General features: G+C 50.9%; 1 pseudogene; it reads left to right on the top strand.

The window, feature by feature from the left end:
* The first annotated feature begins 6274 nt into the window (after positions 1 to 6274).
* LOC142069212 (zinc finger protein RFP-like) lies at positions 6275 to 23926 on the top strand (annotated as a pseudogene).
* The last annotated feature ends 47512 nt before the right edge of the window (positions 23927 to 71438 follow it).

Here is a 71438-nt window from a genome sequence, read left to right on the forward strand (position 1 = left end):
AACTGCTCCGAGACAATGAATGGAGAGCAGCATCCACATTGGTCAAACATTTAACTGGTTGTGACTTATTTGCTTGGTCATAAAAGAGAACAACAAAGACCAGAGTTTCCTTCCTGTCAATAGCCCCCTCCTCAGCCAATCAAGGTTGAGACTTTGAGGGGTGGGAGGCTAAGGGTTCTCAACAAATAGCCCAAAGAATGGCCCTGGTTACCACCGAGGGGATCACTCTCGGAGCACTATTCCAGTCTCACCTCTCTGTGTGGGCCTCCCACAACCACCACCACCCCCGTCCGGCCCCCACTCCACACACAGAGCTCCTGGTGGTGGGAGGAGAGCAGAGGAAAAGGAAAAAGGAAGCAAGAAGAGAAAAGTAGGAGGGACAGAGAAAAAGGGAAAACAAAAAGGAGAAACCCCAATGTCCCCAGTGATTCTAAGGGATAAAGTCCTAGGTCGGAAATAAAATACTGCCCCCACTGCCCCTAATGTTTTCCTTTCCCAAAAATCAGCCGGCACCTGATGGATCAGACTGAACAGGTTCCAAACCTCTCTGAGGCTCTTACCTTCTATATAGGGACGTCTGCTTTCGAGGAAAACCACTAAAAGAAAAGGAGAAAACTCCGAAGAGGGTCCTCCTTGCTCTCACGAATGTGAAAGTGAATGCTCTCTCAGTCCTCCAGGAGAGACCTCGAGAAGGAGACGTGCTGAAGCAAAGCCACAGGGATCTCCAAGGTTGCCCCTGTCCTGCACCCCTGTCCTGCCTGGTTGATGTCAAGATCTCTCTGTGAGATCATCGCCTCCCCACCACCTTTGTCCAATAGGCTGAGGTCCTGCCAAAGGCCCTTGTGATGTCACTGCCACACCCACCCCTCTCTTGCAGTGCTGATGTCCTGCCCCTGTCCAGCCACACTGGATGTTTGAGCTGCTTCCCCTGGATCATCCCACTCAATGACTCTTCCTTGTGAGGTGACACCGACTACACAGTCGAACACAGAGGTTCTTCCCCAGGCCGCAATTAGGTTTTCACAAGTTAGTTGACTTTATGGCCAGAAGGAACCGTTAGAGCATTTAATCTGATCCCCTGCGTATCCTAAGGCCTCCTGTATGTCAGAAGAGCTGGGCTTTTCTTTTACTCAGCGTTTTCCAGAAAGGCATCTAGTTTTTATTCAAAGTGATCAAGAGATGGAGAGGCCATCATTTCTCTTGGTTCTTTGTGCCAATGACGAACCACCCTCTTACAAATCTGGGTCTTATTGTCATTATACTTTTTCTGATTTCTGCTTCCATCCATGGGGTCTTGTCATGCCTCTGCTACATAAAAAGAGCCATTTACACTCAACATTTTCTCTCCATGAAGTCAAGCAACTCACCTCTCCTTCTTCTTTTGTATATACTAAACAGATTGAGCTTTTTCAATGTCTCATTAGAAGGCATCATCCCCATCACTCACTTACAAATCTTTTCTGTACCCTCTCCAATTGTTTTTACGTAATATTCAAAATGTGGACAAAAGAACTGGGTTCAACATTCCAACATCAGTCTCACCAATGCTCTTTCACTTCCCTTTCCATCCTCACTACTCTATCCAGCCAAGAATGGCTTTAACCTTTTTTAACACAGTTTCACACTGACAGATCATGTTGAGTAGCTCGTCCACTATGGCCCCGAAATCCTTTTCAGGGTCAATGCTTTCCATCGGATTGTCCCCCATTCTGTAGGGTGCCACCTGACTCCTTTGTTACTGGAGCTATGGGGTTGCATTTGGCTTTATTAAAACCTAATTCTTTAGTAAGTGTTTTAGAAGAACTAGCCCATTAGAGAGAGAATCGTGAATTACTCAAAGACAATGAATGGAGAAAAGCGGAAAGAGCAATCAAATACATGTTTGGTTACAGCCTATTTCCTTGGTCTTAAAAGAGGGTAACAAAGACCTGAGCCTCCTCCCTCACAATAGCCCCAAGCTCCCCCAATCAGCATTGAGACTCTGAGAAGCAGAAAGCTGAGAGTTCTCACCAGATGTCCCGGGTCACCACCGGAGGGAGTCACTCTTAGAGCACCATTCCAGCCACATGTCTTTGGGAGGGCCTCCCGCAATGAGAGTTGGAATGCAAACCCCCGCCGCCCCCCCTCCATCCCCAACTCCACATGCACAGACAGGTCCTGGTGGTGAAAGGAAAGCAGGGGAAAGGGACAAAGATGAAAGAGAAGATGAGAAAAGAGGGAGAGACAGGAAAAGGGAAAACAAAAAGGAGAAACCCCAACGTCCGCAGTAATTCTAAGGGACAAAGTCCTGGGTCGGAAATAAAATACTGCCCCCACAATCGAGTCTTTTCCTTTCCTAAAAATCAGCCGGCACGTGATAGATCAGACTGAACAGGTTCCAAACCTCTCCGAGGCTCTTACCTTTTCTATAGGGACGTCTGTTTTCAAGCAAAACCACTACAAGAAAAGGAGAAAACTCCGAAGAGGGTCCTCCTTGCGCTCACGAACGTGCAAGTGAATGCTCTCTCAGTCCTCCAGGAGAGACCTCGAGAAGGAGACGTGCTGAAGCAAAGCCACAGGGATCTCCGAGGTTGCCCCTGTCCTGCACCCCTGTCCTGCCTGGCTGATGTCAAGATCTCTCTGTGAGATCATCGCCTCCCTACCACCTTTGTCCAATAGGCTGAGGTCCTGCCAAAGGCCCTTGTGATGTCACTGCCACACCCACCCCTCTCTTGCAGTGCTGATGTCCTGCCCCTGTCCAGCCACATTGGATGTTTCAGCTGCTTCCCCTGGATCACCCCACGCAATGAGTGTTCATTGTGGGCTCAAGCCCAACACAGTAAAACATCAGAGGCTTCTCCCCATGCTACGCTCAGTTTTTCATACATGAGCAGACTTTATGGACAGAAGAGACAATTAGAGCATGTCATCTGACCCCCTGCATATCACATGCTTTCTGGAGAGCATAGTAGCTAATTTTTGACTACACACATTCCAGAAAGGCATCTCGTCTTTATTAGAAGACATCAAGAGGTGGGGAATTCCCACCACTTCCCTTTCTAGTTTGTTCCTTTGGTGATTCATCCTCACGGTTGAATATGTGTGCCCTCTTTCGAATATGAATTGGTCTCTTTTGAGTTTCCAGCCACTGTTATGCTTTTCTCGGCTAGATTAATGAGCCCTTTCATACCCGATATTTTCTCTCCGTGAAGTCACTTCAACACTTCAATGACGTCACCTCCCGATCTTTTTTATCATCTAAACAGGCTGAGCTCTTTCAATAGCTCATGAGCAGGCATTTTTCTCCAGCCCACAAAACGTTTCATTGCTTTTTGCTGCCCCATCTCCAATATTTCCAAATCTTTTTTCAAAGGTGGACGCCAAAACTGAATGCAGAACTCCATGATCCGTCTTCCTCATGGTGTGTCACCTCCCTATGCTCCTCACTGCTCTTTTCATACATCTAATGATGGCTTTAGCCCTGTTCACCACAGCATCCCCCTGGGTGCTCATGTTGAATGGCTTGCCTAGCATGGCCCTAAATCCTCTTCACAGTCAGTGCTTTCCTGGATACACTTCCCCACTCTGTAGGTGTGGCCTGCATGCTTTGTCGCTAGCTATAGGACCCTTCATTTGGTTCTTTTCCAACTTGTTTTCTTTGAATGGCTCCAGCTTCTCAAGGGATCCGATTGCTCTGTGTCACTGCCCTCTCCTCATCATTAATTACCACTCTGCTACTATTTTATCACCCACCAATGTTAGCAGCAGTGATTTTTTATTTGGGTTGCAGTTCTATTTGGGGGGAGGGATAGCTCAGTGGTTTGAGCATTGGCCTGCTAAACCCAGGGTTGTGGGTTCAATCCTTGAGGGGGCCATTTGGGTCAAAAATTGGGGATTGGTCCTGCTTTGAGCAGGGGGTTGGACTAGATGACCTCCTGAGGTCCCTTCCAATCCTGATATTCTATGATTCTTTGATATTTATTTTCAAGAATTAGTCCTTGAATTATTTTCAAGAAGTAGTCCTTCGTATCCCTCGTGCTCAGAACCTGCTCCGCACAGCACAGCGAGAAAAGGCCGCCCAGCCCAGCTGTGCCCTAGGGACTAAGCACAGAACAAACGTAGGGAGCTTGTGTCATCCACAGCTTCTGAACAACATGTGGGGGTCATCAGCTTACAAATACACTCTAGACCGGTAGCGTAGACAGGCCCCAAATGTATCTAAGTGTCCCACCTTGCAAAACAGGAGAGAAAAAAACAGAACCTTGAGTAGTTTTATTTTATAGTCGTGGAAACTGAGGCACACAGAAGCAAAGAGATTCGCTCATGGTCAAAAAGCCAGGAATAGAAAACGGCAGATCTGCTGATAGTCAGTCCTGGGCCCTAGCCGTGTTTGTCCTGGCCTCTCTGCTTCAGCTCCAGTAACAACCCGAGTCGAGGTTTTCTTCTTCTCCCTGCCCTTTAACTTCACATCGCTGCAGAAGAAAGATTGTTTCTGACCAGCTGGTTCTAATGCATGGAGATGTCTTTCCAGAAGATGTGCTCTGGCTCAGTCCCATGTCATGGGTTTTCTGGAGGAAGCACTCGGTGCCGTTCTAAGGCCTGTGTTACACAGAAGATGGACAGAATGGTCCTTTCTGACCTTCAATTATTTCTTTCGCTAGGAGGATAACGCTGGACATTTTCTCTCATTCACTTTCCTTTGGAATAATTTCAATCCAGTCCAAAGGATTTCCTCTTCCATTGTGTCTTCAGCACCTTTCCTAGCAAACAGTTACTGTTCGAGCACAGGTTTCCAGTTTCAGGCTGTCCCAGGGTGAGATGGCCATGAAAGGGGTATTAGCTCAACTGAACCTATCCCCAGGTGAAGGGAATAAGTGCAGGGGTCACATGAGAAGGAGCAGCATGTAACTAGGATCCAAGCCTGTTGGACGATATAAGAACAGCCTGTGCTCAGCCAGGAGAGAGACCCACAATGGGAACAGGCCTGGGAGGGGCTTGGATAGTCCTTTCAAGTCAGTTTCGGTACACAGTAGGGCATGGAACAGCCAAGCTGCTAGGGTTGGGAGCTGAGCCTATCATTGTCACTATCATTGACCCCATTTTAGAGGTGTGGAAACTGAGGTCCAGAGAGGGGTCTGGCCTTAAACCTGAATCTGAGCCTGGGTTTACAATGTGTGTAGAATCTGTCGATTGTGTGGTTCTTCCATCTTCCTCAGAGACACCTGGTGCCGACTGCTGCTGGAGACAGGATTCTGGTGTAGTTGGGCCCTGGATTTGATCCAGCCTGGATCAGCGTCACTATGTTGCAGTGACAAAATTGAGGCAGCAGACTGAGTAGCCCCATTATAGACACTAAACCAAAGCAAAATCGGAAGCGGATTTAAGCAACTTTTTACACATCAGTTTCATTTCTCTCCTCAGACAGACAAGGTTTAATTTCTGCCTACGTTCCCCACCCCTCCAAATCACCCAAAACAAGCCAATCTGCTTTGGGTCGGCACCGCTCCATGTCCGTCACGCCAGTGGCCGACCGCTAGTACAGCCGTATTACCACCGGACCCCCAAAAGACCCCCCTCAACAGCGCACCACCCCACCAGAAATGCCCCAAGCATCACTGGCCAACAGCGGTGGTGCTGTGCACGCCACTCCCTCCCCCCACAACCCTCAAACCCAGCCTGGCCACTCCCCAGTCCTCCCCGGCCCCAACTTGGCCCAAGCTATGCTGCAGCCCCCCCCAGCTTTGCAACCCCCTGTCACCCACTGCCTGCGTCCTCCCTCCCCCGTGCAGGTGCAACACCACCACCAGAAATGCACCAACAGAAAGATCACTGACCACAGCCCACTGTTATCAGCTCACCCAACCCCCCGAGCAGTCCAGGCAGGAGGCAGGCGGTGGGGAGAGAGTAGGCACTGCAGGGCACGGACACACACACACGCATGCATGCAACACTCTCACCCCGAGGACCTCACTTAGGGAAGACGAACCCAACCCACAGCTGACTGAGCTGGATTCCAGGTTCCCTCCTTCATCTGTAATGCCCTATCGGGCTGACCTGTCGCACTGGCCTCTCCCCCATTGGCCCTGGGCACTGTCAGTCTCAGAGTCCTGGTTTCTTCCCCTCTCCTTGCTTTGGGTGTTGGGAGAGGGATTGGGCAACAGGGAGCCAATCATGTTCTCCGGCAGGACATTTAAAAAAAAAAAAAAAGCAGCCAAAAAAGCCCCCAAAGAAGCCACGTGAAAAACGCCCAGTTGGGGTTAAGCCACGTCTTAGATCCCTGTGACACTGTCTGCAGGGAGCCATGGCTGCAGTGAATCCTCTGAAAAGCTTCCGAGATGAAGCGACTTGCTCCATCTGTCTGAGTTTTTATAAGGATCCCGTGTTTTTAGATTGCGGGCACAGTTTCTGCCAAGCCTGCATCGCCCAGTGCTGGGAGGGATCGGATACAGCTGTCTCCTGTCCTCAGTGCAGAGAGACCTTTCCCCAGAGGACCCTCAGGCCGAACAGACAACTGGGGAACTTTGTAGAAATAGCCAAGCAGCTGAGTTTCCAAACAGCAGCAGGAGAAGTTGGTGCAAGGTGCACCAGGAGCTTTTCAAACTCTTCTGTAACCAGGACCAAATGCTCATCTGTGTGATCTGCAGAGAGTCCCAGGCTCACCGTACTCACAGGGTGGTCCCCACAGAGGAGGCTGCCCAGGCCTACAAGGTAGGAATCTGCTGTGCAGGGTAATTACTTCGGTTTGGGCATGTTTGCAATTTTTATTACAATAGCTTCTAAAGGCACCGAGATCAGGGCCCTTGTTGTGCGAGGCTCTGTACAAACACACAGACAGTCTAAACCAGTGGTCCCCAAATTTTTCCCCTCAGGCTCTCCCTTACCCTGGCTATGGCTCCCCACCCGCAGCTGCGGTTAGGAGCTGTGAGTGGGGCCACAGTCAGAGGCTGGGGCCACAGCTGTGGGGGTGTCTTGGGGTTGGAAGTGGGGCTGCCGGGGAGTCGGGGGCTCAAACTGGGTTTGGGAGCAGAGCCAGGGTCAAGACTGGGGCTGGGAGTGGAGCTGGGGTAGGAGCCAGGGCCAAGGGGGCCATAGCAGATCTGAGTGGCACTCCCTTCCTGCCCCTTGTGGGGGCTGGTCTTGGCCCTGCCATGCTCCCTCAAATGTTCCTCCATGCTCCAGTTTGGGGACCACTGATGTAAACAGTCAAGATAGACAAAGGCTGGGGATTCTGAAAGGTACTTAAGGTGTCTATACCCCAGATTTAAGTGGCTAAATCTGGAGTTTAGGCACCTAAATGCCAGTTTTCGGCTCCACTGCAATCCCCAGAATTCCTGTAGGAGCCCAAAAAGAAAAGGAGTACTTGTGGCACCTTAGAGACTAACCAATTTATTTGAGCATTAGCTTTCGTGAGCTACAGCTCACTTCATCGGATGCATAAAAGTGGAAAATGCAGTGAGGATGTTTTTATACACACAGAGCATGAAAAAATGGGTGTTTATCACTTCAAAAGGTTTTCTCTCCCCACCCCACTCTCCTGCTGGTAATAGCTTATCTAAAGTGATCACTCTCCTTACAATGTGTATGATAATCCACTTTTATGCATCCGATGAAGTGAGCTGCAGCTCATGAAAGCTTATGCTCAAATAAATTGGTTAGTCTCTAAGGTGCCACAAGTACTCCTTTTCTTTTTGCGAATACAGACTAACACGGCTGCTACTCTGAAACCTGTCATTATGGAGGAGCCCAGACTCACTCAGTGCCTGTGTATTCAGGGTACAACTTCTTTCAGTGCCTGTGTTTCTGTCTCTGAGCATGTGCACAGCTGCCCCCCATGGCATCTGGCTGCCTGTCTCCTGGCCACACCCAGAGCAATCCATGAGCTGGGGAAAACCAGGCATTCTGCTTCTCTCCTCTACGGGGCCTGATCTGGTGGGCATGCTCGGAGACAAATCAAAGGAGTGGGAGGGAAACAGAGGCACAGAAGCGGCAGTGACTTAACCAAGCTCACAAAGCAGCTCAGTAGGAGAGCCAGGAATTAAACCCTGGCCTCCCCATGCCCATCCTAGTACCCTAGCCACTAGACCACACTGCCTCTCATCACTCCTGTCATGCAGTTCTCTACCGTCACATTACCAACATCTCAGCACAGCTGCAGACTGGAGGCGTAGCGCCCCAGCTTGAGCATTTCACAGCTGATGACCGCTGCTTTCAGGCGAGCCTCAGGAAAATAACACATGGTCAGCAGTGTTCTCAAGGAGTTTGTTCTCTGCTACTTTCTGTCGCAGAAGGTGCCCTGAAAGATTTCTGTTTAAGAAACAAAGGTTAATCTGCGTAACTTTTTCCTCAAGGAAAAACCAGGATGATGAATTCCCGTTTTCCCGGGATGGTCACTTCGCTGCTCCTGAAGCAGAAATCATGGGCGACGGGTATGACGGGCCAGGGGAGGCACAGCCCTGCGTGGCCCCCTCCACCCCCAGACTCCCTCTTGCTTCCTGACGGGGATCTGCAGCTCTTCCCCCGTGGCTGGTCTGGGGGGGTCTCTGGCAGAAGGGGCTGGACTGGGGGTTAGCCTCCCTGAACCAGTGGCTCACGTCCTGCCCATACAACCTTTGAAGTTTTGCAACATTCTAGGGCCCATGAAGCCCAAGTGGATTGGAACCTTAAAAAGCCTGTTGGACAGAGCAATCCCCTCGGGGCAGAATCCGCTGTGCTGTACGCCACGCTAGCTGTAAGGACGAAGTGGGCTGTAGTAGTGCCACAATAAGATTAAAGGAAGAAAATGGCTGATTCCCAGGACCATGTTGAACAAGCCCTTTCCCCCATGCCGAACAATCGAGCACAATATTTATGCACCTTGTGAGTGTGTTGGATTTTTAACCAGGAGTCTCTTTCTCCCAAGTGTTCATTAGGCACCGGAGTTTAATGTACTATTTTTTTTAAAAGTGTGTTAAACATTCTTACCAAAACTCCCTTCCCTTTAAGTTGCTCAGCTTTAACTCTCTGATGTCCAGCTTTCTTCATATAGTTTTCTCTGTCATTGCATGGGAGCAGGGCACCCTACCCTACACTGCTGCAAAATGGATACGACTTCAACCCTTTGCCCTGCAGCACTTGGAGGATTCGCTGGATGCAAACGGCTGTTCTAGACAGAGTCCCTAGGTCTCTATAATAGGTCTGGTGCCCCCAAAGGCCTCTCTCTTCCCTGGCAGCATGACATATACAGCATAGAAGGAAAGTAAGCAGGGCTGAGAATGGGGCCTGAGATGCCCAGCTGCCATGAAATGAACGGGAGCTGTGCTTTTAAATCCTCTCTGTGGCTCTGCAACACCTCACCCCCCGGGAATTACAGAAGAAGATCCTTCGAGCACATTTTCAAGAGCACCAACTGACTTTAGAGCCGAAGTCCCATTTGCAAAGGAGATTTAGGCCCGAATCCCCAAATGCACTTGGGTGTTGTGATGCTCAGCACTACAATGCCTAACTTTTAGACACCTAGAAAATCACTAAGGACATAAGAACGGCTGCACTGAGTCAGACCAGTGGTCCATGTAGCCCAGTATCGTGTCTTCCAACAGTGGCCAATGCCAGGTGCCCCAGAGGGAATGAACAGAACCCAGCAGTTACCAAAGGATTAATTCCCTGTTGCCCAGTCCCAGCATCTGACAATCAGACAAGCCCTTACGGTTGCCAGCCTGTAATTGCCAGGATTTCCTCTGGAGCCTTTTTAAAAAAGCTGGCTTTCCATCAGCTATCCTCCAGTCATCTGGTACAGTTTGGAACAACAAATCCTGAATTAGGCATTTGGGGGGAGAGAGGCATCCACAAAAGCCAGCATGCTAGCCCTCCGGAGATACTGATGAGAGGGGTGTGTCCTAAGCCCCAACTCCCCCAGAGTTTGGTGTAGGAATGGGCCTGTCTCTGATCCACACCTGGGAACCCCTCTCCTGGAGTCGAGTGGCTTAGCTACCTAAGCTGTTTCATGCAAGATGGAGTTCTGCACCTGTGTTGCTCCGCACAACGTGGCCGGGGAAGAATCATAGAATCCTAGAATATCAGGGTTGGAAGGGACCTCAGGAGGTCATCTAGTCCAACCCCCTGCTCAAAGCAGGACCAATCCCCAATTAAATCATCCCAGCCAGGGCTTTGTCAAGCCTGACCTTAAAAACTTCTAAGGAAGGAGATTCTACCACCTCCCTAGGTAACGCATTCCAGTGTTTCACCACCCTCCTAGTGAAAAAGTTTTTCCTAATATCCAACCTAAACCTCTCCCACTGCAACTTGAGACCATTACTCCTTGTCCTATCCTCTTCTACCACTGAGAATAGTCTAGAACCTTCCTCTCTGGAACCACCTCTCAGGTAGTTGAAAGCAGCTATCAAATCCCCCCCTCATTCTTCTCTTCTGCAGACTAAACAATCCCAGTTCCCTCAGCCTCTCCTCATAAGTCATGTGTTCCAGACCCCTAATCATTTTTGTTGCCCTTCGCTGGACTCTCTCCAATTTATCCACATCCTTCTTGTAGTGTGGGGCCCAAAACTGGACACACTACTCCAGATGAGGCCTCACCAATGTCGAATAGAGGGGAACGATCACGTCCCTCGATCTGCTCGCTATGCCCCTACTTATACATCCCAAAATGCCATTGGCCTTCTTGGCAACAAGGGCACACTGCTGACTCATATCCAGCTTCTCATCCACTGTCACCCCTAGGTTGAAGACTTTCTTCATAACCATTAGCCTGGGGGTAGGGCACTCACCTTGTATGTGGGAGACTCCAGTTCAAGTTCTCCCTCTGCCTGGTGAGGAGAAGAGATTTGAATCTCCCACCTCTCAAGAGTCAATTGTGACATTGCCATGAGCACCGTCCTAGAGCAACTTGAGAGGGAGATGGAAAATCAATGGTAGTTGAGAACCCAACTTCATGAGACTTCTTTGAAAATCCCAGCTTCAGATAATGAAATCAGCACTGCAATGTATATAAATTGCACAGAGGACAGACTCCTTAGCAGGTTGACCTTCCCCTCCACCCCCAACATTGTTTTTCTTGCCTCAGGAACAAATTCAAACCCAGTTGAACACACTGAAGCAAGAGAGAGGAGAACTTCTGGAGTGGAAACAGGATGCAGAGACGCAAAGCCAGGAATATCTGGTAGGTCCCCATTGTTATGGTCCAAAAGTTACATCAGTCAGGGGTGATATTTCTCTCTGTGGGGAGAGTGTCAGCCCTTGTCTACACGCAGCACTGCTTTGATTTAGCTATGGCTACATCTACACGGCACACCGCTGGGGGCATCCTGTAGGGTATGTGTAGCTACACAGCACAGTGAGAAACAGGCTGTGTCCACACTGTCATGTGTAGCTACATGTGTGAATAAAAGACTCCAGCAGGGGGAGGCAGCGGAGCGGCCGGAGCCTTCCTCCACTCCCTGGAGCCTTTTCCTGTGGTGGGGAAAGGCTCTGGCACTGGGGAAGCAGCGGGACACTCAGTGTAGATGGGGGAGGCCCTGCTTGGGGGTGTATAGAGCCCTGTGTGTAGGGTTTATACCCAGAGGGTTCAGGCATATTGCGACTCTACTTGCTTAAGCCATGCCTCGCCATTTACACTGCTATTTATGCCCATGTTAGCGGGTGCATATAGTGTACGTCCTCTACACACCACCACAACATTTGTGTAGTACAGATGTACTTCAAATCACTTTTTAATGTAATGTCTTTGTTCTGGTGCAAGGCCCTCACAGGCAAACATTTTGAACCTAGTTTAATTTGACCCTAGTGTGGTGTGTAGGGTTCACCTTGTCCAGTTAAACTGAGATAAAATGTGCTAACTGGGAGCAAGGTCAAGCTCAGATCAGGGTTAGCTGTGATGTATTGGGGACCGAGAGACTTTGTCCGTTGGACCATATGAACTGGAACCATAAACTCACTGAACGTTAAATCTCACAAAATGAGGGTCAATCCATCCTCATGATTGTGTCCACCCATTATACACCACACCTGAACATAGCTATTCTATGAACAACGTACCCTCATGTCTCAATGTCTGTACTTTGACCCCTTAACCTCTTACCCCCAATCGGGGATATTGCAGAGTATGTATTCCTTACGCCTCTCGATCTGAAACCGAACTTCGCTCCTCTTGATAATCCGTACATTATTCCCTGGTATCCAGAAACGTCTACTCCAGGGGTTCTCAAACTGGGGGTCGGGACCCCTCAGGGGGTCGCATGGTTATTACATGGGGGGTCGTGAGCTGTCAACCTCCACCCCAAACCCCGCTTTTCCTCCAGCATTTATAATGGTGTTAAAAATATTCAAAAGTGTTTTTAATTTATTAGGGGGGGTCACACTCAGAGGCTTGCTATGTGAAAGGGGTTGCCAGTAAAAAAGTTTGAGAACCACTGTTCTGCTCTGTATCGTTCACGTTTTTTTTTAAACATCATCTTGATAACCTCAAGCACTTTGTCTCTTGTTGAGACACCCTTGCAGGGTGTGATCATGTTTATCTTTGTTTATCATCCCTCTGGGCTGATTCCTCCACTGGCTTCCAGTTTCAACTCAAAGCACTGATCTTATTCCCCACACATCCAGCTACAAACACTGATTTCAGGGGAGATTTTCAAAGGCACGTATGGTGATTAGGTGCTTAATTCACATGGACTGTCAGTAGGACTTAGGCACCCAGTAGCTGTTTTGTATCTCAGAAATCTTCCTCCTGAATCTCCATCAGGCACAACTGGTTTCCTCTGGGACAGTGTAATTAACAGAATGCCAGATGAAACATGCAAAAGCTGGAGAAGAAGCATTTTGCATGGTGTGTTTTGTAACTGGTGTTTTATGTGGATAACCAGCAGAACCCTTTCCTTCTTCAGTCTTCTCCACAACTCTCTGCCAATGTATTTCTGATTCTGAGTCAGACCTCCCCCCTTCCAACCTTTCTGCTATTGGAAGATTCTAGATGATCAACAGAATATACTAAGCCACTCAGACCTGAAAACTCATCATTTTAGAGAGATTGGGTGCCATTTTCAGAAGTGCCTAAGTGATTTCGGAGCCTAGGGTTAACAATTTTGCAAGTGGTTAAGGGCCAGATTCTCAAAGGTATTTAGGGGCTTAAAATGCAGGGAGAGCTGTCCTATTTTCAAAAGTCACTTTCAAAGAAACTTAGGCTCCTTAGCATCCAAAGTGACCTTTTGAAAATGGGAACTGGAGGCGTACGTCCCGAAGGCACTTCGGAACATGTTGTTCATTCAGGCCAGCTGAGAGACTGTCAGGCATATTCTCCTGAAATCTCAACCATGTGTTTGTAGTAGGTTGATATGAAAAGAGGGCTCTAAGAACTGTTCCTATCAGGGACATGGGGAGAGTCTGGGATGTCCAACTTTCTCATTGGTGAAAACCGGATGCTGAGCACTGGAACCTGCCCTGTGCCCTGCCGCCACTTTCCCTCGAGGCCCCGCCCCCCACTCCTCTGTCCCTCTCCCACTGTCGCTTGCTGCTCTCTCCACCTCCCTCCCCCTGCCAGCTGAGCAGAGCTCTAGGGGTGTGGTGGAGGTGACTGGGGCAGGGTGGGAGAGGGAGAGCCACGCTCCAGGGGTGGAGGGGTGATTGGAGCAGGATGGGGGAGATGCCGGTACTTTTCTCCCCCCCATGGAGCCATCCCTGAGTGCTCCTCCAGGCTCCAGCAGCAGCTGCTGCTCTTCTCGCCCTCTGGTGGTGGAAGCCAGTTACTGTGGGTAACCGGACTTCTCATGTCCAGTCAGCAGTGCTGACCGGACACTGCCAGGTTTCCCTTTTGACTGGACTTCCCAGTTGAAAACTGGACATCTGGCAACCCTTGTCCTTGATCTGTCCTTTCCTGTTCGTGTCCCTTCATTATAGGGAAAGATAGAAGCTGAGAGGCAGAAGATCATGTCTGAATTTGAGCAACTGCGGCAGTTCCTGGATGAGCAAGAGCGACTCCTGCTGGCCCAACTGGAAGAGCTGGACAAGGAAATTGTGAAGATACAGGATGAAAATGTCACCAAACTGTCTGAAAAGATTTCCCGTCTCGGTGACTTGATCAGTGAGATAGAAGAGAAGTGTCAGCAGCCAACAAGTGAATTCCTGCAGGTGAGACAGTTAGAGACACCCAGATCCCTGCCCAGGGAAGGGAGAGATTCTGATTGATTAGCTTTGGAGTTTATTAAGTTCTTGGAGAGGTCCTACTCCACAATGGAGACTGTCAGTGTGTCCTTTAGCGAAGTGAGGGAAAACAAAATGTGACATTTCTAATATTTCCAATGTGGAAACAGTTTTGCTGTTTTAAAGGCAGATGGTTCAGGCCTTTTTGAGACATCCTGTGTAAGCCCCTTCATTTTCAGTTTAAATCAATTTTTACCAAAAAATTTCTGGGTTTTACAAAAAAGTATTATTGAGGTTTTTCTGATTTTCATCCTACTTTTTTATCATTCAAATATATACAAAAAACTTGTTTTATTAAGAAAATACAATACATTGCATGAGATCTCTGTATTCCGATAATACATTAGTCTGTGTGTATATGCAAAGCTGCCTGCTGAAGAAAGAGCGTATTGTTCTAGCAGATGCACACAATAAACCAACAGGCACGCACGCAAGCTCTGAAGTGCGTGTGCGTCTGAACCTACTGATAAATCACACGCCCACCAAGTACACATTTCAAACTGTTAGTAGACAACGGGTTAAAGATTTGACGCACTAAAATGGGAAGAAAATGAAAATCTACATCAGAATACATTTCAGAACACAAGGAAGTATTCAAAAGGGTTAAAGAAACAACAACAGGAGAAAAGGATGAAGTTGAGCGTATGCGCTGCAAATGGTGCGGCCCAGTTATCGAAGGTGAATATTTATAGACTAATCGTTCTAAGCAAAGCTTTTGATACGGTCTCCCACAGCATTCTTGCCAGCAAGTTAAAGAAGTATGGGCTGGATGAATGGACTATAAGGTGGATAGAAAGCTGACTAGATTGTCGGGCTCAACAGGTAGTGATCGATGGCTCCATATCTAGTTGGCAGCCAGTGTCAAGCAGAGTGCCCCAAGGGTCAGTCCTGGGGCCGGTTTTGTTCAATATCTTCATTAATGATCTGGAGGATGGTGTGGATTGCACCCTCAGCAATTGCACCTGCAGATGACACTAAACTGGGAGGAGGGGTAGATATGCTGGAGGGTAGGGATAGGATACAGAGGGACCTAGACAAATTAGAGGATTGGGCCAAAAGAAATCTGATGAGGTTCAACAAGGACAAGTGCACTTAGGACAGAAGAATCCCATGCACTGCTACAAACTAGGGACCGAATGGCTAGGCAGCAGCTCTGCAGAAAAGGACCTAGGGGTGACAGTGGACGAGAAGCTGGATATGAGTCAACAATCTGCCCTTGTTGTGAAGAAGTCCAACGGCATTTTGGGCTGTATAAGTAGGGGCATTGCCAGCAGATTGAGGGACGTGATCATTCCCATCTATTCGGCATTGGTGAGACCTCACTTGGAGTACCGTGTCCAGTTTTGGGCCCCCCGCTACAAGAAGGATGTGGAAAAATTGGAAAGAGTCCATCGGAGGGCAACAAAAATGATTAGGGGGCTGGAGCACATGACTTATGAGAAGAGGCTGAGGGAACTGGGATTGCTTAGTCTGCAGAAGAGCAGAATGGGGGAGGATTTTTTGATAGCTGCTTTCAATTACATGAAAGGGGGTTCCAAAGAGGATGGATCTAGACTGTTCTCAGTGGTAACCAGATGCCAGAACAAGGAGTAATGGTCTGAAGTTGCAGTGGGGGAAGTTTAGGTTGGATATTAGGAAAAACTTTTTCAGTAGGAGGGTGGTGAAGCACTGGAATGGGTTACCTAGGGAGGTGGTGGAATCTTCTTCCTTAGAGGCTTTTAGGGTCAGGCTTGACAAAGCCCTGGCTGCGATGATTTAGCTGGGGAGTAGCCCTGATTTGAGCAGGGGCTTGGACTAGATGACCTCCTGAGGTCCCTTCCAACCCTGATATTCTATGATTCTACACCAGTAACCTGTTTGTTCAAATGAAACGTTTTATTTGGGGATTTCAGATATATTGTTTTCTTAAACTCAGGGGGGCCCTTGTGCTTTGAGTTCTGTTTTAGTTCTGCAGCAAACCACAGGGATGAACAGAATTCAAAGCATTCATCTACTGAATACTTTTTCTCCCTGTCTTTCCATCCACCAAAACAAACCCCGATATTTAACCAGAAAACTTAATAGTTTTCTGCACTGATTTGCACCTGTTTTTATTGTGGTAATAAACACTGATAAAATCCCAGGAAAAATTAACTAAAATAAAAACTGAAAATGAAGGGCCCTAACGATATGAAAGCAATAAAAGGCACAACTCCACTTTCTAGGAAGTGAGAGATTAGGAAAGCAAAGTTCTTTGCAGGGCCTATTAAGAAATGAGAATGAATCCAGCTTCCAGAACTGCTGAGCAGAATTGCATACATGGAGAAAGGCAAACGCTCTGGACACAGCAGTTGCATGTGGCAGTCAAGGATTCATGCGTCTGATCAGTCTGTTTGAGCAAATGCCATAGAATTTAGAAGGAGAAAACCCACAGTCATGGTGTGTGCTTAGGGGTCCCATTCCATCGAAATCTGTGAATGGACTTTTGAAGTTGCTAACTGCAGAGAACTGCATCTCGAGCTCAACTAGGGATGGCAAAGCAAGTCCCCTGCAGAGCAGAAGCGATCCGCATCTTGTGGCACTTGGGACTGAACTCTTTCTCTTTTCTAGGACATCAAAAGCACCTGGAGCAGGTACGTGACTCCTTCCCACTCCCCCTCACGCGTCGTGGTGCTAGAAGGGGACTTTCCCCCCAGGGTCAGATTTTGCAGGGCATTTAGTCACCTGAGACGTAGCTAGGCACTTGGTGGGGTTTTCCAAAGCAGCTAAGCGAGTTAGGCACCTCCCATTGTGATCAGTGGCAGTTGGGAGCCTGACTTGGTTAGGTGCTTTTGAAAATCCCAGGAGGCACCTTTAAAAATCAAGCCTTAAGTGACTTGCCCAAGGTCATGCAGGGAGGCTGTGGCAGAGCAGGGAGTGGAACATAGGTTTCCAGAGTCCTACAGCAACCCCTTAACCACTGGAGCATCCTTTCCCATGAGATTAGGCCCTTCTCTCTGAGGGGCAGCCTGTGGACCCCTTACTCTCTTTAACTCCCATTGGAGGAGCTAGGCATTTAAAAACGCCAGTGAGGAGATGAATTGTCTCACCAGTGGGAGTTAGAGGCTCTCATTGAGCCCACAAGAGAGCAGCCTCAGGTAGCTCATTCTCAAGAAAGAAAAGATTTAGGGTGTTTCCCCCTTCCCCTCCCCCCAGGTGTGAGAAGGTGAAGTTCGAGAAACCAATGGCTGTGTCACAGGATGTGAGCGAGAGAGTTGGCGTCTCTTCCCAAAGCAATGTTTGTCTACAGGAGGCTCTGAAGAAATTCAGAGGTAACTTAACAGTTATTTGGGCTCATGATATGGCGATGGCACATCGAGATGTGCCTCTGACTGTGGAAGGAGATGGACTCTGGCCTATTAGTTCTCAGCTCGTCACAGCTAGACGTCTGTGGGTGGGATGGGGAGGGCTCAGGGCTGATGCCAGTTTGCCAGGCCTCCACTTGGATTGTCTCAGACCCAACCATGGGTGTCAAAATTGGCCACTCAGCATTTCAGAGACACACAATCGCCAGATGTTTTAGAAAATGTTGAATTTCACCTCCATGGCTGGGATTTTCCAAGGGACCTAAGGGATTTAGGCCCCATCTCTCTCTGACTGTCAATGGGAGTTGGCCACCACGTGGCCTCAGCCCTTTTGAAAATCCCAGACTCTGTACCTCAAGTTCCTCCATCTTGAAAAAGGAGGAAATAATGGCCAACCTACCTTGTTGTGCTAATTAGTGAATGCCACCGAGTGCTTTGAGATCGTTGGAGTAAGGCAGGAGATGGACGATATATTTTGGACGATGATTTCACTTTAGTTTGGTCTCACTGGAAAGGTCTCCCCATTCCAATCTGCCTCTCGTTCTGTGGTCTTTTCCTTTGGGCTGTCTCTCAGAATTACAGCACGGTTCCATGCCGTGCTACGACAGCCATGTCAGCCCCAGGATATTAGACAGGGTGGGGGAGGTCATAGCTTTTATTGGACCAACTCCTGTTGGTGACAGAGACAAGCTTTTGAGCTACACAGACCTGAAGAAGAGCTCTGAGTAAGCTCCAAAGCTTGTCTCTCTCAATCACGGTTACATTAATTAACGGTAGAAATGTCACCAGAGTCAAGACAACATGAAATCACCTCTCTTCCAATCCTTCCTTTCTCTTGAGACCCGGCCCTATGAACTGAGCTCAAATGCAGAGAGAAAGGGTATGGGCTAGATTCACAAAAGGACTTGGGGTGAGGGGGTCTACTTGCCATTTTAGGCACCTCAGTCCCAGAATCAGACCACACTGGGATTCACAAAGACCCCCACTCAGCTGCAACCAAACCTTGTAGGTGCCTAAAATTACTCATCACCTCTATTTTTGCGGTAAAAGTCCCCTAGGCACCTATGTTTCTGCCTCTGTGCATGTGCACTGCAGTTCCAGTCCAGCTACCAAGACAGCTGAGCCCCAGAGAGCTACACGAACTGGGGAAAGAAAGGGGCTCCTCCTCCTAACTCACCTACAGGGCCACAATCTGAAATGCCTGCTCTGAGCATGCTTACTGACTCGGGCCCTATATGTGAACTTACCCAAAAGAACCAGGCTCTAGGGAAAGAGGAGCTCACTTATAATGTATAGCTCTGTGATTAGGATACTGACCTGGGATGTGGGAGATCCCCAGTTCCAATCCTCAGTTCCAATCAGGTGCCCCAGAGGGAATGAACAGAACAGGGAATCATCCAGCCCATCGCCCATTCCCATTTTGTGATATATGAACGTGCACATACTATTTACAATTGGAAAGTAGGGTACATTTTTTAGGTCCAATAATCAGCCTTTAGGGCACATTCAGGTCACATTTTTCTGCTTCTCTTGGCAATTATAAGGACTAGAAATTTGCTCTATTTTTATTTTTTATAGGAAAGACAAGCTTCACTACTGGAAAACATCATTAACACAGAGTGCAGGTTGACCATCAGTGCCTTGTACTCTCCTAGAACATGAAAGGAACCCATATTTCAACCTCTGAAAACTGGGAAATAAAGAGTTAAGGAAGTGTCTCCCACCAGTTCCTGTGCTATACTTCCCTCTCACCCTAGCGTCAGGAGCATGGACTCGTGCTGGGCTCTAACCATCTCCAGCTGGTGGAAGGTCCCTTGCGGGGAGACCACGCTAAGGCCAGTACTGAACCAGGCAGAGAATCAGGACTGCAGCGGCAGTCAAAAAAGCAAACAGAATGTTGGGAATCGTTAGGAAAGGGATGGATAATAAGACAGAAAATATCATATTGCCTGTATATAAATCCCTGGTACGCCCACATCTTGAATACTGCGTGCAGATGTGGTTGCCCCATCTCAAAAAAGATATATTGGAAAAGGTTCAGAAAAGGGCAACAAAAACTATTAGGGGTATGGAACAGCTGCCATATGAGGAGAGATTAATGAGATTGGGACTTTTCAGCTTGGAAAAGGGACGACTAAGCAGGGATATGATAGAGGTCTATAAAATCATGACGAGTGTGGAGAAAGTAAATAAAGAAGTGTTGTTTACTTCTTCTCATAACATAAAAACTAGGGGTCACCAAATGAAATTTCAGAGTAGCAGCCATGTTAGTCTGTATCCGCAAAAAGAAAAGGAGTACTTGTGGCACCTTAGAGACTAACAAATTTATTTGAGCATAAGCTACAGCTCACTTTGAGCTGTAGATCATGAAAGCTTATGCTCAAATAAATTTGTTAGTCTCTAAGGTGCCACAAGTACTCCTTTTCTTTTTTCATATTTTTCAAATTAATAGGCGATAGGTTTAAAACAAACAAAAGGAAGTATTTCTTCACGCAACGCACAGTCAACCTGTGGAACTCCTTGCCAGAGGATGTTGTGAAGGCCAAGACTAACAGGGTTCAAAAAAGAACAAGATAAATTCATGGAGGATAGGTCCAGGAATGGCTGTTAGCCAGGATAGGCCGGGATGGTGTCCCTAGCCTCTGTTTGCCAGAAGCTGGGAATGGGCAACAGGGGCTGGATCACTAGATGATCGCCTGTTCTGTTCGTTCCCTCTGAAGCACCTGGCATTGGCCACTGTCAGAAGACAGGTCCATCAGTAGCTATTAGTATCCTATCTTCCTTGAATTTATCCGTCAGTTCAAGGAGTATTGTCTCTCCCTGGAGGTTGGTGCTCCCTGTGGTACTGGGAACTGTCCCTTTAAGTGGTTTGGCTTCCCAGACAGGAAGGAGGAGCATAGCAGAAGCTCTGTGATACAGAACCCTGGATAAAGAAGGCTTCATTCAAACATCATGCACCGAGCACGATTACTGAACACCACACTTGCAACCGTGTTGTGTCCCCATCCTTGTCCCATGAGCACCACTGGAAGCTGGGGAAGGGGCTCTCTTCGGATCTCACAGTTACCTATCTGGCCCCCCACAACAGCATCTGAATACCTGGCATCTTTTATGCCCATTTGACAAAAAGGGAAGCTGGACTGCAGAGAGAGGAAGGGACATGCCTGAGGTCACACGGCGTGTCAGTAGCAGAGTGAGGAAGAGAGCCCAGAAGTCCTGGCTTCTAACCTCTACACAATGCTCCCTCCCCAAAATGTGTGTAGTGCATTGGATGACTGTTACACATCCCTCGGGTGTGGACATTCAGTGCCACCGAGAAGTTGAATTCCCAGTGCACCAGAGAGCCCAGTGTCTCTCTAGCAGGGCTGCTCGCTACTTTCTCCTGGTCCAAGTGGGTGGAGGGGTTCTCACCCCATGTGCTGTACTCTGGGGCTGGGGACTTTCCACCAGGAGATGAGGGATGAATAGGGCAGCATGGAAGTGCATGAAAAGCTGAAGCTGGTGTCCCTGTTAACGTCCTCTGCCTGCTGCCTCCCCTGCTCTGTTCTGTTGCTGGATGTGGAGCACCCCCAGCAAGGGCGAGGGATCGGGGGAGGAGACCGAGATCCCCTCTGCCACGGATCCACAGGATTCGTGCTGCAGCCCCCGCTTGGGAACAGTCTCTGGGAGGAGCCCCTTCGATGGGCCAGACCCCCAACATCAGCCCCCTCTTCCTCCAGGGTAAGCCACGTGGCTTCACCGACTCCTTAGGCTGGACCTCGGGGCCTTCAGCTCTCCTGCCTCACAACATGAGCTGTGTTCAGTGCGTCCACCTGAGACCGACCCCTGCGGGAGCCCTCTGTGATCTCAGGGAGCAGCACAGCTCTGCAAGCACCTGCAATGACACTCAGCCACCGCCGTCACTGTCAAGCCCCTGGGGTTATTAGTCCCCTGCTCTGCACCACAGCACAGGAAGACCTTGGTTAGCTCAGAGAAATGAAGGTTACAGTATAGTCCATTCTGGGGAGCCGGTGCCCAGCCCTGCAGTGCAAACCCCGTGGTTCAAGCTCTGTCTCCCTGTCCATCTGATCTGCTTTCTCAGACTCCCAGGTGTGCCCCCCACCATAGGTGCCAATTCTGTAGGTGCTCCGGGGCTGGAGCACCCATGGAAAAAAAATAGTGGGTGCTCAGCACCCACCGGCAGCCCCGTGGATCAGATCCTCCCCCTCCTCCCCTCCCACCCACTGGTGGCCCTTCCAGTCAGCTCCTTCCCCTCCCTCCCAGTGCCTCCTACCCACCATGATCAACTGTTCGGGCAGGGGGAGGAGCAGGGGCAGGAAGAGGTGGGATAGGGTGGAGACTTGGGGGAAGGGGTGGAGTGAGGGTGGGGCCTGGGGTGGAGTGAGGGTGGGGCCTGGGGCAGAGCGAGGGTCAAGCACCCCCAGGAAGTCCGCTTCTCTGCCCCCCTACTGCTTCCAGCAGCCAGCACGTAACTTCCGCTTCACCTCTCCCACACCTCCAGTCCTTTGTTCCCGAGCCGGGGCGATGCAGTTCAGCCACAGAGGCGGGGAAGGCCGTAGCTCTCCGGGTTGCTGATCGTTATGTTTCTATGTCCGGGCAATTGGATTTGCCATTGTCTGCTGAGGACCTCAGGCCCCAGACAGTGACATGGGCAGCTTAGCCTGCCCTGAGAGCAAACACTCCCATATCACCCACTGGGTAACAATGCTGCATATTGGGAAACTGAGGCACATATAGGGCTTCATTAAAAAATTGCAAAAAATCCCAGTTTCTCACACCCTCCTAACAATACCTCCTTGATGCCTGGCGGGAACCATAGGGAATTTCCTGCTCAGCTTCAGCCAACAGGCAGCTCCCCAGGACTGACACTCAGGGCCCACCCCAGCCAGCCCATGGCTACTGGGGAGCCTGAGAAATGGTCCTAGCCTCCCCCAGGGCTGAGCTCTGCCCGTAAGGGTCTGTCTGCACTGCAGAGTGAACCCTGGGGCTCAGCACCCAAGTTAGCCTGGGCTGGGTGCAAGGAGCCATGCTGCTGAGCCTGACCTCACTTACTGGGTCCTCACGGGTGCTGCTGTGGCTCTAGGACTCTGGGAGCACATCCCCTGGCTGACCAGCTATTCTGAGTTTCTTTCCCAGTGATTCGTGGGGTACCCGGTCTGTCTTTCACGGGGGAATTGGGGAAGGCACTGGAGGGCTATTTTCCCTCAGGTCAAGCTGGCAGTGGCATTCGGGGGGAGGCTTTTCACCTTCCTCCGCAGCATGTGGCTGCGGGTGATGTGCCAGGATTATCTGGGGGTATCTCACCAAATCATTTCCCTGCATTGCGGGGGCCTCGGGCACTGGTGACCCTCGGTGCCTCCTCTTCTCTGCCTGTGGCACATCATAGCATGGTCGGCTGTAGGCTGTCAGGCTTTGGGCTAATATTGGTTGTTGGGTTAGGTGGGTGCTGGGTGGAGTTGGTGGCCTGTGATATACGGGGGTCAGATTAGATGACCTGATGGTCCCTTCTGGCCTCAGACTCTCTCACTCTCAGCACTGGAGTGGTTTAGCCTGCACAGAGGTGCCGACTTCCCCAGTTCCCAAGGGGGTGCTTGACCCTTGCTCTGCCCCGGGCCCCACCCCCACTCCACCCCTTCCGCCAAGCACCCACCCCTGCCCCATCTCTTCCTGCCCGGCTCCATTCTGCCCCCTTCCCCTGCCTCTTTCTGCCCCCACTCCTCCCTCTTCCCCCCCCCCCCAGAACCTCCTGCCCACCGCTGAACAATGGATCCGTGGCAGGAGGAAGGCGCTGGGAGGGAGGGGGAGGAGCTGATCGGCGGGTGGGAGGTGCTTTGGGTACTTAACACTCTCCTCCTGCCTCTCTCTCCCCTCGTGCAGTGCAGGCCACTCCGGATCCAGACCTGGGGATTCCCTGTTCCGTCGTGTCCACAGATGAGAGTGTGATACAGAAATACCAAGACACGGGAAATTTAGTGACACAGAACAGGTTTTACCCTGCTGCCTGTGTGCTGGGCTATAAGGGCTTCACCTCAGGGAGGTGTTACTGGCAAGTGGAGGTGGGGAACAAACGTAATTGGGTTTTGGGCATTGCCAAAGAGTCTGTGATACATGAGGGAGCGAAAAGCCGTACACCAGAGGAGGGGATCTGGGCTTTGCAGAGTACAGAGAATGAGTACTCGGCCCTCATCTCCCCTGAGACTGCTCTGGCCCTACCTCATAGCCCCAGTAACATTGGGGTTTATCTGGATTATGAAGGGGAGGAAGTTACACTTTATGACATTACATCTTCTGGCAGAGAGACGATCTTTACTTTCACATCCTCTTTCCCTGGGAAGATCATCCCCTTCTTTGGGAGCCGGCGTGTAGAATTTGAGTTCACTGGTAAGCATACCGTTATGTGTTCACTGGCCGACATATTGTTAATCCCTGTGACAGAGGAGTAGGGATCACTCAATATGAGATATCTAAAGTAGAGCAAAGACATAGGTAATATATAAATTACAGCTATCACACTTTGCCATTCTCATCACAGTCTTGCCAGCCTAAAGCATTCAAAAAGTGTGTCAGGCCCCCCAGAATCATGAGATTGGCTGCAACATCTTTTTAAATATTGTGTCATTTTCTTTGCCTTCTGGTTTCCCAGCTTTTGGGGTGTTCTTGTTTCCGATTTTCAATCTTTGCTACACAAATGTGAAGGCTGGAAATGTATCTGTAGTATAATCTGAGGTTGCCTTGCAATCTACCTACTCCAGCTGCTGGGACTTTAAGAAAAACACCAAGTGCTGCGAGACTCACAATAAAATGATGAGAGAGGACAAGACTGACTTGCTTAGCATTATACTGGTGAATGGAGTTTCCCGACCCTCTTACATGCCTGTCTCTGTAACTCTGTGATCCTCCAGGCACACAAAAACTGGCCAACCAGGAGCCACTCTCAGGGTCACAGCAGAGCCCGCCTGTCTTAGGGCAGGTCTACACTTAAAATACTGCAGCAGAACAAATGCACCAGTGCTGCTCCGCCGCTGTAATGCTTAAGTGAAGACGCTCCTATGCCAACAGGAGAGCTTCTCCCATCAGTGTAGTTAATCCACCTCTGAGAGGCGGTAGCTATGTCCAGGGGAGAAGCTCTCCCGTCAACGTACCACTGTCTACACCAGGAGTTCAGTCGGTACGACTGCGTTCACTGAGGGGTGTGGATTTGTCACAGCCCTAAGCGATATAGTTCTACCAATGGAAGTTTATAGTGTAGACCTGGTCTAAGTTCTGACTCATTTCAGGTCATCCATCAAAGTCCTCTGCTCTTTACTTCTGAATATAAAAACCATAGTGGGGTTTCCCTCTCCCTCCAATTCCCCAGCTCAATGCTCCTATTTTGCTCTGTTTCGTTATTTGGATGCTGTAGATTCAGATGAGTAAATTCACAGAATAAAGTTTATTTCAATCTTCTGGTCTTGGACTTTGTCACAAGGGTACTAGATCTGTACGGCTCTGCCCTGAAAGGCTAGACAGACCCACCAGCAAATGCCTTGAAGGGGCTTGAAGAAAAGCAGCTGGGTAACTCTAAGTGAAAGCTCTAAAAGCAAAGCTTGAGGAAAGAGTAAATAAAATCAAAGCATCAAGTGATGCTTTCCTCGGGCAAGAAAAGAAGCAACAACATCCTCGCTGTGAAAGAAATCTGTTGGCAACTTCCAGCTGCGAGGAACAGAAGGAAACTGGCAATAAAGTAGCCAGCTCACATCATCAACTGCAGTAATATTATGGGCTGGCACCTGGCCGCACCATGGTGCTGCAGCAGCGTTTCTTTCCCAAACCAAATTATCCCTTTTTCTTTAAGTTCACATTCGCAGTCTGAGGGGCTAGAAACCTGATCCACCACCTGAGGGCAGAGGGAAGGGTCAGGGGTACAAATCTGGAGTCATTTGGTCAAGGGGTGCATGAGATGCAGCCCCTCCCAACACGAGCTGTTTCCAAAACTGAGCTAGGCTGGAATACCAGCAGAATCCTGGCCAGGGCTGGGTGAAGGAGACTCCCAGCACACCCTGGAGCCGGCCCGGGGCTGGAAGGCAGAAGAACTCAATCTCTTCTGCGGCGGTTTCTCAGCAGTTTGTCTTGGCTGAGGCATCGCACCTTGGGGGAGGTACCTGTGCTTTGCAGATGTGATAAGAGGCTGCAGAAAGTGAACTCAGACAAAGCTGGGACGATGTTTCATGGATTCCAAGGCCGGAAGGGGCCACTGTGATCTTCTAGACCAATTTTCTCGTCTCCTGTGTCACACAGGCCACGGCACTTACCCCAAATAATTCCTAGAGCATCGTTTTGATTTTTTTTCTGAATCTTGATTTAAAACTTGTCAGTGACAGAGACTCTGCCACGCCCCTTGGCAAATTGCTCCAGTGCTTAATTACTCTCACCATTAGAAACGTACACCTTCGTGCCAGGTCTCCGTCAAATACAGCAGACCCACACCTCAATCACTGAACCCCGCGGCCTTTGGAAATGAACCTACCAGCTCAACTAGCCACACAGGCCAGTGGTGCATGGACCAGCTGCACAACACTGAAACAAGGGTGCAGTTGATTCAGGCTTGGAGCATGGCCTAGACACCCAGCCCTGGGACTGGGGGTAGGGGAGGTAGAGGAGAATAGGTCGGCTCTGTGCATGTCCCAGGCACACAGCAGTGCGAGCAGGCTGGGAGAGCCGAGAGCCGGCCGACTGGGGGCATGGCAGACACACAGTGCTGAGAACGTGCAGAGTTGGGGCATGACATGGACATAGCACTGACGGGGCGGTGGGAGCTGCAAACAGTCATGCTGTAGGCATATTCCAATATTTGTGATTCTGTTCATAAGAAATTGTAAACCTGCAATATTGATTCATAATATTTATTAAATCTGCATTTATAATTCTTCTATTTGACATAATTGTAAATCTGCAATTAAATCTGCATTTATAATTCTTCTATTTGACATAATTGTAAATCTGCAATATTGATTTACAATTCTGTATTAAAGCTTGCAAACCGTACCTTGCAAACCGCTCAATTGGCTTTGCTTTCTCTAAATTGATACTTTCTCACTTGTTATTAAGATGGACGCTTGTAAAACTAAACGGCTTAATTGACTCTGCTTTCTCTGTATTGGCGCTTTTCATTGATTATAATTGAGATTGACGCTTATAAATGTAAACCAATCAATTAACGTTGCTTTCTCAAATGGTTATGTTCAATTGGCTCTACCTTGCAAACAGATACTTTGTGATGGAGATTGACATGCTTGTTAACTAACTTCACTTTATGTTCAATTGGCTCTACTTTGCAAAGGGATACTTTGTGATGGAGATTGACATGCTTGTTTGTAACACCCATGAAGAACCGCGAATTGGAGCGGCACTCATAGAAATGTCACATAGAGACCCCCACCCTCTATAGTTTGGATCAGGAATGTTAAAAAAAAACTGGGAGTCTCAAATAAATAACACCTTTGTATAATAGAAGAAAGGCAATACCGAAGGAATGTTAAAAGACAGGGAGTCTCAAATAAAATAACAATACTCGGTGAAATGAGAAATACGTTTTTTATTAAAGTAAGGAATGTATGTGAATGAATGGTGGGTTTTGAATAATCAGGGAAGTGCCAGCCTAGGAATTTAACATCGATTGGCCGAAGAAGACGCCAGGTGGAGACAACCAGAGAACCCCACCGGAGGGCAGACTGGGATCCACCCGACCAATTCAAAGGATGAAGAAAAGCTGATGAGCACCTGACAGCCGTCCTGGAGCAGTCATGACTAACAATATGACAAAGCAAATTCCATGGACTGGCATAGGAAGAAATTCCTATAAAAATGGATACTAAGGACTGAGAACTTTGAGTCTCCAGTTCTGCCACTACCCTTCAGGAGCATCAGATGCGCATCTGACACGGACTCGGCTCCACTCTCGTGTACAGGTTACCTGGCCAGTAGCCTGTCATGAGCAACCTCTAGGCTGGTAACTATAAACCCCTATGCAGAACTGGTATGAATGAATGAATGAATGAATGAATGAATATATATATATATAGTTAAGCAAGGAATAAGTAACGATAGGACAGTGTGAGTTTTATATTTCTTTATTATATTTACAATAAATGTGGCATTTTGCCGTTCCCCTCTAATAAGATCCTGCTGGTTTTTATTTTATTGGTACAACATTTTGGTACAACAATGCCTAGTGCATGGCAGAGACACGCGGTGCTGGAACTGGGGTGGGAGCAGCCACGCTCTGTGCATGGTGCAGACATGCAGCGCTAATAACACAGAATCAGCTGAGACTGGGGTGGCTGATGAGAATGGGCAGGCTCGGTGAATGACACAGACTCTGTACCTCAGTTTCCCCATCTGTAAGCTAGCTGGGCTCTTCCAGGGCAGGGCCAACCTCGTTTGGCTTGCTTGGAGGACAAGAAATAAGTTTGTGTTGTACAGGGCTCTGGCGGGGGTTTCATGTTCACAATCACCCCCTGTTGGGAAATGCGGGGAGGGCGCGGTGGGGTGCATCAGAAAGGAGGACACTGCAGGGTTGTGCTTGGTGAGATGAATTTTGGATGATCTTCATGTGGCCTTCACTCAGAGTAGCGAGGAAGGGAAATTGCATTTTGTTGCAACATTGTATCCCTCTGCAGAGCCATCCTTGTAACCAGACGGGTCCCCAGTGGTGCTCCAGTCACTGCCCTTTTCCCACCATGGTTACATTACATGTTCTGGGCCCAGGTGGCTGCTTCTCCGAGGCCCCCTCAATCTGTCCCAGGATGCCCCCTCCTGCAGCTGGAATAGAGAAGGGAGCTGGCAGACTCTGTGTAACCCCTTACCTGTACAATGCAGGGGTCCCAGTACCAGTTCCCCTCACATATACTTTCCTGGGCCATTGGTCCTCTGCCTTGACCTGGGATGAATCTCTCTCTAAAGGGGAGAGGGGAGCTCTGTCTGCACGGTCCATTGAGTCCCTGACCTCTCCGCTGAGCCTCACACAGAGGGGCACGATCAGTGGAGAGTTTGCTGGTTACCTCGGCGTGTGATGGAGACGTCTACACCCCGGGAACCAGGCTGAGATCCCAGCGCATTTCACACAGCCCCCTGAGCAGCTCCCCAATGGACTTTCAGCCACTGGCCACATGGACAGGATTTGGGTTATTAAACTGAAACAGACCAGCCAGAAAGAAGCATCTTTACTTGGTCCCAACCCCAAGGCTTTGACACTCACTTTGTTTCTCCCCAGAACAAGGGGTTGGGGGATGGCTGAATCTTTCTCAGGTGCCTCTCTGAAGGGAATCCAGAGAGAACTAGGTCAGATATAAGTCGAGCAGGGGAAAAGAGGGGAGGTGGGCAGTGGGGCCAGGAAGATGAGCCCAGGAAACTCCTAGATTCATAGATTCATAGATATTAAGGTCAGAAGGGACCATTATGATCATCTAGTCTGACCTCCTGCACAACGCAGGCCACAGAATCTCACCCAGCCACTCCTACGAAAAACCTCTCACCTATGTCTGACCTATTGAAGTCCTCAAATCGTGGTTTAAAGACTTCAAGGAGCAGAGAATCCTCCAGCAAGTGACCCGTGTCCCATGCTACAGAGGAAGGCGAAAAAGCTCCCGGGTCTCTTCCAATCTGCCCTGGAGGAAAATTCCTTCCCGACCCCAAATATGGCGATCAGCTGTTTACAGATCCTGTTTACAGATTGGCCTTAAGATGTTTGTTTGGGCCTGCAGAGCTATGTCTTGCTGCCCCATGGCTGTTCACTATTGCCTAGTCTTACTAAGGCTGCTCTGCAGCTGGATGGAGTAATGATTTTGCATCTGCCCACGCAGTGCTCACTGGGGCCTCGCTGGTGTAACTGTTTTCTCTTTTCCCCTGGCTTTCTAATAAGTTTGTCTTTTAAAAATGCTAGCATCCTAATGGGGATTCTCTGAGCTGTAGCTGACACTAGAGTTTGACAACATTAGCTCCAGCATTCAGTCAAGCTTTTCCCTGTGAATTTCACAGCACTCCTAGGGCATGCTGGGTTACAATTCTTACCATAGCCTGCAGGGGCTGTAACTTTAACTATGGCCTGATTCCAGCTCAGCAAATGTGAGTCTCTTCCAGGGTGTGGGGAAAGCCCAGTGTTTACTATATACGGAGTTTGTGTCCCCAGCAGAGGTTGCATGGGATCCAGGAACAGCTCACCCGCACCTTAACCTGTCTGCAGATCAGAAAAGTGTCAGACATGAACACACATGACAGGACCTGCCCAACAATTCTGAGAGATTTAATTCTGCTGTGTGCACTGGGCTCTGAAGGATTCCCAGCAGGGATAGTTGTGGGGGGGATAGCTCAGTGGTTTGAGCATTGGCCTGCTAAACCCAGGGTTGTGAGTTCAATCCTTGAGGGGGCCATTTAGGGATCTGGGGCAAAAATTGGGGATTGGTCCTGCTTTGAGCAGGGGGTTGGACTAGATGACCTCCTGAGGTCTCTTCCAACCCTGAGATTCTATGATTCTATCACTGGGAGGGGGAGGTGGGGAATGGGGAGAACTGGACCATTGATGTGGCCAGAACATCAGTGAAGAGAAAGAGATGGTTCTGTGTAAAACCTGAAGAGGGCATCTGAGCTCTGAGGTTCTGCTGGAACCAATTCCAGGCTCTCACCTCCCCCATGGACCTCTGTGACTCTGAGCATAAGACTCACAAAGATCAGGGTTTATCGGGGAGAGTGGCACTTTACGATGCTGAAAACAAGACCCCAATCTTCATGTTCAATTATTCTTTCACTGAGAAAATCTTCCCTTTCTTTTTTCTTCAGCCTCCGAGATCATATCTTAAAACTGTGCCCCTGAAAGCCAATAAATGGATTTCATTGGGTGTCATTTTTTCCCTACTGTTTACACAAGTCTCCAAGTTACTAAACTGGAAAGAGAAAGGATTTGAGCAACATTAAAAGAAAGACTCAGATTCACAAAGGGACTTAAGCAACTAAGGCCTGGTCTACACTACAGAGTTAGGTCGAAGTCTGGCAGCTTACGCCGACCTAATAATGTCAGCGTCCATACTACAGTGTACCTCCCACTGACCTAACTCGCCTGCTACATCGGCTGAATAGCTCCACCTCCAAGAGAGGTGCAGCGCTTACGTAGACATAGTTAGGTCAACGCAGTGGCAGTGTATACGCTGCGTTGCCTACATCAGCTTAAGTGGCCTCCAGGAGGTGTCCCACAATGCCCCCTTGTGACCCACTCTGGTCACTGTTTTGAACTCCGCTGCCCATCAGCCAGGGTCACAGGATCAAGCCCCTCCTGTTTAAGGACTGGGAGTTTTTGAAATTCCATTTCCTCTTTGCTCTGCATGGAGAGCTCACCTAGCAACTGCCCAGCTGAGCAGGCTCCAGGCTCCCAATGCTCTGCTGCCGGCACCGCTCGGGGGTGGTGGAGCTCCTGGGTCTGTGGGGAGAAGAGGCTGTGCAGGCCCGGCTCCGATCCAGCGTAGAAATGTGGATGTCTATGAGCAGATTGCTCGGAGCGTGGGGGAGAAGGGCTAGAAGAGGGTCCCGCAGCACTGCCATGTGACAGCCACGGAGCTGCGCCAGGCGTACCAGGAGGCGAGGGAGGGAAGCAGTCGCTCTGATGCGGCTACACAGACATGCTGATTTGACAAGGAGCTGCACGCTGTCCTCTGCGGTGATGCCGTGCCACCCCCGAGCCCCATGGCTACCGGAGGAGTTGGAGTCATGGGCTACTGCAGCCAACCCTGAGGATGAGAATGGGAGACAGGCGAACAGGGGGGTGATTTTCAGATTCAGGGCTTAAATTCAGCTGGAGCTGTCTGGAGTGGAGCTCTGGTAAATATTTTCAACCCCGATGGAGTTTTTATCGCATATTGGAGGAGGGCATGGGGGGGCTGCGCGAAATACACTACAAGAATTTAAACCCTGATCAGATTAAACTCTGTGTTCTAATCTGTAATGGACTGAGACTAATAAAGAAATAACACCGCCTTCGTTCTGGGGTTTACAAACACTCGCCCTGAGGTTTAATGCTGTAGAACACATTTCCCAATCACAGAGGTACTTTATTTGTGTTCAAATTTAAAATACAAATGTCACACTCCTAGGAAATGGTGACAGGAATGCCCCCGTCTGCCATAACGCGCTGCCCCTGGACCAGAGCATGAGGAAAGGGAGAGGTAGCATTACTGTGATAGGGGAACCCCCATCATCGTGCTCTGTTACCCCGGGCCAGGAGATGGGGAAAGGTAGAGGATGGGGAAAGGTGACAGGTAGCAAGTTGCGATGGGAATGCTCCCTCTGGACGGCAGGATGGGGAAAGGCAAAGGCAGCAAATTGTTTCATGGCAGTAAAAGGGAGAATAGAGATGTCAGTAGCAACTACAGGTCGCAAATTCTGCAGGCAGCAGTTTGTAGCGTTGAGCTAACAACTTAAAATGCCTTGTTCTAAAATTTTAAGTAACATTTAACTTTTAAACGCCTGAACAGCAAATGTAACTTTTCTTGTCTGCAGAGTAAACACTGGCAGTTTTGTCTGTTTGAATAATCAAAGTGGTGCTTTCCGTGCCATCTTGGCTGCAAAGATTTGAACTGCTTCCTGCTGAAGGTCCACCGTCTGGGCCAGCTCATGCTCTGTTGAGATGGTTACAAGGCCGACCAGCCTCTCCTGTGTCATTGTGGAGCACAGATGTGTTTTTATTAACTGCAGCTTGGAGAAGCTGCGTTCTCCACTGGTAACTGTTACAGGAAGTGTTAGAAGTATGCGCAGAGCAACAAAAGCATTTGGAAAGAGGTGGGTCATCTTCTTTGTGCACATATATTCCAGGACAGCCTTTGGAGTTGATCCTGCTGAAATGTATCTTGAAAGGGCTTTCAGTTCATCACCTAAATCACTCGCATCAATATCGCGCATGTCATCATGTGTCAACACTGTCTCTAGTGCCCTGCATTGCTGGTGTAGGTCTTCTTCAGGGACAGTGAGGAGTTTTGGAATATCATACAACATCCCAAACATACTGCTGTGTTCCTTGAGCTGCATGAAATGTTCTTCAACTGACTGTATAGCACAATCTAGCACCTGGTTAAAGAATTCAACTTTGAATTGTTGTTTGGGATCTCTGATGGGATTATCCCGTGCCTCGTCATCAAAATGTCTTCTTCTGCGGTGACTCTTGTATCCTTGAATGGGTGGGAAAATAGCTTCAGTGTCAAGTTCCTCTAACAACTTCTCTGCACTTTTCAAACATTTTGAAATCCCTCATCTGAGCGGTAAAACTGTAGGTATGACTTTGCTTTGTCCAGTTGTTCCATTGCTCCAGATATGTCAAGGTCAACACCTTGGAGTCTCTTGCTTACAACATTTATTTCAAACATTATGTCATGCCACAACACTAAGCTACACAGAAATTTGAAGTTATGTATGTTTCTGGTGATTCCATTTCCCTCTGCCACTGTTCTCCCACAGACAGTTCCTGTCATAGCATTATCCTCCATAATAGCAACTATGGCATCATCTATCTTCCCAATTTGGTGTTTGCTAGGCTTTATCGCCTCCACTCGACTTTCCTATTGTGTGGCTGTCACGGAGTCCCTGGGTGATGCTCTGGAACTGCTCCCTACGAAGCCAGTCAGGACTCTGGGGAAGTCTCCTTTCTGGGAGCAGACTGTCTGCAGGACACACAGCTCACACAGCTTCCACCTTCCTGGATCTGACCTCAGAGCATTCAGCATCCTCTGCCCCTCCGTGCGCTTCCCACAGCGAGTCCGCCCAGGCAGGCTCCTGGGGAAGCCAGAGGGTCCTGCACTCCAACTCCACAGTCAGACGTGACTCTCAGCCAGCCAGTAAAACAGAGGTTTATTAGACGACAGGAACATGGTCTAACACAGAGCTTGTAGGTGCAGAGACCAGGACCCCTCAGCTGGGTCCATTTTGGGGGGCAGTGAGCCAGACAACCATGTCCGTACTTCACTCCATGTCCCCAGCCAGCCTCAAAACTGAAACTCCCTCCAGCCCCTCCTCTTCTAGGCTTTGTCCATTTCCCGGGCCAGGAGGTCACCTGATTCCTTTGTTCTCCAACCCTTTAGTTCTCACCTTGCAGGGGGGAAGGGCCCAGGCCATCAGTTGCCAGGAAACAGGGTGTTGGCCATTCTCTGTGTCCAGACCCCTGCACATACCTGCCCTCTAGGGCTCTGCAACGATCATATGCCCTTATCCCACCACCTAGATACTTAAGAACTGCCTAGGGGAAACTGAGGCACCCCCACAATATTCAGAGGAAACACTACGAACAGTCCCGCTTCGTCACAGTGGCACACAGTGGTTTCAGTATCAGAGAGGATGTTCCCAGATGTTGCTTCAAAATTTGCCATCGATGAGTTGATGCCGAGAAAAATACATAGACGCTTTGAATTACATTAAAAAATTCAGCAGCCTCACTAGAAGCTGATGCTGCATCACTGACCACCAAGTTCAATGAATAAGAACTGGATGGGACAAAAAAAGCTCGAGGGTTTTACTCTCGGATCCGTGTCTGTACTCCTCTGTTCTTCCCTCTCATGTTGGCACCATTATCGTAGCCCTGACCTCTCATGTCAGCTATCGCAATTCCCGTATCTTCCAGCTTTTTAAGAAGCACATCTGTCATACCAGCTCCTGTGGTATCATCAATGTCAATAAATTCTAGAAAATGCTCTCTGACAGTCACCATTGCAGGGACATTTTCACTAGGTTCTGTTGTTGTTACAAAACGCACCATTAAAGTCATTTGTTCTGTATGGCTGATGTCAGGTGTGCAGTCCAGAATAACAGGGTAATATCTTGCTGACTTCAGATCTGCCACCATCTTCTGTTTGACTTTTGTTGCCAGTAACTGTATGATCTCATGTTGAATTGTTTTTCCAAGGTAGTGGTGTGTACACGTTTCTTGGGTGGTGACTCTTCTTAGCTGCTCCTGGAATACAGCATCAAACTCAGCCATCAGCTCCACAATTTTAAGATCAGTTAAGGTTAATTTCCATTGTTTGGCACATACAGCTGATCTGAAGTGCCACGCAGTGCTAGGTTTTGGTAGCAAGCATTCTCACAATGGCAATGAGCCTTTTCACAACATTTTGCCAGTAAAGAGACTCTGATGCAATCTTCTCTTGATGCTGATCATCTATGGTGGCCTTTAACCTTAGTCTCATCTCATGCTCTTTCCACCTATGGAATGCTCTCTGGCGATTTGCTGCCTTCTCATGGCATGCCAGATTTCTAGCCAGATTTTTCCAGTCCTGTGTTTCTGCAGAACCCAATGTGGCTGGAACATTAGACAGAAAGAGTTTGCAACAAAACCAGTATGCGGCATTCTGGGTTTTTGAGTACATAAGCCATGGCCTCTCCACTTTGTCACCATTGGGGATTTCACACCAGTAAAGTGTTGGATGGAAACTTCTCTTTTCATTGTCTTTGGGGAACATGAAGTTTTTCACTTGTTGAGGCCAATGCAGTACAAGGAAGTCCCTCGGGTTACTGCTCAAGTGGGTCCACAATCCTGGATCATCTAGACTTAAGGAACTAAACTCAGGAGCAGCTGTTTCTTGCACCTCCACCACACTCTTCTCTGATCTACACTTTTCTTCAGGAATGTGCATGGTTACATCCATTTGAGATGGAGATAGGGATGCTGCAGTAGCTGCCAGGTCACCTGCACTCCGACTAACTGGAAGATCAGACATCTCCTCACCACTCACCTCCTCACTGGGGCCGGAAGGCTCACTGTGAACATTTGTGTCTGTGTATCTCAGGAGAGCTCCTTCCTGCTTAGATAGAAAAGCTTCCTTCACTTTCTTTCTTTTTCTGAGTGCTGCCCCAGAGGGGCGTTTTCTTCTTTCACTCATGACTGCTGTTCTGTGCAAGCTATAGTGGCCTTCAACACTCAGTTGAAGGGGACAAATAAGCAGGCTGGTAACAGGGCCTGAGTGAGGGAAGATATCAGCGTCTTAAGGGCCTAACTGGCTCCTACTGTTTCAGTTGACTGCCTGTTCTCCCCAGGTGGGTTCAGGGAAGCAGCAGGAAACAGGAAGCTGCCTGAGAAGCTGGGGTTAATCAGGCCAGGCTCCTGGGGGTGCTAGAGAGGTACATAAGAGGCTCCTCCTCCTCTTTCTCCCTGCAGCTCCTGCTGCTTTCTGTTATTCCCTCTCACCTTTTCTCCTGCCTGCCTGTTAGGTCTCTTGTGCCCTCCTTCCTCCAGCACAGCACTCCCCCATCTCTGGGCATCTCGAGTAGAGAATACAGATGCCCCAGCAGCAGACACAGTTTTCTACGCTCTGGGTCCTAGTGGTGCCTCCCCACAGTCTGGCACCTGAGGCGGCCGCCTCAGTTCGCCTCATGGTCAGGCCAGCCCTGGACCCTGACCACCTCCCATCCAGGGCTTAATTTGTCCCCCAGCTTGCTGGGTCTGAGGAAGGCTGCTGTGCAAAGTGATATTTGTATGTTTGTGAATCAATTTTCGCTGCCTCCCAGCTAGCTAGCAAGTCTCCTGCTGTGAGACGTGATATTAACAAACGTACAAACATCACTTTTCACAGCAGCAGACTTACTCGCGAGCAAAAAAAAAGCAACCAAAAAAGCAAAAGAAACAACAATTAAACAAAGACAAGAACATGCAAAGCACCTTACTTGTGTTTCTATTCGGTGCCACAAGTACTCCTTTTCTTTTTACTGTAAGGAGAGTGATCACTTAAGATGAGCTAATACCAGCAGGAGAGCGGGGGTCGGGGCCGGGGAGGAGAAAACCTTTTGAAGTGATAATCAAGGTGGGCCATTTCCAGCAGTTAACAGAAACGTCCGAGGAGCAGTGGGGGGTGGAGGGGAGGAAATAAACATGGGGAAATAGTTTTATTTTGTGTAATGACCCATCCATTCCCAGTCTCCATTCAAGCCTCAGTTAATTGTATCCAGTTTGCAAATTAATTCCAATTCAGCAGTCTCTCGTTGGAGTCTGTTTTTGAAGTCTTTTTGTTTGAATATTGCGACCTTTAGGTCTGAGATCGAGTGACCAGAGAGATTGAAGTGTTCTCCGACTGGTTTATGAATGTTATAATTCTTGACATCTGATTTGTGTTCATTTTTTCTTTTACATAGAGACTGTCCAGTTTGACCAATGTACATGGCAGAGGGGCATTGCTGGCACATGATGGCATATATCACATTGGTAGATGGTAATGGCTGCTTTGCCGGGCTCACCTTTCTCCCTCCGTCAGGTTGGCCGATGGGGATAATGAGCCTGGAGATCTCATTCCCACTGCTCTGAGTGCTGCCCATGTGCACACGACCCAGCTCAGCTCTTCCTGTATCCCAGGAACGTCTTCATCTTCTGGGATCCTCATGGGAGCAGTGGGATGGTTTAACGGAGTCCCTTAGTCATGGGGCCTCTCTCTCGCTTTTGTTTCAGAGCCAGCGTCCTGGAATCGTCTCCTGGTGCGTGGAGTGGTGGCAGTGGTGGGGGTGCTAATCTTACTGTACCGATGTGGGTTTTGGAAAGGTAGAGGAAAAGTGTTTGCCTACTCGCAACTCGTCTTCAGGAAGCTGCTGACTCATCCCTCCCCGCAGCCTGGAAGTCGGCAGGATTCCCAGGAATCTGAGCTCCCCGCAGTGTGTGACAGGGACGGGGACCAGGCCCAGGGAACCAGAAACAGGAATCAAGATCCAGCCCTGGAGAATGGGGAAGGAGACCTGCTAATGGAGGACAGATGCTTCCCCCAGGAACCCAGAGGAAGGGCTCCATTAGGTGGGGACACAGATGTGGCCCAGGAAACTGGAGCAGCGTTGCCAATCCTCCAGGGTGACCGGGAGTCTGCAGGAATTAAAGATTAATTTTGAATGAAAGATTATGTCATGTGATAAAATCTTCAGGAATACGTCCAATTAAAATTGGCAACCCTAAACCGGAGTGGGGGGAGGGACCTATTAAATGGAGACAGACTTGGGCTCGGGAAGCAGCGAGAAGAGCTGATCCCTCCTACGATGCCCCTCAATGGTGGGGACTAGACTGGGTGAAACTTTTCATCTAAACCTATTTGAGGTGAAAAATGCAGATTCAGCAGTTTGCGAATTCGTATCCGGTCTGCTGAATTGTTCACATCCAGACCCTCCCCCCCGTTCTTCACACGTCAAAGCATTTCGTTTAGACACTTTCCAAAAAACCATTTTGATTTTTCAGCTTGAAATAATTTTTTGTTTAAAAATGTCTTTCAGTTTTATTTTAAAAATTCAAAAAGTTACAACCCTTGAAATGTTCCTGGGTGTTGTTGTTTTTTTTAAGCTTTTTGGTTCATCAAAAATTTGGAAAAATGTTAGTTTTGTTCAGCCTGAAACCAGTTTTTTTCCATCTCTTTTTTTGGAATTGCCAGCGACCAAAAAATTCTGTTTGCCCAGCTCCAGGGGCGGGTGAGGATTTTGGCAGTTATATTGTGGGTCTCTGAGTCTCCTTGTTGCTCAAAGTTTTCTTACTGTAATAAATTAATTTGGGATGAGGGCAGGATGGGCAAAAGCTTCCTAAAAGTGTGGGGGGGCTGCTGGCACCCAAACTGTGGCCCAGCCCCTCTGCCACCCCTTCTCCTCGAGGTCCTGCCCCCTCAAACTGCCCCTTTCCCTGGGCCCCCCCTCACGCAGCCTTTCTCTCTGAGCTCCCACTTCACACCGCCCCTTGCCCCCAACCAACCCCCCGTCCCCCCGTTCCCTTCTCTCCCCACTCATCCAGTCGCTCACACTTATGGCCAGTAAAAAGTGGTGGGCCCTGGTCTCCCCTCTGGATGAGAGTGGATGAGAGTGGCACCCCTGGATGAGAGTGGGAGAGGATGAAGAACTCCTTTCAAATATAACTCCCCCCCACCTCAAAAAAGCACAATTTGCCAGCAACAGCAAAACATGCACCTAACCAACCCGTGCCAGTCAGGCTGTGTTGTGTGTTACATTCCTGTCCTGGGGCAGTTTATGTCTTTGAGAATATGAACCCTGCAGGCCTGGGTGTTTCTCTGCGTAATGTGACCTCAGTGCTCCTGATGAGAGCCGTTGTTTGTAAATGTTTCAGTAGCAGACATATTTATTATTCATGTACATACAGACATTTATTCATAATTAGAACTGGTCAAAAATAGCAAGGGTGGAGAGGTTCATGAAAATTGAAGAAGAAACCACTCGCCCCCCTGCCCCTGCCCCCCCCGCATAGTCTTCAAACTTATTTGCAAATGTTTTTAATGATCAAAGTTTTGTTTAGTTTTGGTGGGAAAAACTCCACGTTCTCTCTCAAGTGGGCAGAGAAATCCAAAATGTTTTTTTTTAAAAGGGAACTTTGTTCAAATGGTCAATGTAATCCAAAGTGGCATTTTTAGTTCAAAGGTTGCATTGTCAGTGTAAAACCCTTTTGAACCAGCTCTATTACTGTATAACAGGATGAGTTTATTTTTCGTGATGCATTGTTTGGGTCAAGTTCCGAGTGGCATTTCAGTTTTTGCACAGCTCTTCTCTTCTTGCGTCTGCACCTCTCATAAGCTGTGGCCTTAATCTTGGCCCTGGAAACACTTACGTGCATGTTTCACTTTAATTACTGCTGTGAATACTTCCATTTCAATGGGACAACTCTGAGGCCGGGTTTACGCTACAGCCCTATATCAGTGTAACTACGTCATTTATTTAATTTTCTTTCTTTCATATGTGAAAGTTCTTGAGAGGTTAAAGTAGGTAAAATACATGAACAGGTTGGGACAGTCCAAGTTTGTCCGTGCAAAGTGACAGCAGAGATGTGGGATCTGCTAGTTTTCCATAAGTCTCTCAGGGTTCCCCAGGATAACTTTGGGAATCTCTGTCTTGCATCGGGAATGTTCCCTGAAAGTGTCCAAACAGCTCAGAGATACAGAACCATTCCCTGGATCCATTCTTCTAGCTGTCTTCCCCGGAAAAGAGTCTGGCAAGTGTTTCTGTCAGCTCATTGCTAAGTTATCTGTCAAAACACTAGAGTTTTCAGGTGCCTAAGTAGCCCCTGGAATCAGGGTGAAATTACCCTCCCCGCCACCACCAAAATTGGAAATGGTGCTCCGGAGTGCACGGTACCCAACCGTTCTTCTCCCATGGGAGCTGCATTAACAGGCAACTCTGCAAGTTATCTGCATGCCTCTGCACATGACCCCCACGCCTCTCCATTTCCTTAGCCACATGTATCCTGTCCCCATGCTGGTGGCTAATCCAGAAAAAGAGGGAAAGAGCTCACCACTGCTACCACCTGAGGGATGTGTTGGGTTGAGATCAGCTGGTCAAAGCAGACAATAGGGACAGAATCTGAGACTTGAAGCTCCTCGAGTGACCTCTGACCTTTCTAGACCTGCCCTTCAATCAGACACAGCGATTGTAAAGTTGAATGTGATCGTAACTAGACCCATTTTAAACCCTTCACCACACAAGAAAAAGCCCGTAGGATTCATCATGAACTATTTATTTCTCCTCCCCTGGATTCCTGCACCCATCAGCCACCTTGGAGCTTTCCCTGGTCTGTCCCAGGCTGGGCTCACTTGATTGCAGGAGGTCAGCGGATGGTCCAGCTTTGCTCTTTCGCTTCCATTCTTCACGTCTTTGGATGGCTGCATTTGCAACTGAGCAGCCTGATGGAAACACTGAGTCCTCTGTCTCGGCAGGCAGGCCCAGCCGCCAAAGCCAAAGACTCCCTGAGAACAGGGGGAGGTTCGCCTGAACTCTCAGGAGTGGAGGCTGGGCCCATAGGGTAGGGTTACCATATTTGAACTTTCAAAACAGAGGACACTCCGGTGGCGGGGGGGGGGGGGGGGGAGTGGTAGCCCTGCCCCCTATCTCCTCCCTACCACTTCCTGCCCCCTGACTGCCCACCACAGGACCGCCAACCCATCCAACCCCGCCTGCTCCTTGTCCCCTGATCGCCCCCTTCCAGGACCTTGCCCTCTATCTAAGCCTTCCTTCTCCCTGTCTCCAACTGCCCCCTCCTGAGATCCCTCCACGCTAACTGCCCCCCTAGAACTCCACCCCCTACATGTCCCCTGACTGCCCTGCCCCCTATCCGCACCCCCGCCCCCTGACAGACCCCCGGCTCTCCCACACCTATCCAAACACTCCCTGTCCCCCGACTGCCCCCGCAGAACCCCTGACCCATCTAATCCCCCATGCTCCCTGCCCCTGACTTCCCCCCAAACCTCCGCCCCATCCAACCCCCCCTGCTCCCTGTCCCTTGACTCCCCCATCCCCTCTCCATATGCCCGCCCCCTGACAGGCTCCCCCCAGAACCCCTGACCCATCCAACCCCTCCCTGCTCCCTGGCTGTCCCTTGGGACCCCATGCCCCTTCTCCAGCCCCCCCAGCCCCCGTACCCTGCGGCTCAGAGCACTGTGTCTGGGGTGCGGAGCCAGACACAGTTCAGTGCTCCCCCGCAGAGTGTGCAGCTCCCCCCCCGGCCTCCAGAGTGCTGCATTGGGAGGGAAATCCTGGACCTTTGGAGAGTTTGACAAATTCCTCCCGGAGGGCAATTTAAAACCCCAAAAGCCTGGACATGTCCGGGAAAATCTGGATGCATGGTAACCCTACCACAGGGACTCCAGGTTCGGCAGCTGCAGCCACCTGTATGGTGAATCCTCCGACTCATCGCAAAACAGCTCTTCCCCATTCTGCAACCTGGCCCCACGGTCTCACCGTGCAGGAGAACAGAAACCCTTTGGGACAGCAGGAGAGTCTCTTCAATGCCACGCCGTCACCGTGAAACACGACTACGCTGCCCCCAGGAGTCTCTCAAGGAACTGCTGGCTCAGTCACTGGGCACTCACTCGTAATGGTCTCGGGCAGTGGCATTGCAGAGGGAGCTGAGCAGACCATCCCTTCTGTGACTTCCTGAATTGCTGCCAGGACGGATTCTCTTCTGCGCTAGGGAGAGTCCCCGAGGAAAAGCAGCTGTGGTGGGGGAGGAAGCAAGACAAACACTCCCCCTGAGCCCTTGACTAGCAGGCAAGCAGGACTCTGGGAGCCAAGGGATCGGTGTGTCTTGCTGGGAGAGCAGAGCTGGAGAGCAGAAAAGGGCATTGGAGGAATTGAAGAAAAGTCAGTGTCATGGCTGGGTCATGGGCACCCAGACCTAGTGGTCAGAGGCAGAGTCCACACTCCCAAGACAGGAGTCGAGAGTCAGCTGGGTCAGGACACGGGAAGAGCAGAAGCAAAAAACCAAATTGTGTTCAGAACCTCAAATCAGATGAGTCAACCCGAGTCCGGATGCCAGGAAATCAAGCCTGGGGAGTGGGAGCAGGAACAGCCAACAAACGGTCCAGAGCCGGGGAGGAGCGCGGCTGTTCAGACAGCTTCTTGTTCCTGCTGCTGGTTTAAGGAGGTCCCGGGGGCCATTTAGCTGCCCTGGGACTCTGCCAATAGGAGCCTCAAACTGGGTCTGGACTTCGTCAGTCCGAGCTTAAGCAGTTTTTCGTAGGCTTCCAGGTGGCATGCTGGAGGGTGGCTGCTCCCAGGAACCCTGGAGACCCGGGTTAATGACCCATGGGTCAGGACAGTGAGTGATCTCTCCCAGCTCAAACCTCCTGCACGAAAGAGTCTCCAGGGTCCTGGATGCATCCTCTGAGAAGAAAAAAACACAGTCATGAGGACAAATAGTCTATGGAACAGGAGCCTCCTCTTTCTTGCAACAGCCCCAAGTGCCCAGAAGAGTGGACGGTTCTTACCTCCAGGACATGCCTGGGATCTTCCATCTAAGCCTCAATGGGACCCATGTTGCTTGGTCTGACAGGAGGAGATCATCTGTCCCCACTGCTCCCTGCACTGGGCTGGCTGCAGCACACATCTGTGTAAGAGGCTGGGCCAGAGAGATGTTACAATCAGGGTCCAGGCAGCCCAGAAGGAGAACAGAGGGTCTGAAACCAGAAGACGAAGCAATCAAATCCGCGGATTCGACAGAGAAGTTTTCTACCCTACAGGGACATCAAAGAAGGTCTGTTAGGAAAGCTGAGATGTTAGTCTGGAAACTGCTAAGGCAAAGGTTGTGACTTGTTAAGATTCAGTTTTAGTCACTACAAAGTGTGTTGTGTTTTGTTTCTCTCTTTGAAATTTGTCTCTTTCTCTTGCTTAGTATCACTTAAATCTCTCTTTGTCACTATGCTTCTCAAACCACCTCAGTGTTGTGTGTTCCAGTGAAGTGTGAGTCTCCAGCCTACCCAACAAGCTGAGCTGTGCCCTGTCTCTCTGAAGGTAGCGAATAATTTCTGAGCGGTGCTGGGCCCAGAGTCCAAGGGCAGTTCACCAGACATCTCATGTGAAGCCCAAAGAGACCAAAGGAGCAGGAGAGATTCCGGCCCCACTGACCCATGGGAACTTCCCACAGAAGAGGCTACCAGGGCTCCAGACACAGCCACTTTGGGTGTGTACCAGAGTTCACTCACCGCTAGATGCTGACCAGGCCTCGTGTCACCGCTCTCTCGCTGGGCTAGCAACCCCGCTGATACTCACTCTTGCAGTTTGTTGGCTGGGAACTCAGCCCTCCAACCAGGTGACTGTCCTTTACTCCACTCCTTCCTGGGTCAAGCTTCTTGCAAACAAAGTCCAAAAATGTCTTGAACAGAAACAAGGCCTTCCACCCTCGTTGGGAGTTCTTCCTCAGCCTGATTTTGCTTCGGCCTGCCCTTCTTGGGTTTCTAGGGTCTTCTATGTCCCCTTCCTTAGGGACGGTGAGAGAAGCCAGTCCTACCCTGGACTCCAGGGTTTGGACCAAGGCCGTCTACTGAACAGCTCGCTTTGCTTCTGTACTTTTGCTGATGTTTTCACTTTTGTCCCCTCAGGTGGTGCTCACTTGGTCATCAATTTGGCCTAGCCCCAGGCTAGGCAGCCATAGGCCAAGCCACCCTGTTAGATACCCTCCTCCTTCAAATCCGGTCCAGCCCAGCTGACAGGTTGGCTGAAGGGATGGTGAAACCCCATTGCTGATCAGAAGGAGGTCAGAGTCTGTTCTTTGGGAGCTGAAGGTCCGTTTCTCCCGCTGCGGGAAGTGGAGCTGGAGAGCGGAGATGTTAGGTGAAAGAGACTGCATGATGGAGTTGAAGACTGAGGGATGGGAGCCTCCTCCCAGAAATGCTCCCAGGAGAACAGGTTTGAGGAGCTCTCTGAGGAGCATCTTGCTAGGGAGAAAACAAGGGTGGCACACTGATGGAGATGTCTCTGTCCCAGGGATGGGGGAAGCTCCCAGCCAGGCTATGCAGCAGGGATCCCATTTCTCCCCCAAGAAACCCATAGGCCCAAAGAAGTCAATGGCTCTTACCTCCATGAGGGAGCGGGCTCTTCCCTCTCAGCCTCTTTGAGAACTTCCACTGCTTGGTTTCCTAGGACAAGGGACCTGTCCCCACTGCTCCCTGAGGTGGTTCAGCTTCTGACTGCAGCCATCTGGGAGGCTGTCACACACCCCGGGGCCTAGAAGATACGGGGGGAGGAGGCTCCTCTTCATGTCAGACTCTGAGAGCCCAGAGAAGGGCCAAAGGAAGAATAAAGGGCAGGAGATGAAGCTAGCCCAGAGCCTCTGTCCCATCCTCACCTCCTCAAATGTGGAGCTTCCTGAGCTTCAGTTGGGCAGACAGTCTGTCGCCCTGACACAAAGGTCCTTCTGCGCCATATGGGGCAGGAAGATCTCTGCCTGGGAGCACGGGGAATGGGATGGGGGTGAGATCAAGGAAAGAGGGGAGGGATGTGGGTGTGAGGGAAAGAGCTCCTGCCCCAGATGAAGGAATTTGGGGGGCCGAGGGAAGGACCCAGCTCCACAGAGAGGAGAGAGTTTCTGTGAGTGCCAGGGGCCTCCATTTCTGCTTCCACTAGTCCCCCATTTATAGTGAGACACAGCAGTACCTGCAGCAGGGAGCGGGACTTGCTGAACAGGGAGAGGAACCTTTAAGAGCATCAGATGAGCCACAGCCCTTGCAGCGCCTCGGGCATCTGGTGCAAGTGCCGGATGATGTGAAGCTGGCCCGTGACCTTGGCTGTGACATCCTCGTGCTGCAGGGGAACGAGAACATGTCAGAGACTGAGACACTCCCCAGGAATCAGGGAGGATGAAGGGCACCTGGAACCAGCGCCATCATTTCCACCCAGCAGCTGCTCATGTCTGAGCGGTGGATTCACCCTCCTGACTCCCAGGATGGAGGCTTGCTGTCCTCTCTAGTGACCTCCAGTGCCAACCCCCCTCCTTGTCGGGTGAGCTCCTGCCACCTCCCCATCAGTGCCCCTGACAGCTGTTCCACCTCCAACACACCTGGGGACACCGCTCAAGTTCGGAGAAACCTCTCCTCCACCCCCACCTCCATCCCCACCCAGGTAGGGCAGAGAGGGGGCTCTAGAAGGGTGGCGGGGGGCGGGAGGGATTCTGGCAGCAGTGAAGTGGGATGGGGAGAGCTTGAGACCTTTCCCCAAGTCACCCCAGTGACAAAAGCTGATGGCAGCCCTGGTGAACGGGGCAGGTCAGCAACCCCTGCTGACTGAATCCTCCCAATCTCTGGAGAGTGGGTCCAGCCCTACCAGCAGCAAGACCAGCTTCCCACGCCCATGTGCCTCAGCCCTTCCTGCTCAGTCGCCATCACCAGTCAGTCCTTGGCCTCCCAGGCTGCCAGGGATGGGAGCAACTCTCAATGGTGGCTTGGGTGACATGGACACTAGGCCATGGGGAAATGGGTGCAGCTCTGTGGGGCAGGAAAGGTTCACAGAGGGCACTTAGGGGACTCTCCTGTCCTTCCCAGGAGTGATAGCAGAGCACCACATCCTAAGAACAGAAGTCCATGAAGTCCAGAAGTCCTCACTAGGCTCCTTGCTACCAGGCCAGCGAATGCCGATAGGATGGGAATGGGGCCCTGGGCCCCACCCCAAGCTCCTCAGTCGATTGCAGCTGCTTACTGTGTCCCCCATCAGTTGCTGGGCTTCCCCCAGGAGGGAGTAGACAAGCACCAGCCCAGCCTGGCTGACACGCAGCAGAGGGTCGTGGATGGCCAGCACTGCTGTCCTCAGGAAGGATCTTCTCTGCTCGATGGAGAAAAATTTACCAAAGACCTAAAACCAAGAGGACACGAGGATCAAGCAGATTGCCCAGAGCCAGCCTCCAAGTCCTGGCAGTACAATGGTGTCTAGTGCCCCAAAGGGTGGGGAAGAGAGCTGCTGTGGCCAAGGCACTTCATTCCTCAGGAGGCTTTCAGGATCCCAGGGCTCAGGGAAGCCCCTTTATTAAAAGGTCGCAGATGCTGAGGGACCAAAGCCTCCGGTGGCTCTTTCGGGAAGGCAATTTATGGCAGGGGCCAGGATGGGCTGGAAATGGATCTCTAATGTGTGTGAGCAGGCCCACTCTGCTGTGCAGGGCACAGAGACGACAGGGGACCCTGTCTTGCTTCCAGCAGAGAGATCTCCTGCACCTCAGCGGCTAGAGGAGTTTGTGTGTGCTGTTGTGGGGGGGAGGGGGTTGGAGCTGACAGACCAGAGGTCTCTTCCCCCAGCTAAGTAATTTCTCTAGTTGCTGGCTATGGCCTCTGCAGCTCCTTGGTTTCTTCAAGGGGAATCCAACCTGCAGCCTGACAAGGACAAGGAGACTCATGGTCCAGTCCCCGTCCCAGATGCTCCTCGGAGACTTTTCTTCCGCTGCAGCAATTCAGCTTGTGGGAGGCGGGACAAGCTCACACAGTCTCTCTCACGGGGCGTCTGTGGAGGAGCGTTCTGTAGATGCCCTTGTCGATCCAGGAGCCATTCCAAGGCCTCCTCTGTGATGTTGTGGAAATCACCCATTTCACCTTTGACTCCAGTCTGGGGGCACTGTGTTCCGGTGTGTTCGAAGGTTTGGATATTCTCACCACAGTTGTGAGACGGGGGTGGGGGGGTGTCTTTGATTTTCTACTTGTGCAGCAAGTAGCCGCAACTTGGCTCAGTGACAATGTGATTCTTTGGAACAGTGGCTGAGGTCCAGATACTCTGCCATTCCCTGGCCAGGTCTGGAGACATGAGGGGGGCCCATGTGGTCCATATTGGCTCTGGAGCTCACTATGTCCCCTACTCAGTTCCCAGGTTGGGGCATTCTGCTTCCTGACCGGCAATGGAATTGGGCAAAGCCCACCTCCTTTCTCTGCTTCTACAGGGTGCAGGGAATTCAACAAGGGTCTGATCAAGCTATCGTGGCTGACTGACTCAGGGCTCTCCTCTCAGACACTTGGGGATCAGCCAGGGGGACAAGGAGCAGAGAGACACCCAAAGCCATAATCCTATCTTAACTCACCCCCGGGGGATTCTCCTCAAATCACGGCAACTAGCGAGGTTCCAATGTGGGACCTTTAGCACCAGCCTGTCCCACTGGTTGCTGGATGAGGAACTCTGAGCTGGAAATAAGGAGTGGGCTCTTTTCCTGTCTCCAGGAGGCATCCACTACAGGGAACCCAGCCAGCCACACTCCCTGAGCTGTGTCATGCCCTGGCACAGTGCCCTTACCTCCCCCACTCTGGCTGTGTTCTTGTAGCCCAAGAGCCTCCTGTCCTGGTGCCAGTCGTAGCACCAGAGATCTTCCGCCTCATGTATGGTCAGGCCTGGAAGAGAGAGAGAGAGAGAGAGAGAGAGACTTTTCTCCTCATTCTGGTTGCAATTTCTGTGTCCTTCCAATCCCATTGGTGGCTGCACAGTGGAGTGGAGAAGAACAGAGGCAGAGAGAGACTTGTCCTCCGGCTGGGGTCAGTCTGAGAGAAATAGTCTGGGGTCCCATTATCAACCTGTGGTCACTCTTAGTCCCCTATTGGGTTCTGTGTCCCAGCTGGGTTCCTTACCCCTCTGTTGGAGCAGCAGCTGGTAGAGCCGGTAAGTCCCCTCCCTGGCCTGCCGGCTGATGTCCTTGTCTGGATCGCTGACAAATAGAGCCAGCTGGGCCACATGGTGACCCATCCGAGGGAACTCGGCTGAGATCTAATGGAAGGGAGAGCAGAGGGGACTCCATCAGCATTTTCTTCTCAGCTCCCTGTCCCCCCTGGGCCAGAGGGCTCCTTCCTCTTAGCCCCTCTGCAGGAGATGCTGGGGGAGAGGAGCTTGAGATCAACCCTTCATTTGCTCTGCTGCCAAGGGAGCCCGCACCTGCTTTGGGATGCCAAGCAGGGGCTTGAGCATGATCCCCTTAAAGGCCCAGGGACAACACTGAACCAGGACAAGAAGAACTTGACTCAAGCCTAGCTCAGTCCTGCTCTGACTCTGCCTCCCCATGAAGAACCCTCCTAAGCCACAGCCCCGGCAGCAGCAGCAGCAGATCCTGCAGCCCACTGGAGCCAGCCCGCCTCCCCCTGGAGCCAGCAAGCTGGGCTCGGAGCTCACTTACGTCAAACTCAGGGAGGGTGACTGTGTATCTCAGCAGGGCTGTGCTGCTCCTGATAGCCCTGGCTCGCTCCTGGGACACCCTGGACACGACCCAGAGGTTGACATGCTGTGGGGAAAGGAGGCAGGTCAGACTCAGTGGCCAGCTGCACCTGCTTTGCAAATGAGCCCCATGCCCCCAGCCCCAGGGGCCTGAGACATTCTGCGCGTGGGGGAATAGCTGAGTCATTGATGGCAGAGCTTTAGAAGGGGATTCTTTCCCCCAGGACGCAGCTTGTACCCTTCAGGTCACAACTTCTCAGCGTCTCTCTAGATTGGGACAATGTTCGGGGTCAGGGCTGGTCCCATCCTCCCAGAACTCCTGATTCCTGAACAGTTCACCAGAAAGGAGACTGAACCCTCGGCCCTTCCCTGCTACGCAAATCCTTGGGGGGATGTAGGGAGTGACTGAGAGCACAATCCCCCCAGGAATTTCAGAGCAGATCAGAGGAAAGGGCTGATTCCCTGGGCTCCTCCTGTTTCTCTAGGAAGGAGCGTGTGCCTCTGCTCTGAGAACCATCTCCCGAATCTCATGGGCTCTGTGTGTTGGAGGGGTGGGGGAAGGGTGGGTTTTCAGACTCTCACTCCCCAAGACAGCCAGGAGCCCTGTGCTTAGTGCTCAGCAGAACCAGGCAGAGCTCTGGCTCAAAGTCCCAGCTCTTTCCTCTGTCCCTCAAGAAGGAAGGACCTGACACTACATTGCATTGACCTCCCTAACCAAGGACGGCCAACTGGGGACCCAGCTAGGAAGACAGAGTAGAAAATGCATCTTCCAGTCTCTCCTTACCAGTCCCCCAAAGAGTTACAGTAAAATAGGGCTCACCTCCAAGATGAAGTGGAGCCTATCTGTGTCTGGGGACTCTGCCAGCAGGTTCCCCAGCATGGCATCCAGGACCTCTGGGATGACTTTGTGGAGAGCCTGCAAAGCATGGGTCAGAGTTAGGGAACCTGGGCCTACACCTGCCACAGGATGGGAAGAGGGGTCTCTGGGAAGCACTGGGGAGACTCCCAAAAACACGTATCCTGGCCTCTCTCCTTCACATCCCACTGCAGGCAATTCGCAAGAATTGATGACACCTGGACCTTTGATCCATGAGCTTAGCAGGTCTCTGCAGAGGGCCTCGTAAGCAGAAGAGTATGAAACAGCCAAGTTGCTTTGGATGGAAGCTGGGCTTCTGGGCAAAACACGGCTTATGAAAGAAAGCAAGAAAGCAAGAAAGAAATCCCCCAGGGAGGGGTAATCTCTTCCCTGCTGGAGGGAAGGATCTAACCCTGCAGCTTGTTCCATCTCCGCTGCCCCACCCCTAAAGCTGGAGCTCCAGCGAATCAAGGGAGCAGGGACCAAGGACTGCTCTGGAAGAGGAGGAGGATGGAGGACGAGGAGGTACCTGGATGCCGGTGGCGTCCTTCTCCGTGCCCAGGGTGAAGACGGAGTGAAGGGCAGCTTGCAAGAGGTGGGTCTCTAGGGCTGGCTCCAGGGCAGGTTTCATGGTGCTGGCAAGAGAGAGGAGCTGGTATTAGACTGTGCAGTACAGGGGTGGGACTGTCGCCAACACGGACACCAAGCCACAGGGATAGAGGCACAGGCTGGCGAGAATGGAAACTGAGGCACTTAGCTAGGGAATGAAAAGGCCAAGGCGTCCCAGACAGAGAGTGGCAGGACAGGAATCGCTCCTGTTCCCTGGAGCCTGCTGCCCCTCCTGTATCTGAGCCCGGGAGTGAGACCCTCCCCAAGGTCCCTGTCATGGAGAGAGTGAACCTTCCCACCCCACCATCTCTGCCAGAGGCGCCACTCTTGGGAGGTGACCTGGGAGGGACAGTGACGGTGACTCCCAGCCTTGGGCCTGAGCAGCACTGGGGTGAGGGGAGCCGGCGAGGTGGGGGGGGTGGGGCTGTCTTGGTACCAGAGGTAGCCCACTGCAGCCAGGGAGTGGGCGAGGACGGCACTGGGTGATGAGTCATCGGGAAGCTCCTCGATGAGCTCCTGTGAGACGCAAAGGAGACAAAGGAGCGTGTGAGATTCAGGCCCGACTGACACCTCCCAGTGAGGAGATGACACAGCCAGTGCCCCACATGGCCAGCAGGATCCCCCACCACCTCCCGCTCCTCTGATTCCTTCCTGCCCATCAGACTTGTCCCCCTTCCCGGATTCCTGCCCAGCTCACTCCCAATCCCCTTCTCTCCTCCTCCCTGTCAAAACTGCCCCCATTCAGCCCCATCTCGACGACCGAGCTGGAACCATGTGATTCCTTGTCCCCAACTCTCAGCTGTCCTCCAGCCCCACAATTCCCCCCTGCCCACTACTGACCAATTTCACAATTTCTCCCTTCTCTTCTCCCAAGTCTTCAGCCCCAGCAATCCTTGTTCTCTGCTGCCCCCTCCAACACCACCCGGCCCCCACCCATTAGCCCGGCCATACCCCTGCCAATCCCATGTCTCTCTCCTCCCTCCAGCTGCCGTATGGCGTGTCTCACTCACCACAATCCTCTTCACCACAGCCGCCTTGCAGCAGCGTGGCTCCAGCGTGTCCTCCCCTCTCTCCCGTGCAGCCAGACATGCGGGGTAGATGGCCTGAAGGAACAGGAGCTGCTGCCCCTCGTCCTGGACCCACCGGGAGTGGGGTATAGCGAGAGAGAACCTGTTAGCTAGGGACCTTCCTGCCCCACCCAAACCAGCTTCAGGGCTCAGGCTTCAATGGGGGATTGTGGGGACCCGCCTATTGTCCAAATCCCCCACCACTCCTACACAAGCAGGATCAGGAACTGGGACAGTGCCTGTGGGGGGAGACGACCTAGGCTGTTGTGGGACAAACACCCCCATCTTGGGGGTCCCACATCATGGATGTAAAAGGGCCCCATTAGGGGTGGTGGATCAGGAGGGACAAGACCCTCGGCAGGGGGTGGGGATGCTGGGAAGGGACAGGGCAATCTTGGTTCCAGCCCAGGTGGGGAACATTTGTACCTTATCTCTGCACTGGAGCTGCTCTCGGATGACCTTGAGAGCAGCTTCATCTTTGGCCATGTCCACCCCTTCCTCCTGCTCCGAATCCAGGGGGGTCCCTGCACCAGGGAGGGAAGGACAGGGGCGTGGTGGGCAGAGCAGGATTCAAGACCCCCCTTCCCACCTCAGGCACCCAAGGCAGATTGGGCCCCAAACCTCCCTCTCAGGGATTCCTTCAGCCCCCAACAGCTTCAGAAGCCCAGAGCAGAGCCCCCCTCCACTGGCCAGGACTGCAGGGGAGGTGCCGATTCCCCCCGCCCCGGAGCAGCAAGGACCAAAGTGGCAGCAGCTCTTAACACCCCCACCCCCAGGTCCCCGTGCGGAAGGGGCAGCTGTGTGACGGCTGCTGCTCTCAGTGGGGTTTGCGTGGCTCAGGCCAGACACCTGGGCTGGGGACCCCCCCCGATATACTGGGAGAGCGTCTGGGCCCAGGGTGTTCACATCCCGTCCTCAGCCCTCCCTCAGCCCAGCCTGGCTCCTCACCTGGAACAAAGCAGTGGCCTCCATCGGCCTGGCTGCTGCCAGAGGCCCAGGTGCTGCCGCTGTCCCAGGCTGAGCTGCTGGTGCTGGGACAGGGACCTTCCACCTCCTGGCCGGCGGGGGCTGGAAGGGCCTCAGAGAGCGGGCAGGGCGAGGCCTCCTGATGGGAAGGTGGGCTGGGCTCCTGGGGCCGCTGCTGCCCACACAACAAGCCCCAGAGCCACCCTGCCCGGCGCCCCTCCTGGGCTGGGTCCTGTCTGCCAAACCGCAGCCTGGGCCAGCTCCACTGGGGCCTGGTCGGGGCCTCCCCCAGCTCGGCGCCTGCGCCGGGAGCCGGGGTCCTTTTCCAGAAGGCCGGGCACTTCCGCCGTCTGGCCTGGACGGGACCTGCTTCCCCGCCAGCGGGGACGCAGGGCTTGTTCTGCCCCTTGGGAAGACGGCAGCTGCTTCCCTCAGGCTCTGGGGCCACCTGCAGAGCCTTCCTCCGCAACATCCGCAGGAGCCTGGCCATCCTGGAACCGAGTGGGAAGCAGGTGTGAGTCTGGGCTCAAGGCAGCCTTTCACTCATGGGCCTTTTCTGTCCCTCCTCCCCCCTGCTCCAACCACAGCCTCCCCCTCTGCCCCACAGGAGTGCAGGGAGTGCCATCTACACACACGGGCAGGAGTTCATTGCATGATCTGCTCCCAACGTTCCCCCTCATAATCCCTGCTGCTGCAATATCCAGGAAGTCTCATCCTTTTCCAGCAATGGGGTCAGTCCCAAAGACCATCGGTTCCTCTGGACAAGCAGCCCCCTCCTGTCATCCCAGGCCACTCTCCCACCTAGGCTAGAGAAGGAAGAGAACCCAGGAGTCCGGACTTCTCCTGGGAAACCATTCCCCACGTCAAAGTCACAAAGAGCCTAGGCACAGGAAGACCAGGGCCCTCCTTGTTCCCCATTGATTTCCAGGCTCAGCAGCTCACAGGGTCTGGCCCAGCTCAGAGACTCTCAGCCTGGGGAACAGTGTCCCACAAGGGAAGGGCTAGGAGCCCCCTTGCTGGAACCTTTCCAAACACACTGGAGACGGCTCTGGAGAAGCCCCTGCCTGGCCTAAGAGTGAGGGGCTCTTGGGGGCTGTTTGCAAAGGAAATCCCCCTTTGGAGATAGTCTCTCCCCGTTTCTGCCTCTCCCCAGACAGAGAGGGGAAGCCACCGAGGAACCCGAATGCCACTCACTTGCTCTCAGTGATGGGATGACGGATGGCGGATGTTCAGGGTCAGCAGACGTCCCTCGCCCTCCTCCTCACTCTCCAAGCCCAAGGCAGCCTGGAGAGGATGGTGACCTCAGGAGTTACGCTGCCCAGCCAGCAGGCAGGGTGATGACACGAGGGCGATCGACTGGCTGTGAAAACAAGAGTCTGTCTGATTGCCAAGGGACAGAGAAACTCAGCCAGCAGCAGGGGGGTGCAGAACACGGCCCTAGGGCGGAGGTGACAGCGCCTCCGGGATCCTGACATCCCAGCACTTTACACACCTTCCTGGAGTCTCCCAACCCCCCTGGGCTGGAGCGATGGGACCCCAACCCTAGTGATTGCAAACAGACCTCAGCTACTAGCTCAGGGTCACACTGAGTGTCAGAGCCATGGATGGACCCCTTCACTAACCACTGCCGCACACTCCCTCCCACAGCTGGCAATTGCAACCAGGCCCTAATGTCTGGTCCCCCTGACTTTGAGAGGGAGTGTCACTCCTGCTTCCATTGCTGCCTATTGATCTGTGGGACTTTGGGCAAGTTGCTCCCCCTCTCTATGGCTCTCTGGGACTCACATCCCTGAATGGGCTTTAAAAAAGACAATGGTTAAAGTTTGGCCCCAACTAGTTCTTGTTTCTCGAGACTAGCCATTTTAGCAAAGTTTAGAATTCTTGACATTCAACACCTGGAAACATCCCTTTCTCCTTCGCAGACGGCCTTAACATCCCTTATCTCACCCAGGCTCCCTGCTGCCTGGAGTTTGAGAATTGACCCTATTCCCATTGGACCTACCCAAGGTGTCACACAGCAAAGCGGTGACGGAGCCAGAAAGAGAAGACAACAGTCCTGACTCCTGTTCGAACTAACAGACAACAACCCCCTGGAGGCAGGGATAAAGCCCAGGAAATCAGGTGTGAACATTTTCATGGAAACCATTTTCTGTCAGAGAATCCATTCAGATGAAACCACTTTGTTTCTTGAAATCATAAGAAGTAGGATGAAAATTCTTTGCAAAAATATTTGCTTGCAAAACAAGAGCATCTCCTGTTTGTCACAGTGCATTAAACTGTCTCGTCGTACACAAAGGGGAGACACTATGATCTAGCAAAAAGAAAAAGGAGTACTTGTGGCACCTTACAGACTATCGAATTTATTTGAGCATAAGCTTTCGTGAGCTCCAGCTCACTTCATCGGATGCATCTGTAGCTCATGACAGCTGTAGCTCACTAAAGCTTATGCTCAAATAAATTGGTTCGTCTCTAAAGGTGCCACAAGTCCTCCTGTTCTTTTTGCGAATACAGACTAACACGGCTGCTACTCTGAAACCAACTATGATCTAGAAAATTAGATGAGATGCTTCAGTCTGAGCTAAGTAGTTGCTGCTCTTCACAATTTCAAAAGAATAAAATAGAAATCCAATTGAATATTAGGTCATAATCGGATATGGCTCAGTGTGATAGGACACCCCTAGTCTGCACTGCTCTGAGTGACACTCTTCAGTGGATCCCCAGCATCCACCCATGGCGAGGTAGGTGGGAGAGGATTGTTATTCGTTCTTGACAGAAGGAGAAACGAAGGCTGAGAAAGGAGCAGGGACTTGTCTTAGCTGATGCAGCCAGTCAGTAGCAGAGTTGCTCTCAAATGAGCTACAGACCAGCAATTGTTCATAATAATTATTCAGCAAGTATTTGAGAAGAATTGGAATGTTCGAGAGGATCATGAACTGCTCCGAGACAATGAATGGAGAGCAGCATCCACATCGGTCAAACATTTAACTGGTTGTGACTTATTTGCTTGGTCATAAAAGAGAACAACAAAGACTAGAGTTTCCTCCCTGTCAATAGCCCCGTCCTCAGCCAATCAAGGTTGAGACTTTGAGGGGTGGGAGGCTAAGGGTTCTCATCAAATAGCCCAAAGAATGGCCCTGGTTACCACCGAGGGGATCACTCTCGGAGCACTATTCCAGTCACACCTCTCTGTGTGGGCCTCCCACAACCTGCCCCCCCCCCCCCGTCCAGCCCCCGCTCCACACACATTGCTCCTGGTGGTGGGAGGAGAGCAGAGGAAAAGCACAAAGGAAGCAAGAAGAGAAAGGTAGGAGGGACAGAGGAAAAGAGAAAACAAAAAGGAGAAACCCCAATGGTCCCAGTAATTGGAAGGGACAAAGTCCTAGGTCGGAAATAAAATGCTGCCCCCACAATCTAGTGTTTTCCTTTCCTAAAAGTCAGCCGGCTCCTGATGGATCAGACTGAACAGGTTCCAAACCTCTCCGAGGCTCTTACCTTCTATACAGGGACGTCTGTTTTCGAGCAAAACCACTATAAGAAAAGGAGAAAACTCCGAAGAGGGTCCTCCTTGCGCTCACGAACGTGCAAGTGAATGCTCTCTCAGTCCTCCAGGAGAGACCTCGAGAAGGAGACGTGCTGAAGCAAAGCCACAGGGATCTCCGAGGTTGCCCCTGTCCTGCACCCCTGTCCTGCCTGGCTGATGTCAAGATCTCTCTGTGAGGTCATCGCCTCCCCACCACCTTTGTCCAATAGGCTGAGGTCCTGCCAAAGGCCCTTGTGATGTCACTGCCACACCCACCCCTCCCTTGCAGTGATGATGTGCTGCCCCTGTCCAGCCACACTGGATGTTTCAGCTGCTTCCCCTGGATCACCCCACGCAATGAGCGTTCATTGTTCGGGGCTCAAGCCCAACACAGTAAAACATCAGAGGCTTCTCCCCATGCTACGCTCAGTTTTTCATACATGAGCAGACTTTATGAACAGAAGAGACAATTAGAGCATGTCATCTGACCCCCTGCATATCACATGCTTTCTGGAGAGCATAGTAGCTAGTTTTTGACTGCAGACGTTCCAGAAAGGCATCTCGTCTTCATTAGAAGACATCAAGAGGTGGGGAATTCCCACCACATCCCTTTCTAGTTTGTTCCTTTGGTGATTCATCCTCACCGTTGAATATGTGTGCCCTCTTTCGAATACAAATTGGTCTCTTTTAAGTTTCCAGCCACTGGGTCTTGTTATGCTTTTCTTGGCTAGATAAATGAGCCCTTTAATACCCGATATTTTCTCTCCATGAAGTCACTTCAACACTTCAATGACGTCACCTCCCGATCTTTTTTATCATCTAAACAGGCTGAGCTCTTTCAATAGCTCACTGGCAGGCATTTTTCTCCAGCCCTCAATATGTTTCATTGCTTTTTGCTGCCCCAACTCCAATATTTCCAAATCTTTTTTCAAAGGTGGATGCCAAGACTGGATACAGTATTCCATGATCAGTCTTCCTCATAGTGTGTCACCTCCCTATGCTCCTCACTGCTCTTTTCATACATCTAATGATGGCTTTAGCCCTGTCCACCACAGTATCCCCCTGGGTGCTCATGTTGAATGGCTTGCCCAGCATGGCCCCGAAATCCTCTTCACAGTCAGTGCTTTCTTGGATACACTTCCCCCTTCTGTAGGTGTGGCCTGCATGCTTTGTCGCTAGCTATAGGACCCTTCAATTGGTTCTTTTCCAACTTGTTTTCTTTGAATGGCTCCAGCTTATCAAGGGATCCGATTGCTCTGTGTCACTGCCCTCTCCTCATCATTAATTCCACTCTGCTTCTATTTTATCACCCACCAATGTTAGCAGCAGTGATTTTATACTGGGGTGCAGTTCATTGATATTTATTTTCAAGAATTAGTCCTTGAGAGTCTCTTTATATCCCTAGTGCCCAGAACCTGCTCCACACAGCACAGCGAGAAAAGGCCACCCAGCCCAACTGCTCCCCTGGGGCTAAGCACAGAACAAACTTAGGAGCTTGTAAAAAGAAAAGGAGTACTTTTGGCACCTTAGAGACTAACCAATTTATTTGAGCATAAGCTTTCATGAGCTACAGCTCACTTTATGCATCCGATGAAGTGATCTGTAGCTCACGAAAGCTTATGCTCAAATAAATTGGTTCGTCTCTAAGGTGCCACAAGTACTCCTTTTCTTTTTGCGAATACAGACTAACATGGCTGCTACTCTGAAGCCTGTCATTAGGAGCTTGTGTTATCCATTGGGTCTGATCTACATGTGGGGGTCATCAGCTTACAGATACACTCTAGACTGGCACCATAGCAGGCCCCAAATGTATCTAAGTGCCCCAGCTTGCAAAACAGGAGAGAAAAAACCATAACCTTGAGTAGCTTTATTTATAGTTGTGGAAACTGAGGCACACAGAAGCAAAGAGATTTGCTCATGGTCAAAGAGCCAGGAAGAGAAAACGGCAGATCTTCTGATAGTCAGTCCTGGGCCCTAGCCGTGTTTGTCCTGGCCTCTCTGCTTCAGCTCCAGTAACAACCCGAGTCGAAGTTTTCTTCTTCTCCCTGCCCTTTAACTTCACATCGCTGCAGAAGAAAGATTGTTTCTGACCAGCTGGTTCTAATGCATGGAGATGTCTTTCCAGAAGATGTGCTCTGGCTCAGTCCCATGTCATGGGTTTTCTGGAGGAAGCACTCGGTGCCGTTCTAAGGCCTGTGTTACACAGAAGATGGACAGAATGGTCCTTTCTGACCTTCAATTATTTCTTTCGCTCGGAGGATAATGCTGGTCATTTTCTCTCATTCACTTTCCTTTGATATAATTTCAATCCAGTCCAAAGGATTTCCTCTTCCATTGTGTCTTCAGCACCTTTCCTAGCAAACAGCTACTCTTGGAGCACAGGTTTCCAGTTTCAGGCTGTCCCAGGGTGAGATGGCCATGAAAGGGGTCGTAGCTCAACTGAACCTATCCCCAGGTGAAGGGAATAAGTGCAGGGGTCACATGAGAAGGAGCAGCATGTGACTAGGATCCATGCCTGGTGGGTGATATAAGGACAGCCTGTGCTCAGCCAGGAGAGAGACCCGCAATGGGAGCAGGCTTGGGAGGGGCTCGGATAGTCCTTTAAAGGCAGTTTCGGTACACAGTAGGGAATGGAACAGCCAAGCTGCTAGGGTTGGGAGCTGAGCCTCCTGGCAGTGTCCAGGAACGAAAGCCCAGTATCTGCCAGGAAGGGAGTCCCCATAGAGGGACACCTTAATCTCCCAGGGAGGGAAAAGGCTCTCACTGCCTTTTCTTAACCTCATGCGGTGTTCTCCTGCTCCGCCAACCCCAGCCCTATTTCAGCATCTCCAGGTGCCTGAGGGAGCAGGAACCAGAGGCCAGCCTGCACCTGGGGCACAGATGGAGGTTGATGACCTACCTGCCCGTGGTGACCGTGGTGCAGGACAGCCCTCAGGACATGTGAATGCAGCTCCAGATCCGGGAGCAGCTTTTCTTTGCTGGCAGGAGACCTTGCAGGTTGAGGGGGGGGTGGGGTGAGACAGGCACTCACATGGGCATGGAAGTTTGGGGAACAGGACAGAGGCCGGGGCTGGGCAAGGAGGGCAGGGACTTGGGAAGAAAGAGAGAAGATCAACCACTTTCTGAATGTGGGTCAGGATTATCCCCACTTTAGAGAGTGAGAAATTGACGTGCCACGTGGAAGCGGGATTGCCTTTTGCCCGAGCGTCTGAAGAATCGCTACAGCTAAAATAGAAAAGCTATTAAGTGTCAGAAGAAGATGAACCATGGAATTCAGAGTTCAGGGCTGACCAGCAAAGGTTTTGTATATGTCATAAACCAGTCTGTGCTCTGCCACCTCCCTGGTCTTGGAGAAAGGGGTCCATCCCTTGGACGGGGTGTCACGGAGTCCCCGGGCGATGCTCTGGAACTGCTCCCTACGAAGCCAGTCAGGACTCTGGGGAAGTCTCCTTTCTGGGAGCAGACTGTCTGCAGGACACGCAGCTCACATAGCTTCCACCTTCCTGGGTCTGACCTCGGAGCATTCAGCATCCCCTGCCCCTCCGTGCGCTTCTGACAGCGAGTCCGCCCAGGCGTTGTCCTGGGGAAGCCAGAGGGTCCTGCACCCCAACTCCGCAGTCAGACGTGACTCTCAGCCAGCCAGTAAAACAGAAGGTTTATTAGATGACAGGAACATGGTCCAAAACAGAGCTTGTAGGTGCAGAGACCGGGACCCCTCAGCTGGGTCCATTCTGGGGGTCAGTGAGCCAGAAAACCACGTCTGCACTTCACTCCAAGTCCCCAGCCAGCATCAAAACTGAAAACTCCCTCCAGACCCTCCTCCTCCAGGCTTTGTTCCTTTCCCGGGCCAGGAGGTCACCTGATTCCTTTGTTCTCCAACCCTTTAGTTCTCACCTTGCAGGGGGGAAGGGCCCAGGCCAACAGTTGCCAGGAAACAGGGTGTCAGACATTCTCTGTGTCCAGACCCCTGCACACACCTGCCCTCTAGGGCTCTGCACTGATCATACACCCTTATCCCACCACCTAGATACTTAAGATCTGCATAGGGGAAACTGAGGCACCCCCACACTATTCAGAGGAACCATTAAGAACAGTCCCACTTCGTCACATCTCTCCCCCCTTCGAGATCGAACTGAGCGGGGTCACTTTAGCCGGTGACCTGGGGAAGTTCGAAGCCACCAACATTCCCATAGATGCCCCAGCATCTCTCCCATTCCTTGGTGGGAGTTACACCAGGCCCTTCCAGTTTCACGCCCTCCCTTAGGTCGGGGGTGGACGATAGCACTCGCAGGCCGCATGTGGGAAAGTTTATGCGGCCTGTGCCCTTTGGCCACCCCAAAACCCCTGGGGGTCAAACTGGGATCGGGTCTTCTCCCAGCGCTCCAGTCTGGAGGACTGCCATTCAGGCTCTCTTGGTTAAGAGCCCCCATATTGACCTGGGCCACATACTGTTCACTTACAGAACTAGCATGGAGACATTCCTTTCTCAACAACCTTGTCTCCCCCAACAATCTGGCCAAACACAGCCACTTGGTTATAGGACTGTTTAACTTTCTTAACAGCTTTCACTTCATCTGAGACCTTCTCAAAGCTATCCACACTGGATCTTTCAACAGGAAAGTCAGGGGCTTCATTCACAACAGAAAACTTCTGGCTGTTAGGAACTGAAACTTTCTTGATTAAATCACTTTCACACTCTTCAGCTGCAGTAAACTGCTTGCAAAGACTCCATAAGGACTCCTTTCCCTAGGGGCTTTTCTATGCAACAATTCACCCTTCACAGAAATTCTGATGAAGTGAGCTGTAGCTCACGAAAGCTCATGCTCAAATAAATTGGTTAGTCTCTAAGGTGCCACAAGTCCTCCTTTTCTTTTTGCTCTTACCCTCTTTACCTAGGGCTTGCTCTAGAGGAACACTTTCCTGAGCAACAACAGACTCTTTCTGGCTCTCACTTACATCCAGAATTACCCCTGGCCCGTCAGGCGGATTCCGACACAATCCCCTTTCAGGCAAACTTACAGACTTCCTAGATGAAAGGTGAGAAGCATTCTCCTTCCCTTTGCCACCCACTAGCAACAGGCAAAATACAAGCATCAGAATTGTCTGGGTTCTGGCATTTTACATAGACACGGACTGGATGCGACCTAGTTACAGGGCCATTCTCCCTAGCAGACACAAACTTAGGACCATTCCCTTCCTGGGCTTTAGCTGAATCCAGAACCAACTCTGAGACAACTGCAGTGTTCTCAACCATCACAGGCCGAAAGGCCCCTTCTGTCTGCTCCACAGACAAAGAAGAGCCGGACACACTTTCTCCTTTACCAGACACACAGCTTGGGATCTCATTCCCCTGGTCCCAGCACACAAGGCTGGTCACAGACAACTGCTTGGAGATCAGGGTAGCTCCCTCCATAGGCAAGTCAATACCCCTGACAGACACAGGCACGTTTCCTTCACTGTCACACTTCTCCACCCAGCTAACAGGTAAGGTCCAGGGACACTCATCTTCCACTCTCCTCGGCTTCCACACTTCTGACTAGACAAAGCCATCAGCTCACAAGGCTGCCTTGGCTCATCCAGACTTTTCTTACCAAGCACCTTGCCACTCCCAACAGATACCCTGCCCTGCCTGTGTCTCCCCCCACTCAGCTGGGGTCTCAGCTCCCACTGTGCTCAGCTCTGCCCTTGCCGTCCCAGTGGAGTAGGCAGCAAGCTCGCTGCTTTCCTCACTGCATCAGAGCCAGCGTGAGCCCCCTCTCCGGTGTGCAAGGGGGCGGGGAGCATCTCTCGGTCCCACCCAGCCCCAGGGGCTGGTTACAGGCATGCAGGTAGCCTGAGCCTAGCAGCTCCTCCCTGCTGCCAGCCAGGTCATCTGCATTTTCACTGACCATTTCCCTCTCCACCAATTGGTTCCCTGGATTCAAATTCAAACCCTTGGCAGTTACAGGAGCAGGGCCTGGATCCTGTCCCAAAGAGACACAGTCACCCCACAACAGGGTCTCGCAGCTGGTATCCTGGGGAACCCCAACGACCAGCCAGCCCCACCCCTCCTAGGTCTGCACAGGGATCTGGGCCATAGGGAGGGAGAGGGGCTTCATCCCTGGGACCCTCACACAGCCCCTCAGCATCTGAGGCTGCACCACCACGGGCCTGACAACAGTTCTCTCTGCCCCAGGATCTCGCCACCCCAGGAATGTTTCTCCACTGACCATCACCTTCCGTTCCCACTGGAGGTCCGAGGGGCCTGGCCCCAGGAAACTCCACACAGACATATAGGTTGGGGTGAGAAGTGGGAGCCTGTCCACCACCCCACTCATCTGGCTGACGGAGTCTATGGCCTTGGGGCCCAGCAAGGGAGCTAGACACCGGGGCTTTTCAGCAGGGTCCCCCTGGTTCAAATCGCCAGCCTGCTCAAAGGCAGTGAGGTGGGCATCCACATCCCCCCTCTCCTTAACCAGGGGCAGCAAATGAGTCTCAAGGTTCCCTGCGGAACTGGCACCCCAGGGTCTATCCCCACCCACCCCCGGGAGGTCCCTTCTGCCTCTCTGCTCCACCATCGCCAGTTCATGCTGCTGCTGCTTCTGCAGCTCTTTCTTGGACTCTCGCTGTCTCTCACAGTCCTCTTGCTTTCTCAGACTCAGCTCCAATCCCATCCGTCTCCAATCCCCGGATGGGGAACCCGATCGTGAAGACCCTCGTCTGGTTGGGGACTGGAGTCTTGAGGATGCCTGGCTACTACTCCAGCTGCTCCCAGATCCTGCTATAGCCCCAGTTGGGGTCAGGAATCTGTCCCTTAGAGCGATCCTCCTCCTCCAGCTGCACGATTAACTGTGCTTTGGTGGGTTTCAGAGCAACAGCTGTGTTAGTCTGTATTCGCAAAAAGAAAAGGAGGACTTGTGGCACCTTAGAGACTAACCAATTTATTTGAGCATAAGCTTTCGTGAGCTACAGCTCACTTCATCGGACGCATACTGTATACATCCGATGAAGTGAGCTGTAGCTCACGAAAGCTTATGCTCAAATAAATTGGTTAGTCTCTAAGGTGCCACAAGTACTCCTTTTCTTTGTGCTTTGGTGAACTTTCCAATGCTCAACCTTCTCTTTCTGCACAGGGTTACAATGTCCTTCTTAAGGAGATAGTGACAGGCCATCACTCCGCTCTTCCCAAGTTGTTGCGGACTCACAGGCCTGTGTGCTCTCAGCTCCCCATGGTCTTTCTCCAAGGGCCAAGCCGCAGGCTCCTCCGCCCCTGAGACTGCTCACCGCAGTCCCCAGGGGGACCCCATTACTGCACAGTCCTTCTCTCTGGTCACACTCCCAGGGGTTAACCGCCCCCTGAAACCGCTCCTCTCTGAGCCTTCAGCATGCCTGGTCCTCGTCAATCCCCCTTTGTTTTACTGCTCCCCAGTCACTTACTGCAGGAAGCGCCATCCACGGGGTGCAGTACATCCCACCGCTGCCGCCAGTCTTCACGGAGTCCCTGGGCGATGCTCTGGAACTGCTCCCTACGAAGCCAGTCAGGACTCTGGGGCAGTCTCCTCTCTGGGAGCAGACTGTCTGCAGGACACGCAGCTCACACAGCTTCCACCTTCCTGGGTCTGACCTCGGAGCATTCAGCATCCTCTGCCCCTCCGTGCGCTTCCCACAGCGAGTCCGCCCAGGCGGGGTCCTGCGGAAGCCAGAGGGTCCTGTACCCCAACTTCACAGTCAGACGTGACGCTCAGCCAGCCAGTAAAACAGAGGTTTATTAGACGACAGGAACATGGTCTAAAACAGAGCTTGTAGGTGCAGAGACCAGGACCCTCAGCTGGGTCCATTCTGGGAGGCAGTGAGCCAGACAACCACGTCTGTACTTCACTCCACTCCCCAGCAGCCCCAAACTGAAACTCCCTGCAGCCCCTCCTCCTCTGGGCTTTGTTCCTTTCCTGGGCCATGAGGTCACCTGATTCCTTTGTTCTCCAACCCCTTTAGCTCTCCCTTTACAGGGGGGAAGGGCCAGGCCATCAGTTACCAGGAAACAGGGTGTCGGCCATTCTCTGTGTCCAGACCCCTGCACACACCTGCCCTCTAGGGCTCTGCAATGATCATACACCCTTATCCCACCATCTAGATACTTAAGAACTGCATAGGGGAAACTGAGGCACCCCCACACTATTCAGAGGAAACATTGAGAACAGTCCCACTTTGTCACACTGCATATTAAGCTAAGATTTAGAATTTCTGGACCCGGGCCTCACACCAGTGCTCAGGCATCTGTGCTGCACTTCACAAACCTAAGTCAAACCAGCCTGTGCCAGGTTTCCTAGCACCCTCCCCAGCGGTAGCCATTCTAGCCCTTTGGGATGCCCTGTGGGAAAACTTGACTGTCCATCCCGTGGCACTTTACCGGAAGCTGTTGCATCCTGCCAAGGCATCCGGCCGAGCTGTCTTTTGAGTCTACACGTGCCCAACGGCTGGAGCCAGCAACAGGGAGGAGTCAGCGTTTGAAGCACTTGTCTTGCTTGTGCTTTCGCTCCTGTTTCAGGCAATGGGCAGAGAGTCCATGAAGTGCTGGTGGACGTTTCGGGGGCATTTTCTGACCTGCTGAAGAAGGCACCTGTCGGGGGGTGGGGGGGTGAAACAGACCTGTCAGACTCAAACTGGCTGATGGTGCTCACAGCTCTCGGGAGAGCTGCTGATGCCCCCTGTGTAGACCGGCGCTTCTGGAGCAGGGCCACGAGCACAGACCAGTGGGACCCCATAGTCATGCGGATCTGGGATGACTAGAACTTGCTCATGAAGAAAGCTCGATTTCTGGAGCCTTGTGAGCAGCTTGCCCAGACCCTTCAGCACCATGACATATACGCGAAGGAAGCCATTCCTGTTCAAAAGTGGGTTTCTACACCCCAGAGTCCTACAGGTCCGTTGCTAACCAGTTTGGGGTTGGAAAGTTGACTGGACGGTAAAGTGGTGGCCGAGGTTTCTGAGGCAATCAGGTGTGTGGTTTATCCAAAGGTGGGGGCATAAACAATATCCCCGAAGTAACTGCTGGCTTGGAGAGAATGGGGTTTCCCCACTGCACTGGGGCCACTGATGGGACTCATGAGCCCATTGCTTGCCCTCCTCAAGGAGCAGGAGTACCTACCCTGCAAAGGGTACTACTCCATGGGCATGCAGGCCCTTGGGGAGCACAGAGGGCAATTTATGGACGCCAACGTGGGCTGCACGGGAAAAGTTCTTGATGCCAGGGTTTTCCGCCAGCCAGGCGTCTACCTTAATGGACAGGCCGAAACACTATTCCAAATGACAATGTCATAAATGGAGTCATTGTTCCCACGGTTATTCTAGGGGATCCCATGTACCCCCTTTTGCCTGGGCTTATGAAACAGGATCCTGATCACAGAGGCCCTGGCAAAAGGAGGTTTAATTACATTCTCAGTAGATGTAGAATGGCGGTTGAATGTGCGTTTGTCAGACTGAAATCCTCGAGCCTGAGTCTGAGTTTGGGCTTACTTTGCAGTGTAGACATTCCCTACGACCCAGTGCATCAGACCCTAAACAGATTACTGGCTAACAAAGTAAAATAAATGATGTGAATGATTTTTGTTGACACAACCTCTTTGCTACAGCAGCAGCAACAAACAACAAAACCAACGTCAAGTAAAAAAAACAGCAGTTAGGCCTGGAGGAAATGCTAGTCATGACATATTTGACAAGTGCCAGCATCTTTCATCCTGAAGCACATGGGGTAAAATTTCCAAAAGTGCCTAGCTGACTTAGAAGCATAATCACATTGACTTTCAATGTGACAGAGATTCCCCAGTCCTTAGGGCCTTCTGAAAGGGGAACGCAGGCTCTGAGGTCACTTGGGCGCTTTTGAAAATTCTACCCATTGAGTAGTACTTGAATTCTTAGGACTCCGATTCAAATTAATACACAGGAACTAATTGAAGGCATGACAGTAGTTGAACCATTGAGGGTACGTCTACACGGCAGCTGAAGGTGAGCCTCCCAGCCTAGGCAGGCAGACTCGCCCTAGCAGGGCTTGTGCTAGCGTGCTAAAAATAGCTGGGTGAACATTGTAGGGTGGGGCCAAGCCTGAGTGACTAGCCCGAGCCTCCGCTGAGGTGGGGGATGTTCTAATGAGCTGGACGAAACCTCGTTATGGTTGAGTTAAAAAACGTATTCTAACTGATGTGTGAACACACCCTTCTAGTCACATACCTGTCAGGATGAGTTAAGCAGAAGCCCCTTCCCCCACCTAAGATAAAGAGGTGTGTGAACTTGCCCAGGAATTTGGACTGAGTGGGCAGAAGGGCTTTGCTGAGAGAGAGAGAGAGAGAGCGCGCACTAGAGGGGAAAAAAGCCAAGCAGTAGCCCAGTGCGAGCCTGGAAAAAGTGAGTGTTTGGATCTAATAAGGTGGCTAACGAGACTTGGGGCAGTAAGCAAAGAAGCTGCTCCTTTTGTTCTTGGTTCCTCATGCATTCAGAGAAGTTGGACTTTGTACATTCCTTGTCAATAAATGAGATCAAAGAAAATACCAGACTCCATCAATTTCTACTTCCAATGGGGACATCCCCATGGCTCCAAACTTTGCCTTGCCACTCTGGTCAAAAAGGGGTAATGATACACAGTCTTTACCCGACATGGGGATACACATTGTGTGTGGGGCGGTTTCAAACCTAATGTCCTCAGCCTCTACTCAGGGTTGTCTTGTTTTTGCAGCAGAAGAGCTGAGAGTCTCTGTCTGGTCCCTAGAGAAAAACAACCTGCTGCTTAGAGTAATAGGAATTATCATCATTACATATGATAACTCTGGCTATTCTTGTTAGCCATACAAATGTCCAGTCCCGCTTTCATGATTACAGTCTAATCACACATCGTAGGAAAAGGTATTTATTGGTTCAGAATTTGCCATCTTTTAATTTTATTGTATGTCCCTGTGATGTTTCTTGTGGGTGCCTGGGGTTGTGCGGTACCCACTGCCACCTGCCCTTAGCGTGGGGAAGCCAAGTCTGTGCCTGCCGGGGGTCAGCTCCCCAAATCCACTGGTCATGGGTGACACAAGCACTCCCTTCTAGGCCTATGCAGGCCCTGCTGTTACTGTACAGGTTAGCGACAGGCTCGCTCCAACACCCGAGCCAGGTCCACCTCAGATCATGGCTCTGCTTGACACACAGCACTAAGAAATGGTTACAGTCAAAAGAAGTCTGACGTTATTTACCGAACCACAGAGAGTCAAGTAGCAGCAAGTAAAAGTATTGGGAACAAATGGTTACATATAAAACAAAATCATACCCTGCGTTCTGGAGCCCAGACTTGATTAACAGGAGACTCTCACGTCTTGCAGAATATTGCTCACCCCAAAATGCTTGCAGAGCATTACAGCTAGCCTTGGCCATGACCCAGGTTTCCTGAAGCAAATACACTGTCAGTTGCCTCCCAAGTGAAGGATTTAGTATTTTTCTTTCCCTAGTATAGATACCATAACTCCTTAAATATTATCCGTACATACATTTTGCAGTGATTATGATGACCAGTGGGCAGCTGGCTCTTCGTAATCTCACATGTCACCCTTTGGTATTATGCAGATATCCAACCCAATGGATCGCTGTAAAAACCTATGCCCTCTGCCACTTGGCACCAAAGGGGTTCCTGGGTCACAGTCCCCTTCTTCTTGTGTTATGAGACAGGGAGAACAGAAGGGCCTAATCTACCGCCTCTACACCATTCATTATTTTATACACTTAAGTCTCCTCTGACCCATTGCTCCTCTGACCCAGATGTTAGTGATTTGAGATTCACCACTTCTTGTGGTGCATCCCCCCTCTTCTGAAGCTGGCCTGCGCCGACATCTACCTGAACAAGGTCGAGATATTTGTGGTGGTCGTGTTGGCGGTCATGGCCCCTGGCCTGCTGATCCTTGTGTCTTATGCCCACATCATCCTCAAGATGTCTTCTGCTGAGGGAAGGCACAAAGCCTTCTCCACCTGCTCCTCACACCTCGTGGTGGTGACTGTATTCTATGGATCCGTGAGTGTTATCAATTTCTGACCCAAGTCAAGTTATGGAGGGGGCAGAGACAGGCCGTTCGGCCTGGTGTACATTGTCCTCACGCCCATGCTGAACCCCGTTATCTACAGCCTGAGGAACCAAGGGGTGCAGGCGGCCTTGAGAAGAATGTTGGGGAGAAAAAAAGTGTGCTACCGTCCAGTATCCTTGCTGATGGTACCTTGCACTGTAGAGCACTGAGTTCTTTTCACAACTCCCACAATTTGGGCAAGTCATTTTGGGTGAATAGAGTTTCAAGGTGCTACCGTAATAAATCTGACACAACCTCTTGACCCTGACTGTGCCTGCCGGGGGTCAACGCCCCATCTCCACCGACCAAGGGCAACACATGCACTCCCCCTAGGCCTATGCAGGCCCCACAGTCACTCTGCAGGTTAGTGACAGACACTCTCCAACCCCCGAGCATCTCCCTGGAGCATCCAGCCCCTTGTCCACTGGACACTTGCAGTAGTCACAGATTGGCTGCTCCCAAAGGATCAGTGAAGCCCAGGTTATCAGTTCTACCTTAGAGCACCGCTCCGCTTAACACACAGCACTTAGATACGTTTATAGTTTAAACAAGTAGATGTTAATTGAACAAAGCACAGAGATCCAAATAGCAGAAAGTAGAAGTAATGGAAACAAAGGGTTATATACATAACATACATTCTAGAGCCTAGACTTAATTCCCAAGATACTCTTGTGTCTTGTAGAGTATTTCTCACCCTGGATCCTTGCAGCGCTTTACAGTCAGGCTGGCTGGGACCCTGCTTTCATTTAAACAAATGCGTGGTCACTTTTTCTCCCAGGGGAAGGACTCAGTGAGTTTCTTTGCACTCCCTGATACACCAGCCCAATCCTTTGATCCTATTAACAAACAGGACACCCCCTCCACTCTTTGTTTCACCCTGCAGATTTACTTTGTAGATTTTGCACTCTCTCACTTTGCATCTGGCTCAGTATGCAAATAGGCCTACACCAAGAGGCGTACAATACACAATGCCTGCCTGTCCAGACAGGGAGATAAGGGTCTGCTCAGGGAACTCAGAACCATAAGCCACTGTGTCACCCCTCCGCTTTAGCAAGAGTGAGCTTTGCTGGAGGTTAGACTGTGTGTTGCTCCCTCCCACACCCATCTGACTGCTTCATAGTAAACTCCTCGAGATTCTGCCAATCTTAACCTTGCCTTGCAGGTAGCCATCACTGACCTCCAGTTCCTGAGTTCCCCAAAGACATATCCCTGCAGTGTCTAGTCCCTGTCACTGCACACTCAGAAATTATGGAGTTCACTGATTCCAAAGAGGCAGCGCACACACCAGACTGTTAGTTTAGCTGAAGACTCACACTTCACTTCAAGATCACAGCACTGAATTGGTTTATAGTAAAACTAAGGATAAGTTTATTAACAAAGAACAGAAATGTAAATGATACTAAGCAAGAGAAAAAGATACAGGTCTGGTTACAACCAAATCAAACCAAACCATGCTTTCTAGTGACTAAAACTTAAATCTTAATAAGTTACAATCTTTGCCTAAGCAGTTTTCTCACTCACATCAAGTTACCAGCATCTTGTACATGTGCAACTGATTGTTCCTTCCTAAGTGAAGTACTTTGCATTTGTCATTATTGAATTTCATTCTATTTACTTCAGATCATTTCTCCAGTTTGTCCAGATCATTTTGAATTTTAATCCTATCCTCCAAAGCACTTGCAACCACTCTCATCTTGGTGTGGTCCGCAAACTTTATAAGAGTACTCTTTATACCGTTATCTAAATATTTTGAACTTCTGGGGTCCCTTCCAACCCTGATATTCTATGATTCTATGATTCTATGAAATCACTGATGAAGATATTGAACAGAACCCAACCCAGAACCAATCCCGGTGGGACCCCACTCATTATGTACCTCCAGCATAACTGTGAACCACGGATAACTGCTCTCTGGGAATGGTTTTCCAACCAGTTATGCACCCACCTTATAGTAGCTCCATCTAGACGGTATTTCCCTAGTTTGTTTATGAGAAGGTCACGTGAGACAGTATCAAAAGCCTTACAAAATCCAAGATATACCACAGCTACCACTTCCCCCCTATCCACAAGGCTTGTTACCCTGTCAAAGAAAGCTATCAGGTTGGTTCATTAACTGGTTAAGTTGGGTTGTAGCAGGATGGTCACCTGCTCCAGCCTTAAAGGACTTAAAACAGCCCAGGACTGTGGCTGGGAGCAAGCAGTTCCCAGGCTCATTGGGAGAAGCAGGCTCAGCTGTGGCCACACCCCAATCAGGGCTCAGCTGGCCCTTATAAGAGGGCAGTAGGCCAGGAGCAGAGAGTCTCCTCTAGCTGTAGAGGGAGACAAGCCTGGCTGCTGGGGAGCATACCATAGTACCTGAGGCGGAGCAGGGCTGGGGGAAGGCCAGAGGAACTGGGGAGGTGAGGTTGGGATAGAGGGTGGGGGTTCCCTGGGGAGGGGAGACCCAAATCTGTGGGGTACTGGAGGGGGCAGCAGCCCGGGTAAAGGGGCACCGTGGTCTGGGAGGGACACGGGGGCCAGCGGCAAGCGGGACACCGGCCTGCAGAGGGCGCTCCAGAGGCTGGAAGAGCTAATTCCCAAGGACGACCAGCAGGAAACACCGCAGGGGTGAGTCCCGCACCGTGACATTGGTGAATCGTATAAGAAATTTATATACATAATCTCTGATACAACAAATTTTCAGTGGTGTTTTCATTTGTGGATGCCCAGTGTAGGACATCTGGCACTTTATGTACAGTGGCACTAAGATCCCACAGCTCCCACTGACTTCAGTTGGAAAGCCAGGCTCAGTGTGTCACAACTTGGACATCCAAAACAGGAGGCATCTAAAGCAAGTGGCCCGTTTTGAGAACGTCAGCCTGAATCTCCCTGCTCTGTAAAACGAGGAGAGGATTGCTCTGTCTCACCAAGTAGACCAGGCTTTATTTCCTGTTCCCCAGATCAGGTTACAGAGGTTGATATCCCTGGCTCCGATACCAGCCAGACCACATTGGATGTGTCTACACAGCATTTTGGAGCAACCAGGAGCGAGTCTCCCAGCCCGGGTCAGCAAACTTAGCCCATCCGTCTCACTAGACTTCATATCCTGAGCTCCAGCCTCACCGGCTATCATTTTCCTGTGAGAGTTCATTTGAGAGCACAGTGATCGCTATGGAGCATTTAGTGATTTAATGAAGTCAAGACAAAAATGATCAAAGACAAAACCACCCCATCCCCTGTGGGAGAACACTTTTCACAAAGTGATCACTCTGTGCCTACGCTATCAGTCCTCATCCTCAAAGGAAACCTGCACAACACTTTCAAAAGACAATCCTGGGAGCTTAAATTCATAACTTTACTAGACACTCAAAATCATGGACTGAACAGAGACACTGGATTTATGGCTTATTACAACAATCTGTGACTCCCACTAACCACCCTCCCAGCTGCTTTTTTCCACCCCCCTTCCTTTCCTCCCTATGACTGGAGGGTAGTAACGAGCCACTTCACTTTGAATGGTCCCTTGAAATGTGTGTTAACTGCTTATGCCGAACAATCTGTTCCCCTTTGTATTTATCTGTGACACTCTCTGGCTTTGTCTACATTAGCACTTTTGTTGGTAAAACTTTTGTCTGTCGGGGTGTGAAAAGAAATATCCAGGCCTGACGGACAAAGGTTTTACGGAGCGCCCGTGTGAACAGCGCTATGTCGGCGGGAGACACTCTCCTGCCGACGAAGCGGCCGCCGCTTGTTCGGGTGGTTTGATTTTGCCGGCAGAAGAGCAGCTGCGCGGGAGACCTTGCTGCGGCACAGCTTTAGCAGCACGGCTGCGCCGCTGTGAGGTCCGTAGCGCAGACCCAGCCTCTGTACATTTCCCAGCCATCAAGAGCAGCTCCGTGGACGCTCAGAAGCTTGCCTCTCTTGCCACAGAAGTTGGTCCAATAAAAAATATTCCCTCACCCACCTTGACTCTCTCATATCCTGGGACTGACATGGCTTCGACAAACACTGCATCCATCCATCTATCTATGATTTGAGGACTTCAATAGTGCAGACACAGGTGAGAGGTTTTTCGCAGGAGTGGGGGGTGAGATTCTGTGGCCTGCCTTGTGCAGGAGGTCGGACTAGATGATCATAATGGTCCCTTCTGACCTTAGTATCTATGAATCACTTTCATAGAGACCCACTAAGACTGTACTTAGCAGCCAAGATCCTGATTACATTTTTTTCAGGCACAGAACTTTAAGTTCAGGGGAGTTGGGTGGGTAACTCCCTTCGGTTCCGCTGGAAATTCCAGCTATAAATTATAAATTATTCCTTAGTATAGCAAAATGGTAAGGGGAGAGGAACAACACACCAGCGGCTGACTCCCTGCTCCCTTGTACCATGTGTAGTCATTTCTACCGATGCAAGGTGAGTGCAAAATGACTCCATATCAGAATTACCCACTTGTACTAGGAGGAGTGTTTCCATACCCAGTCACCGCTCACA

This window comes from Caretta caretta, chromosome 14 (genome assembly GCF_965140235.1).
Source record: "Caretta caretta isolate rCarCar2 chromosome 14, rCarCar1.hap1, whole genome shotgun sequence".
NCBI lineage: Eukaryota > Metazoa > Chordata > Testudines > Cheloniidae > Caretta > Caretta caretta.